General features: G+C 39.9%; 1 long non-coding RNA gene across 1 annotated transcript; it reads left to right on the top strand.

Moving 5' to 3' along the window:
- Positions 1–15,274: 15,274 nt before the first annotated feature.
- On the top strand, positions 15,275–62,281 carry LOC122743589. Its single transcript, XR_006355000.1, has 3 exons — positions 15,275–15,403; positions 60,914–60,986; positions 61,735–62,281. It is a non-coding gene; the product is annotated as an uncharacterized LOC122743589 (long non-coding RNA).
- The last annotated feature ends 9,808 nt before the right edge of the window (positions 62,282–72,089 follow it).

Raw genomic sequence — 72,089 nt, 5'->3', positions numbered from 1 at the left:
TTTGTTTAGTTCTGTGAGGCAATTGGGGTTAAGTGACTTTCCTAAGGTCGCACAGCTAGTATCAAGTGTCTGAGGCCGGATTTTGAACTCAGGTCCTCCTGAATCCAGGGCTGGTGCTCTATCCCCTGAGCCACCTAGCTGCCCCCTTTTAAGGATTTATTAAAGTGTATTAGAAATTAGTGAAGAGGGGGCAGTTAGATGGCAGGGGGCAGCTAGAGGGTGCAGTGGATAAAGCGCTAACCCTGGATTCAGGAAGACCTGAGTTCAAATCCAGCCTCAGACACTTGAGATTTACTAGCTGTGTGACCCTGGGCAAGTCACTTAACCTTCATTGCCCTGCAAAAACCAAAAAAAAAACAAAAAAAAAGTTAGTGAAGAGAGAGAAGTTGAGAAAGCCACCTTTATTTAGCTATCCACGCTTCTATAGAGAACACATGGAGTAGATCTTTCTACTCTGTTCTGCCCCTGCTGCCACATGCCAGTTCCTGAATGAGAAGAACCCAATTCTCCATGGCTTCTCCCAGAAGCCCTCTGTGAAACAGGAAGCAGGGCCATCCACACACACACAGCTCCAAGCTAATTGGCTGGTAGCTTTGATTGACATGACTACAGTCTGTTCTATAGACATAACTTCTGGACACCAAGTCACATGCTTTCTCCTCAGGGCGGAGCCCTAATTCTCACAATATGTAAACATATGCATCTCTAGCTTTATATGTAATAAATTGATATAAGGAGAAAATAAAAAAGAAATACAATAGGGACACAAGTTTGCCTTGTTAAACTAAATATTACACTTAAACTACGTTAACAGTTTATGGTTCATATGAAATTTTCCTTTTTGTTCTTTGTATACTGAGACATTTGTTTTTATTGATGTTTGTTAGTATATAATGAAAAGAATGTTTAAAATTGAATGGTGGTAGTTGTTGTCCTTCTCAAAGAGGACCAAAATGACATCATAGGTTGGGGTCAAGGTACAGTGTGTCCACCTGTGGCTGATCACATCAACACAGGTTGGGCACAAATAGTCCACGTGAATACTTAGAGTGGAGATGGCTCCAAATTTGTGCATCTCATGTTTCTTTTGAGCTACTACAATTCTGCTTTGCTCACAGAGGAGCACAGCATGTTCTTTGATGCAGGCATGCCATGCTGGGTGGTTCTGTACCAGCATCTCACATGTCTCACAACCAATTTTAAAGTTCTTCAGAGGGACCTTGAGAGTGTCCCTGTATCATTCCTTCTGACCTCCATGTGAGCACTTTGCTTGTCTTATTTGAGTTCTCTGTAAAATAATCTTTTAGGCAAATGTATCTTTGGCATTCAAACAATGTGGACAGCCCAGTGAAATAGAGTTTGAATGCTTGGCATTTCAGCTCAAGAGAGAACCTCATTGTCTGGTACTTTATCTTAGAAGCCATTCAGTTTCCTGACGTGGCAATGGTAGACTGTCTAGGTTTCACAGGCATACAACATTGAGATCAGCAAAATGGCTCTGTAGACCTTCAGTTTGTTAGGCAGCCTAATACCTTTTATCTCCCACACTTTCCTTGCATAGCCTCCAAAACACTGATCTACCTCTGGCAATATGTATGTGGTAATTAATATGTGTAAATTCCTTGAAAATATACTGTCAAGGTAAGGGAACTTATCTAAAACATTCAAAATTTCTTCATTTGCTGTAACCTATGTTCCACGTATTGATGGTGTGGTGCTGGCTGGTGGAGAACCTGTTTTCTTGGTGTTAATTGTCAGGCCAAAAGTAATACAAGTGTTAGAGAATTGATCCACATTCTGTTGCATTTCAGCCTCAGAGGCTGCATTGAGTTCATAGTCACCTGGGAACAAAAAGTCATGCACCAACTCCCCCTCCATTTTAGTCTTGGCTTGTAGCCTTTACAAGTTAAATAATTTACTGTCAGTGAAGTAAATGCTGTTTTCATCATTTTTGAAGACATATGATGACATTGATGAAAACATCATGCTATAAAGCATGAGAGCAAGCACACAGCACTACTTCACCCCCTTGGTGACTGGCAAAGTGTGATGGCATTGTTAATTATCCAGAACTTGTGCAAGCATGCCATTGTGGAAGATCATTTAATCTCTCCTGTCCTCTGTTTTTCATCTGGAAAATCAGCATATAGTTCTGTATGATCTCCAAGTTTTCATTCATATATAGACCAATCAAGTAGTCAACAAGCATTTGTTAGGTAACTAATAATATGTGAGAGGAATTGTATTGGCATTAGGAATGCAAATCGTCTTCAGTGAAAACCATACAAGCTTCTTTCTCTGGGCTTTTCTTTTCTCTTTCTCTTTCTTTCTTCCTTCCTGCCCTACCTCCTTTCCCCTTCCTCCCTCCTTCCCTTCCCTTTTCCTTCCTTCCTTCCTTCCTTGCTTGCTTTCTTGCTTCCCTTCCTCCTTCCCTCCATCCCTTTCTTCCTTCCCTCTCCCTTCCTTCCTTCCTTGCTTGCTTCCTTGCTTCCTTCCTCCGTCCCTCCCTTCCTCCTTCCCTCCAACCTTTTCTTCCTTCCCTCCATCCCTTTCTTCCTTCCCTCTCCTTTCCTCTCTTCCTCCTTCCTTCCTTCCTCCTTTCCTCCTTCCCTCCCTCCCTTCTCTCTCTCTCTCTCTCCCAAATATCTCCTAGATATCTGAAATCAAGCCAAATAGCATTGAGATATTGAGATCTAGAGGAGATTAGAGACCATCTAGTCATTTTTACAAATGAGGAAACTGAAGAGTATAGAGGTCCTGATCAGTTTCCCAACCAAATCATCTCTTAGAGGAAAGACCTCCGGAATCAAAGTCAAAAGAATTGGGTTGGAGCCTGAGTGATTGGAAGTGACACTGCTTTTGTGGGGCTCAGTTTCCTCATCTGTAAAACAAGGGGCTTAACCCTTTCCTTACCTAATATTTGGATTAGACTTCTTATTTTTAAACAAACCATAAGAAAAACAGATTAGAAAATCATCTGGAGCCCTTTGGGATGGCTGCTGACATACATACTAGAACAGTGTGAAATATGGAGTGGCATGTTTCTTTAGGAATTATTTTTTACTCAGGACAGACCCGAGCAGGCGTAGACATGGGGTAGAGAAGCAAAGGCCCAATGTGATTTGGAAACGGGGAAAGCACAAGCAAGTCCATCTCCAGGGCTGAGTAAACACAGCTCAGGATTGGACTTCACTCTGCTGGGGCCCTGTTTTTTCACACCTTCACCAGGACTAGGTGTGGAGGCCACTGTAAAGTGTGGTCTTGGTTACTGACCCACCAAAGGAAGCTAGCTGTCAAGGGCCCCTCCAGGAAAACCAAAGTCTTTAAGCTGTAAGGCCAACTTTAAGGGGCCATGTGAGGGAGTGTTAGGTAATCAGAGAAAGATAATGAATGGGGCCTCATGGAATGAATGCTAGGCTAGAGCAAACCTTGATAAAACTGCCTGGTCAGCATTTAACCAGTTGAGAGGGATCAAAAGGAAATGCCACCAGTTTGGGGGCAAGAGGAGAGATTCTTAGGGATTTCTCAGCTCTGCCTTTGCTTCCCTGGGTGGTTGAATTTGTGATCCCTTGAGGGAACGGGAGCCTCTAGAATCCTAATATCCTCTGGACAGAAACATCTTGTGCAATATTTCTGTGTTTTTCTGCATGAATTTGTCTTCTACTGTTACATTAAGGAAATCATCCCAAATTCCTTGCATACTTTTCATTCCCAAAGAGCCCAAGGCACCAGATAATGAGCAGTGATTTCCATGCTGACTCTGGTGTCAGGGTTATTGGGTGTCCCTAGGAAGCTTGACCATCACTGCTGATAAAGGCAGTTATAAATGGTGTGGGGGGTAGACCCATAGAATCTTTGAGTTAGATTATTTGTCAGTTAGTCAGTCAACAACAGGGAGAAGGAAATGGCAAACCACTTCAGTATCTTTGCCAAGAAAACCTCAAATGGGGTCACGAAGTCAGACATGATTAAAATGACTGAACAATAACAGTCAACAACTAGACTCTCAAATGATACTAAAGTTGGAAAGGATTTTTGAGATTATTACTTCTGGGGAAGCTAGGTGGCACAGTGGATAAAGCACCAGCCCTGGATTCAGAAGGACCTGAGTTCAAATCTGACCTCAGATACTTGACACTTACTAGCTGTGTGACCCTGGGCAAGTCACTTAACCCTCATTGCCCCACAAAAAGAAAAAAAAGAGATGATTACTTCCAATCTCATTGGGCAGAAGGAAACTGAGGCCTAGAGAGGAGAAGGGACTTGTTCATGTCATACACAAGTTAGTGGATGAGTAAGGGGGAAGTAGATTGTTTGTGCTTTCCTAACCTTTGCAAAGTGTATGGACAATCTCCGACTGACCATCATGGCTAACCACAAAGGTTTCTCATGATGTAGGGGTGTATCGGGGGGAACTCTGTTGGTGGTAGACAAACTTCTATTTCTCATTACTTCTAACTTCCTTCCTTCCTTCCTTCCCCCCTCCTCTCTCTCTCTCTCTCTCAAATATCACTTGGCTATCTGAAATCTAACCATACAGCATTTATTTCTACAAAAGATTAGAGGCCACTGAGTCACTTTTACAAATGAGGAAACTGAGGACTATAGAAAGGAAGGGCATAGGGTGCTATCATCTCCTCAGGTGTCTTGAGAGGGTTCTGAAGACAACCAACAATCTAGTCCCATCCTTCAGGCTTATTTTTCAGTCACCGATCTAAAAGATTGGGACATCACCTAATCTAACCTCTGCTTTCTGACAAAACAACGGCCCTGAACCATCTCGCAAAGATAGCTGGATTGTCTACCCTCTCCTTCAAAACATCCAATATGGAAATCCCATGGTCTCTCTTGTATGTCCTTTCAGGGTCATTTAGAGAAAGTATATCGAGACCACATGACATTTCAAAACATACACTCCTCCCTTTTAGAACCAGTGCCTATGAACATAATGACTTCGGATGTTGCTGAGAAACAACCCTTTAAATGAGTGGGCAAGGTGGGCCTGTTTTCCATAACAGCCTTCCCCCAAACCCGTTTCTCACTTTCGTTTCCTCACCCATTTCCTGTTTTCTAAATTTATTTTGCTGGAGAGCGAATGGAGGGGGCCGCCCCTCCCTGCCTTTTCTCAGTCAACATTACAACTTCGGGCAAGTGTTAAGCGAGAGTTTCTAGCGCCAGCTCCTTAGATCACAGTACTTAGTGCTATTTGTTGTCTGGGGAAGGCCTTGGGTTAAGAACCATCCACTTAAATCCCTGAGAGGCTCCCCCTGGGTGAGAGGGGTCTCAGAGCTGGAGCTGGAGCAGGAGAAAGATTCTAAAGGAAAGATGGAGTGCTTTTGTACTTCCCATAGTCATCGGCCCAAGGGCTCGCCATTCTTTGAAGTGTGTGTGTGCCTTCAGTAAATCCTTTTTGCTGATGAAAGACCCTTTTATTGGAAAGAGTCTTGGGCCAGGCGTTAGGCTCCCTGCTTTGCTATTGACCTTGGGCAAATCACTTCCCTGAGACTCAGTTTCCTCATCTGGAAAGTGAAAGAGTTGGGTGAGATGCCTATAGGCCTCTTTGCAGCACCATATATTTAAATGTATAAAATAAAATACGGGGACAGCTAGGTAGCACAGTGGATAGAACACGGGCCCTGGATTCAGGAGATACCTGAGTTCAAATTTGACCTCAGACACTTAACACTTACTAGCTGTATGACCCTGGGCAAGTCACTTAACTCCAAATGCCTCACCAAAAATTAAAATTAAAATAAAAAAAAATAAATGAAATAAAGTACACAGGCTAACAAAAAAAATCAGTTATATGTTAATACAGTTATTAATATATTTTTTAAAACACAAATTCTCATGCCCCAGGTTTAACACCCCAGGTAATGGAAAAAAGAATTGGTCTCAGAATCAGAAGAAACAAATCAGACACTGATTGAAAAAAACAATAACAAACAACCCAACACTGAGCATCAGCTTTTCCTTCTGTGAAATGGGAATATAAGATCCAAAGTGAGAAGTCACTTGCCAAGGTCACATAAGTCATAAGTACCAGAATTGGGTCTTAACATTTTATGTAACGGTTACTTATAATTATTATTGGAGTGGCAGCAAGAGAGCAGGTTTCAGGGTTAGGAAGAGTTGGGTTCAGATTCTCCCTGTGACAAAGACTGGCTATGTGACCCTGGACAAATCACTTAAACTCTCAGGGTTCCAGACACCTTTCTAAGACTATAAATTGAACAACAATTGCTACTCTGTATTTGTAGAGGAGATTTTTTTTTACTGGGAGTCATCCATATATAATGAAATTACAGATAGAATGATTTTACACACATACACACACACATATAAAACATACATATTTGTGTCCAATGTTAGCCATCTCTTGGGAAGGGGTGGGGGAAGGGGAAAAAAAAGGGGAAAAAAATTAAGATCCAAAAAGAGAAAGGAAAAATTCACTTCCTGTCTCTGGGTTGTTGTGAGGGGGAAAAGAAGAAACTAAATCAGCGCCATCATTTTGATTTAGCCATGGAAGTAGGAGTGGAGGAATTGGATGGAAAAACATTTTATTTTTCTGTTTAATAATTCTAACATGATTTCCTTGTACATGCTCCTAAACTCAATCTGTCCATTTAATTTTGGGGAAAGATAAGCCCCTACTTAAATCCTGGTCTCCTTTTCTTGAAAGCCCACACTGCCCTCTGAAAAATCCGTGCTGAATTGTGTTAAATTGTCTCCTTTATCTCTGTTTTCAGCAGGCCCATCATTTTCTCTGACCAGGCCTGGCCCACCTATCCCTCCCTCCCCTCTACCCTCCCCAAGACTCCCAGGGAGGCCTGGGGCAGTCCTGGAGGCTTTCAGGTAAACAGACACTTGAAACCCTTAGCAGGTAGCTGATAAGAGAAGGGCTTTCTCACATCCATTTAAAACTGTGGCCAGTTGAAGACCAGAGGCTCAGACCCCTTTTTTTGGGTATCCAAGTGTGTGAGTGGAATTAAAGCTTTAATACGGGCTGACAAGCCAGCGTTAGGCTGTAAATAAGGCTGAGTGGCCCTCCACAAGGGGAGTTGAGCCTCTAGTTTACTTAAGGTGATAACACAGCTAATCACAGAAAGACTGCTGAGAGGATGCTGGCTTGAAGGGTTTGGGTTTGGCTGAGTGGGTAGGGGGTGGAGGGTGGGGGTTAAGGAAGAGAATCTTACTTAAACAACGCCCTTTTTTGGATAGAAGTTGAAGTTAACAACATCAACAACAACAAAAACCTACAGCTTTAAACTATTTCTCTGGGACAGCAATCAGTCTCTCTGGCTAGAATGTACACTTTCCCTCAGTAAGGAGCTGGGTGTAGGTTATCAATAGAATGGATTTTTTACACAGTACTGGTTTGGTGAATAAATGAAGTCCTTTGGTATCTGCTGTTTCCTTTTGAGCTCTGGCCTTGCTTTTACACTGACCTTGTCCTTTTCCTTCCTTCCTTCCTTCCTTCCTTCCTTCCTTCCTTCCTTCCTTCCTTCCTTCCTTCCTTCCTTCCTTCCTTCCTTCCTTCCTTCCTTTCTTTCTTTCTTTTCAGGGCAATTGGGGTTAAGTGACTTGCCCAGGGTCACACAGCTAGTAAGTGTCAAGTGTTTGAGGCCACATTTGAACTCAGGTCCTCCTGAATCCAGGGCTGGTGTTTTATCCACTGTGCCACCTAGCTGCCCCGACCTTGTCCTTTTCTAGGAAATTGGAGGTGGGGGCAGGGAGAGGGGTTATTTCCTTGTGCACCTCAAGTTTGAGGATGGGGAAAGCATAGGACGGGGAAGGAACCTAGAGCAACTGTATCTCTCTAGCCCCGTATTTTAGAGGACAAAGCTGAGGCCTATGTCAGGGAGATGACTCATTGGAAGGTATGCTGTCCAACCGTCCCATTTAACAGAAGAGTACAATGCAGCCCAGAGGTTCTTAATTTCTCTGTGTGTCCTGGACCCCTTTGGGAGTACCCATGGACCCCTCAGAGTCATGGTCTAAGTGTATCACATAAAATAGACAGGATGACAAATAGCTATTGTAATAGTTATTAAAATCTTTCCTTAAATGAAAGATTAAATGACTTGTCCTAAGTCTACAGGCACTAAGTGATAGAATCAGGATTCGAACTTGGGTTCTTTGACTTTGCTCATTCTATTATCTGACACTGCCTCTCAGCATAGTGTAGTAGCTGGAACGTTGGGCTGGAGGGTTCTAGACTGGGGTTCTAGAACCATTTCTGGCACTTATTACTTACGTGACCTTGGGCAAGTGACTTCTCACTTTTGGATCATATATTCTTCTGGCTCTAAATTGGATTGGAATCTACAAAGACCATGGGATGACCATGTGGACAGACAACAGCCGACTTAAGGAAAGATGAGCAGCGAGTGATACATGAAGGTGTTGGTACCAGGAAAGTGGATCATGGAAAGAACGGGAGGGAAGAAGGGGAAAGGACCTACATCAGGCATTTACATAGTAAAAGGAAATAACATGGAAGATGAAAAACAAAACCAATCTCATAGGGGAAGTCGATCTCTGTGATTCCCCTTGGCTTTGTTTTCGAACAGGACCTGTGATTTCATGTAATTCTCATTATGTGCCAGGCACTGTGCTAAGCACTTTACATTCATTACCTCATTTAATACTCACAACAACCCCAAGGAGGTAGGTACTATCATTATTCCCATTCTATAATAGGAAAACTGAGGCAGAAGCCAAGTGCCTTGCCCAGGGTCACTCAGCTAGTAAGTGTCTGAGGTCACATTTGAATTCAGGTCTTCCTAACTCCAAGCCCAGCTCTGTATCAGCTGTATCAACCAATAGTTGGAAAGCAGCGTTTCTTCCTTTGTGTCTTAGTTGCCTGGGAGGAAATGAAAGGTCAACCGAGGTTGACTGGACCATCCCAGGGTCACCCAGCTAAGAAGTGCGACTCCAAAATTCTGTAATTTTACAGTTAGGCTCTGCCCATTGGGCTGGTAGCTGGCCCACAGTTTATGTATTTGAGTTCCCAGGTGTGTGTGTATGTGGGGGGGGCGGCTAGCATCGCCTTCATTTCCCCCTCCACCTACCAGAAGCATCTGAGGGCTCTTGTATGGTCCCAGGGGGATGTGATCACTTAATTAGGACTAGGCCTGGATGAAGCCTCTTCCTTCTTTGAAAAGAGTTCCAGGACTCCCCAGACTCCTGGGTTGTTGGGACTCAGACCCTGCCCACACTGCCTCTGGGTTATTTTGATTGGGACTCAGTATGCGAATAACAAAGGGAGGAAAGACTTTCCCTCTACAATCCAGGGAGTAATAGCTCATTCCATTCTCTTTGGGTTGAAGCATAACTGTAGATTTGGGGAGGCAGTGGGGGGTTAGGAGAGAACAGCCCCACTTGCCTGGGTTTGTCCAAGGTGATGTGTGTGTGTGTGTGTGTGTGTGTGTGTGTGTGTGTGTGTGTGTGTGTGTGTAAAGGAGGTGCAGAGTTTTTATCTGTTGGCAGCCAACAAGATCTGGGCACACAGGCAGCAAGCTTCGGCAGGGGTGGGGTGGGGGGGTGCGAAGTAAGAAGCTGTTTGTTGGCTGGTATTATTTATGGCACAGCTGCCTGGAGTGAGGGCCTTGTACCTACCCTAGACACACAACTGCTGCTTTCAGACTTTACAATCCCTGAAGGTATTTGTATATAAAAGAGACCCTGTCACATTTATGCATGTTTGATTTATTCGATATCATTCCTTATCCTTTTCTTTGGGAGCCTCACCCAGCGAAACATTTGGGGGACAACAATGCTTATGTTAAAAGAGGGGGAAAAGATCCTTTATCCTGTTGAAAGTTTTTCTGGCTATAGCCTTGGGGTTTCTTGGAAATAACCCTGATTTGAAGGAGGGGGCATCTAATCCTGACTCTTCTGCTTACCCCATGTGTGATCCCCAGAAGTAATTGCTACCAGCGGGCGTTTAGACAGATTTAAGGTTTGCAAGGTACTTTACTGATGGTGTCTCATTTAGTCCTTACAACAACTCTGGACAAAGTAGGTGCTATTATTATCCCCATTTAGTAGATGAGGAAATTGAGGCAGACTTGCCCAGAATCACACATAGTAAGTGTTTGAGGAAGAATTTGAATTCAGGTTTTCCTGACTCTGAGTCTGGCTCTCTACCTGTTTCATTCATAGCAAGCCTCCCCCCTCCCCTTTTTTTCCTCTGGGCAGCAATTGATCTCTCTGTAAAATGAAGGGATTGGACTTGATGACCCCTAATATTCCCTTGGTGGCTCGAACATTCTGTGACTTTATCCATTTCTTTCTCTCTCTTTTCCCCCCTAGCTTGGAATAGGGATCCTTAATCTTTTTTTGTTGCCATGAACCTCTTTTTTTTTGTTTTTGTTTTTGTTTTTGTTTTTGTTTTTGTTTTTGTTTTGTGGGGCAATGGGGGTTAAGTGACTTGCCCAAGGTCACACAGCTAGTAAGTGTTAAGTGTCTGAGGCCGGATTTGAACTCAGGTCCTCCTGACTCCAGGGCCGGTGCTCTATCCACTGCGCCACCTAGCTGCCCCCGCCATGAACCTCTTTTGAAGTTGGATGAAACCATTTTCAAAATCATGTTGTCAAAGGAATAAAATAAAATGTCAGATTATAAAGCGAATCATTTCTATTGCAATACAGAGATGAAAACAGAAACAAAGCAAAGCAGATTTATGAATCTCAGATTCAGAACCTTTTGTATAACAAGGGTAAATAAAGAAAAAAATGTAAAAAAAAGTCCCAAAGCTAAAATCCTTATAAATATTTTATAATTATTATATATTTGTTATACTATATTTATTATAACATCTTTTATTGTAATATGTTTAGTATGATATATTTAAAAAAAAAAACTTTGGGTCAGAGAGGGAAAGGCTTGTTTCTCCCCAGTAGTTGCATGTTTCCAAGGAATCAGTGTACTAGTAACTACCCTTGGCCCATTATGTGGCTTTAAAAATATTAAAAGTTGGTTAATTTATTGCATTTTCTTGCACTTATTCTGCCATTCATTTTTTTCCGATAGGATTTTTTTCTTTCTTTTCATTTTATTAGGTTAATAAAACTTGTTTTTCAAGCTTTCGGGAGGGGGGGGGGATCCCTGGGGTGCAATCATCCTGGATGTCGAATTCATCAGGTACCTAATGAAAGGACTTTGGAGGTCTCTAATGCATCTGTACCTGCAGTTCTTGGTGTCTCATAAAGGTATCGACTTTGGTTACATTGAATATTTTGTCTGTCGATTTCCCCAATTTCTCCGGCCAGATCGCCTATTTTTCAGATTTTATATTCGGTTTACAACACCGCAATTTCTTGCCCGCTCCCCCCCCCCCCCGCCCCCCGCCCAACTACCACTACTCGCCGGCTACCTGAAATAAAATGAAGTTTCTATAATAACACGAACTGGAAACTTATGGATCGGAGCATTTTAGAACATTTTAGCAAAGGGAATGCCTTTGCTATCATTAGAGAGCAGGATGCGGGCTAGTGGGCAAAAAAAAAAAGACATAGTTGGCTATTTTCAATGGGAAGTAAGGGCTGAAAAAATATCTTTCTCAACCCCTCCCCATAATGGTCAAATACTTTTTACTGGGGTTTTAGATTGGTGGTGGTGACAGTGAAGAATGGTTTATGTCTGCCAGCGTTGGGGGGTCAGCTTGCTCATAGGAGGCAGTCAACCACCCTCTCCCCTTTCCTTAACATCTTTCCCTCCTTACCAGGGGCTCTCTCTCACCTTCCCTACATACTTACATTATAGATGTTTAAAGCTTATCCCATCCAAGGCTTGGGATATAGGCTATTCAAGTCCTCAGGAGAGATGTGATTTCATAATCAGTAGAATGGCATTTATTAAAAGCTTATTATGTGCCAGAAATTATAAAAAACTCTGGAAATATAAAGAAAGGTGAAAAAATCAAATCCTGTCCTCAAGAAACATATTCTAGGTCCACGATAATGTAGCCATAGAGATGAAAGTGGTCATAGAGATAATATAATATTAGGTTATCTCAATGATTCCCCATCTCCTTTGTATTATGGAATCCCTGGGTAGGTTGATGAAGCCTCTGGACCCTTTCTCAGAATAATTTTTAAAGGCATAAAAATATGTAGGCAACAAATACATTTGCACACATACATGGGTGCCTTTAAAACATTCAGAGAAAGTGTCCATATGCTTTATGTATAATATGTGTGTATACATGTGCCTCTGCATATATGTACAAATAATTGTGTTTTTATATATATATATATATATATATATATATATATATATATATATATATATATATACATATGCACATACACACACAAGTTCACAGACTTCATCCAATTTAAGAACTTCTGATTCTAGTCTGACTTTCTCATTTTAGAGGTGAAGAAACTGAGGTCTAGAGAGATCGGGAAGGGACTTACCCAAGGTCACACAGCAGGTCAGTGGGAGAGACAAGACTAACTCGATTCTCCAGAAGCCCATTTCTTCGGCTTCCATGAAGGCACAGAGCAATATCAAGGTGACAAAGTCAGACTGGTGTGGGGGAGTAATTGGGGGTGACTGCATTGAATAAAAGGATCATCAAATTTCCAGTTTCTATCCCTAAGGTAGTTTTCTTCTTCTTTAGTAGGCAAATGAATTTATGTGAGGGCTGAAGGATCTGGCTGGACTTTTGGAATCTCTTTAATTCATTCCTCCACACTCCCATTTGACCCCATTAGAGATTTTTTCTTCCTTTCTTCCTACTCCTCCTATTTGGGTCTCTGCGTGTTCACATCTGCATATGGCCTAGCAAAGAGCTATTTTGGGAGTCAACCAGGGTCTGCTCTCATCCTCTTGCCAGGGACCCCCCGCAATTTATTATCCATTCCTCCTTGGTGCCAAATTAAAGACATCATCCACAATAGTTTACCAGATTTGGGGAGCTGTTCTTTTTTGATACTTGTAACATGGAGAACTGGCTTGTGAACTCCCAGGCAGCAGGAGAATATTAATGGTAAGTCATCCTGCTATTTACCCTGCCCCCCCCCCCTTCACTGGAGAGAACTCTGGGAGGTCTGTAAGGTCAGGATAGATCTATATTGTAAGTGGCACTGAAACTGGAATGGCGTTACTATTGCATTTGGGTCTGTTGTCGTACTTAAAACAAAAAGACTATTATGAAGCCCATAGATCAGCCGCGTAAAAGCTTCCATAAAGCCCCGATCCCTATATGAGGTTATAACAGCAGTGTTAATCTTCTCTACAGTGTTTACACAGTTAGCTCATCCATGGTGTCCCTGGACTTGGGCCAGCTTGCTAGAGAACATTCTTGATTAAAAAATGTAAAAGTTGTGTTGCTTTAAGCAGTGACCCCAGGAGTTTACATATACCTGGGTTATCAGTTCCCTCATAATTCATGGATCTGCATTGCAAATTTGGGGGAGGCTGGTTTGGATTTCTCACTCTTCTAATCCAGTTGGGGCAAAGGATTTAATTACACTGCCAGTCCAACGTAGAGGTATCAGCCCAGGCCTCTAAGGAAGGGAACCAGATCTATGTTAGGAGGCCTCAATTTCCCGCCCCCCCTTCCTTTTCATAGATATTTTTTGGGCTTCTGGTTGGTTTTCCAAATTAGATAAAGAGGTTTATGGTTCACACTCAGAGCTGAGCTGCAGTATCTTCTTCCCAATATCCCTGCCCTAGTTAGCTGGAGTCCTTAGAACAAATGATTATCCTAGTAATATACTTGGAAGTGTTTTTGACTAGCTGACATTCTGACAGCAGGTCATTTATTGGGGCGTGGGGAGAAGATGCATTTTAATTACTAAAATATAAACTGATAAGAACATGCAAACTGAAAGAGATCAAAAATTTAATTTTTTTTCCTAATTCATGAAATGAGGATAATAATAATAGCTGTCTCCCCGGTTTTTGTCAGAAACAAATGTAAAGCACTTCATTGTTGTTGATATTATTATTTCCTTTCATACTCATGTTTTCCTTTCCCACTTACAATTTTTCCCTCTGATTAAAATAGATACTTCTGCTTTTTAAAAAAAAATCTACTTCTATATTCTCCCTTTATTCCCCAACTCTCAAATGGGGGGGGGGAAGCAAAATGTATTAGAAAAATAATTTCCCCCCTGACTGTGGGAATGCTTAGTATCCTAAAGTATTTTTTACCCCCAATCTGTACGTATTTTAGTTTTATGTTCTCTCTTAATGAACCCTATAAAATTATAACCTCTCAAATCTTCCTTATCCAGCCTAATTTCAGTCTCTTTTTGGGGGGGGGCGAGGAGGGGGGAAACAACCTTTGGATGGGCTGGCAACTGTTTTCATTTTTAAAATCTGATTTGTGTTCGATACATGTTTTTTTTTTTTTCATGTTTAACATAACAGAAGGAAAGAATATGTTGGTATCCATCTTTCCTCAGTTACCCAACCTGACTGAAAAATAGCCTCTTTGATGAATGTTTTACATATTGCACCCATGTCTTAGCTCCAATATTTAGGTTATCTGGCAAGAAAACATTTTACTTCTGATCCTGGAATAAAGGGGGGGGAGGGCAAAAAGCACTAACTACCACAACTATGGAAAGAAAAGCATTTCTCTTAAGATAACCTAGGTTAGCAGGACAAACACATCATGGCATTCGATCTTTTGAACGGCATTTGGAAAATTGAAGTCTTGCGGAAAGTCTAACTTAATCTCACTGGGGCAATGGGCACAATCTGGAATGCCCTGACCGGGCACACATCGAGTGAAGGCAGCCGACCAGGAGCTTGCATTAGCCCAGGCTTTTTGGAAGCAGGATCCATCTGTATTTCCCAACTAATCATTAAATAGAAAACTTTCCTGAGTCAAACAGGTTTTAGAGAAAATACAAATCAAATACTTAACAGAGCTAACATTTCCTGTCCGGGGAAGCATTTGTTTAGAGAGAGTGAAGTTTTTTAAAATGTAGTTTCATTGGAAAACCAATTAATTTCCAGCCCGAAGCTGGATGTATTAGCTCTTTAATATGACTTGCTTTAGGCTGGCTTTTCACAGAGCCGAATGTGTAGACATTTGGCCCAGTGACTCTTTGTAATGTGTAGGCAGGGGATCAACGTCCAATATCCCAAATTGGGATTTATTTTAATGCATACCTTTATCTCTGGTCACAGGAAAGATTAAAAAAAAAACACATAGTCTCTCTTCCCCTTCACCCTGGTTAGTTTGCTTCTTTTCATCCTGGTCCTGGAAAAATGAATTATATATTTTAATTCGTTGTATTTCCTCTATTGATTGTTTAGTTAGTGACTTTGCCAACTTCCTGGAGGTTCATGTCGGATTCTGCAAAAGGACTGCATTTCCTTTTGGAATGGGGACTGAGAAAGAGAGGCAGCAGAAGCCTGGGTTCACCAGCAAATTGTGAGTACACAACCTAATTTCTTCCTCTCTCCCACTCTGGCTTCCTCCCTTTTGCTCTTCCTCCTCTCTTTTTATGGACAGAGATTATGTCTGCAGCATAATCCAATGTGATTCATTCTCTCTCTCTCTCTCCCTCCCTCTCTCTCTCTCTCTCTCTCTCTCTCTCTCTCTCTCTCTCTCTCCACCCCCAACCCCCACCGCCCCCCTTCCACCGTGGTCTAGACTTTGGGTAAAACAGATTTTTGACAATTTCTCAAATGAAAAATAAATAAACACACAAACAAACAACCCAAAAGGGGGAACCCAGGAGCCATATGAAAGTATAAGACATTGTAATTACATATTTTCATTTTAAGGTTTGGAAGGATAGAAAATAGCTAAAAGAATTCTTTTTGATTTAAAGGTAGTGTGGGTTCCTCCAATGAATTACCAACTAAAATATTTTCCCAGCTTCTTTTCTTTTCTCTTCTTTTCCTTTTTTCCCTTTTCTTTTCTGTTTTTCTTTTCTGTTCTGTTCTGTTCTGTTCTCTTCTTTTTAAAGAAAATGTGTTTGTTTTCTTGATAATCAGATAGGACAAACCACTGTGGGTCAGAAATTAAATGATAAAACTCGAACACTTTTATAAGATTTTCCTTCCCTAAATTAAATTGTACTAACAGATAACTACTACACAGTAGCCAAAGGCTTCTGGGACATGAATATTTTTCCTTGTGGTGGATATTAGGGGAAATTTTAACTAAATCATTTACAAAATTAATCAGAAGAGCTGCAAAAATTAGAGGACTTCTTTATATATTTTAGTTACCTTTTTTTCCTGTGCTGAGCATAATGTAAAACATTGGAAAAATTCTGAAGAAATCTTTTATTTATTGCTCGACCAGAATTTATGACTTCTTTCCCTGACTCAAACAATTCCAACAAGTACAAGAATTTGTAAAACAATATCTTTTAGTGAAAAGAATATGGTGATTTTTATTACCCAGAAGACGCAATGAAAACTGTAATTAAAAAGCAAAGACTACTAGGAGAGATTGGAAAATAGTAGAAGGTACTGCAGGTAAGAATCTGGCTCAGAAATTAATAATGGACAGATATTGTATAGAAATATAATTACATATTTATGAAAAAAATCACAGTTATCAGAAAGCTGTTTTTCTTTAACTACCTAAAAAAATCAATATGCAAAAAAATTTAAATGTTTAAATTTATATGTTCCTGAATCCATGTATGGGTTTTGGAAGAATTAAAGCATGATAAAGAAGGATTTATGTGTGTGTATTCATATGTGTTCCCCAATAAATGCCTGTGTGTATATGAAATAAAGCAGGCCTTGACTGAATGGTGAAAAGATAATTAAAGATTATTATATCTTTTAAAAGTTTATAAATACAAAGTAGCACTGGAAGATTATCTCGCTCTCTCTGTGTATCTGTCTCATTCTCTCCTCTTGCTGTCTGTCTCTCTGTATCTGTTTGTCTCTTTCTCTCCTGTCTGTCTGTCTCTCTCTCTGTGTACCTGTCTGTCTCTTTCTGTGTCTTTGTCTCTGTCTCTCTGTATCTGTCTGTCTCTTTCTCTCTGTGTCTCTGTCTCTTTCTCTCCGTGTCTCTCTGTCTCTGTCTCTCTATCTGTCTGTCTCTTTCCCTCTGTGTCTCTCTGTCTCTTACTCTGTCTCTGCCTCTTTGTCTTTGTCTTTGTCTCTCTGTCTCTCTTGCCACTGTATTTGAGGGGACTTGCCCAAGCTAGTTTCCAGTAGGGACACTGCTGAGAGAGGCAAAGTGAGAACCCTGACAGCAAACGGGCTCCCAGTCCTCCTCTTCTGTAAGGCTGCCTGTTAAGGCTGCCACTGAAACCATTGCCTTGTAAATCTCAGCTCGAGTTTTCTGATTTGGGCAGCGATTCTTATCCGGCAAAGCCCTCTTTATTAGCTGAAAGGTCCCTGCAGTGTCCATTAGATGGCATTGCTACATCTAGAGTCATGGTGGTGAAAATGATTATCAGTCTTGGCCAGGATGAATCACGGGCTTCATCTTCTCTTCTGGACTTTCTCCAGCTCTGTGATAGCACTTGATTTAAATGCTTACCGTAGCCCATCACTGAATGGCACCTCTCATTCAAGACTGTCAGAACCTATCGTTATGAATAGCTACAGAGTTTTGAGCTGTCTCAATATGGGTTGGCCACTGAGGCACAGCCATGGATCAAGGCCATATGGTTTTGTGTGATGGAAAAAAGAAACAAAAATAAAAACAAAATCCTGGAATTGTAATCAGTGGACCTGATCTGAGCTTTGTTACTTGTATGTGTAACACTGGACAATTAGCTGTATTTCTTTAAATCTCACTTGTCTACTAGCTAAAGTGAGGGGGTTTGGAATAGACAATATCTAAGGCTTCTTTCAGCTTGAAATCCAATGAGCTTGACTAACTTCATGGCCATGTGTAGGTCACCTTCGCACTTGGTCCTTGATTTTTTCATTTGTAAAATGATAGCATTGAATGACACATACAGCTCAGTGAGTCTATGTTTCCAAAGAAATGTTAATTATTTCAAAAGAATTTTCAAGATAGAAGTTGAGTCAATGGAGTAGTCATTTTAATATTTTAGCACTTACAGGCTCATTTTAAAAGTAATAGGCATTTCCAACAGGTTAATACATTTTTTTTCATTCAACAAATATTTATTAAGGACCTACTATGTGCACACATGCATGTAATTAAGCACATAATTAAGAAAAATCCCTTGGCATTTTGAGACTTACAATCTAACGATCTAATCATATAAAATGAAAATTGAATATGGTAATTACTGCAAAATTTGCCCCTCTGAAAAATAGTAGAAAAAGGGACACGTAAGAAAAATGACAAAAAAAAAAGAAAAGAAAAGAGAAGAAAAGATAAAAGGAGAGTTGGGATATAATAACTTAATTTGTACCTAATATTATCTGAACATGAATTTAAATACATCTGTGAATATATTTAAAGCTATGTGCCTGGATATAATTAGACGTAGATAAAAATGGAGGCTTGCGTTTCTGAATACCAGCACTTGTTTAAAAGGAATTACTAATCCCTTAGCTCCTCTGAACATTGATCTGAATAACCATTTCCTATTTTGTTACCAATTTTTTCCATTTACTCTTTACTAAAAGACGCGAATGCTCAAAAGACAAGCATTTTATTCACAGGACTACAGACTCATAGAATGCTAGAGCTGAACGGGACCTTGGAGGCAAAATCCTTTATAGAGTTTTTTATAGAGGAAAAAATGATGGCTCAGAGAAAGATGGTTTGCTTGTAGTTACTAGTTAATAATGAGCTACCATTAGCACCTAGTTCTCCCAGTCTAGTGCTCAATATTTGTCTATAAGAATTAGCATATGAAACATGTCTGAAAGTTTTTTATAACAAAATGTTAATAATTTTAAAATTATATGGATTAAATATCTGCATTTAAGTAGGACACAAAAATGGAAATATTTTACAAATAAAAGTGATATGGCTAAAACTCAGAGGAAGACCAATATTCTACCTGCATCAAAACTTGGATTCAAAAATTTAGAATTAATTGTCATGCATAATAGAGTTAGTTGGATGTAAAAGGCTATTGAAGGTCTGCTTCTAATATCCATGTATACTAAAAAAGTGGGGAAGGAAGTGAATATATGCATGTAAGGAAGAGGGTGGGAAAAAGGCTACCAAGAGGGTAAATGAGAGGAAAGAAATATGTCCAATTAAAAAGCATTTTTACAATGCATTATAAATAGGTAAATTTGGTATCGCCAAATGGTTCTCCCAGTAGGTCTTCAACACTTTAGTTGTTCTTGCAAGCTGAATTACAAAAGGAATGTTGAGAGTTTACAAATGTACATTGACACAACATTTGCTCCTAGTTTACTAACACATAAATTCGAGTTCAAATTGGTTGGGGATGGGGAAAGGGGAAGCAGTTTCAAATAAGCTCTGTTCTGTCTTATTGCTTCTGCCTTTTGTGGAGAAACAGTATTTAGAAACTGAGGAATATTAACCATAGAATGGTAGCTAAGTTGTAAAGAAATACCGTTTAGAAACTCACTTCAGTTAATAAATGTTTGTTGATTGAATTGACTTAATGACCCTAAGCTAGGGACAAAAGGATGAAAAGGCAAAATGTTTATTATGCCCACTTCATTTCACAGGAATTGTTCGTGACATTAAGAAGTCTGATTCTCTTGGCAGCATTTTACAAAGTAGTTGTTTCCTTAGAAGAACAGAGTGAACTATTTAACACATTTGTACGCGTACAAACACACACACGCAATTTAACCAGCTTTCTTGGCACAGGACCCATCCAGACCCATGCAGGAAAATGTAATTGAACATTTCAAAGGATAAGTTAATTCTAAGAAGAAGTGCCAAGTGATGCCCGTTTAAATTAAATTTTGAAAACTATTAATTCCCACATAGACTTACATTTGTGTTCTGTTCTACCTTCTTTTTGCCTTGTAGAGTTCATAGAATCACAGACCGTTTAAAAGCAGAAGGGAACTTTGAGGTCTCTTGGTCTAATACCCTTCTCTTTAAGATGAGGAGACAGGTCCAGAGAGGGGAAGCAATTTGTCCAAGATCACATCATCAGCTTGGACTCTAGTCCCTGTCTTCTCATTCTCAGTCTGGTGTCCTTTGTGATTATACTTGTGACATCCCAAGTAGGCCATGTGGCAGCAAATGTTTTTCGATATGGGTCTAAAATATTTCAGGCTTCAGAAGATTAGAAAGGAAGCAAACATCTCCACACTTGCTCTAATGTTGAATGGCAATAATTTAGAAGGGTGATTGATTTAACTTAAATCGCCATTTTAAATTTTCAAATCCATTTATATGGGGAGCAGGCATGGCCTCAGCTGATGGGAAAATTGTCACCCTAGATCAGGTTTTTCCTGAGGGAGGGAGTTTACAGAAATAACACAGGGGTTAGTGTCGTGCTATGAGACCTGTTTAGTGGTACGCATTACCGAGTTTGAGCGATGGTGGGCTATTTCTATTTGTAAACTTTTCACTTTTTGTTTTTGGAGACAGACCTGTTTAGGCAATGTGAGGGAGGAATGGGGGGGGGGGTTGATTTTCCATTGGACAGCTGAATAAGATCAGAGAGCTTGTTTCATGTTTTGTTTTGGGTTTAAAAAAAAAAAGCCTACAGAAACTTCAGAAGAAAAATACAACACAAAATACTACACCCTGAACCAGGGTGGGATCTAATTTGTAGAGGAATAGGTTCACTGTGACAGTGACATTTCTACTGCCAAGATAAAATTCACATAAATTTTGAATATATTTTACAGGGAATTTAATTTGAGGGTTACTGAAGGACTTGAATATGTGTGTGGGTGAAATACCAAGAATGAATAAATAAATAAACAAGGACTCAGAGACTTACACATGGCCTTCTCAAGCTGATGCAGAGAAATTTTATTGCAAATAATCCATTAAGCAGGTTTAAAGAAATTACTAGTAGAAGACATCTTAGAAAATGGCTCTTCATTTAAAATATGAACAAAGGGAAGGAAAGAAAGGAAACAAGAATTTATTAAATGCCTACTATGTGCAGACTCTGGGCTAAGCACTTTATAAATATCTCATTTCATCCTTGCAACAACCCAGGGAATGATTCTCCCCCCTCTCCCCCATTTTAGAGAGGAGGATACTGAGGCAGACAAAGTTTAAGTGACTTTCTTGGGGCCATACAGCTAGTAAGTGTCTGAGGTTGGATTTTTTTTTTTGGGTGAGGCAATTAGGATTAAGTGACTTGCTCAGGGTCACACAGCTAGTAAGTGTCAAGTGTCTGAGGTTGGATTTGAACTCAGGGGCTCCTGACTCCAGGGCCCGTGCTCTTTCTATTGTACTACCTAACTGCCCCCTGAGGTTGGATTTGAATTTAGACTTTCCTCGTTCCAGACCCAGTCCACTGAACTATCTACCTGGTTCCTCGACTGGGAAGTTTGTATTCCTTCAATCATTTGCAAGCATTGCTCCTTTAAGACCCTTGTACATATCTCCCTGGGCCTGGGACTGAAAACTTCTCAGTGGAGGAGACCGAAATCAACTTCCCTTCCGGGTAAACTGATTTATAAACAGTGTCAGAGTTAGAAGAAGGACCATAAAATTCATCTAGTCTAATCCACTGGTTTCACGGATGAAGCTGAATGGTATATTGGATAGAATATTGGATCTGGAGTCAGGAAGACTAAGGTGGGAAACCTACCACAGATGCTTACTAGTATTAACTCTTGGCAAATCATTTAACCTTTCCAAGGGTCAGTTTTCTCACCTACAAAATGCAATAATAATGACACCTATCTCATGACACTGTTGTGAAGATCAGATTAGTTAATATTTGTAACACACTTAACAAGATGCCTGGCACATAGTAGGGAGTATATAAATATTATTATCACCATTAGTATTTTATTATGTAATGAGGGAATGCATTCCAGGAATGAAGGAATAATACAGGCAAAACATTCCTCATCTTCCCATTTGCTCAAAGAGGAAGACTGTGAATTAACTTCAACTTAGTTTAATAATCATTTATTAAGCCCCCACTGTGTGTGAGACCTTGGGAATACAGAGACAAAAGAGAAAGAGCTCTTCGTCTCAAATATCTCATAGTCTTTTGAAGAGACACAATAGGAAAGAATTGAACAAAAGGTAAAGGGGTCTTAAAGTACAGGGCAGGGAGGAAGAAGGATCTTACAATAAATGGTCTTTTTTCTTTTTTAGAAAAGTATAACTTATGGCCTTCTGCTAAGAGAGAAGATCATGTACAAGGTTTGAGGAGGGGGATTTGGAATGGCTTCTGGTGTGTGTGTGTGGTGTGTGTATGTGTGTTTGTGTGTGCAGTGTTATGTAGTCAATCAATCAAGAATAAAAGGATTTCTGTGTAGCAGTGAGATTCTAGTGAGACTAGAGAGCATCAAATTGTTATAGACATAGTTAAAACAATTTTGTCTTTCTCTTATGGTATCCAGTTGCGTTCCAGCAGGAGCAGAAATGGTGGACAGTGGAGGTTACCAAAAAAAGACATCCCAAGAAGTTGCCTAATCAAATATCAATACCTATTGGCTTGTGTGCCTTCTTTCCCATCTCTCCAGAATCTTTGTGAGAATAATCCATGCAAATACGAAGGGCATCCTTGATGAAGAGAGGAGACCAGGGTAGGTAGGCAGGCTTTCCCAAATAGTTTTATTCACCAGCCAGATCACTGGAGTTGCCTGAAAGATATGTATAAGATCCTGATGCTCTTATTACTTATCGACTATGATTTCTTTTTAAGCTTGTTATTTTGCTAGAGCAAAATGCTGCCTTAAAGGCTTCTGATCAACCGGGTGGCTTTCATGCATATATTAAAAGCATCCAAAATTTCTTAATGCAAAAACATAGATAACTGTTCAATAGCCTTCTAATTATTGATGCTCAATGAGTCATGAAACATGGAGACTGATGCTTATGAAAGGTGTTTGCCATAGTTCTTGAAGATGTTCAGCATGAATTCATGTGGAAAAGGAGAACCTATAGAGCAGGGGTTCTTAAACTGGGGTTCATGGGCCTGCATAGATTTTTGAGGGTCCATGAACTTGGATACCCCAAAGATTCCACTTTTATTTTCAGTAACCTTTAGTTTTCTTTGTAATCTATATATCTATTTCTATATTTTGCATTTAAAACATTATTCTGAGACGGGGTTCATAGGCTTCACCAGCATGCTATCAAAGGGTGTCCAAGACACACAAAAAGTTTAGAATCCTTGCTTTAGGAGGGGAGATTCTCTTCATGTTTTTGTTTTGCCAATCAAACTATCAATTCTATTAATCTCTGGAACACTGCAGAACTCCCTACATGAGATTCATAATTGCTCAAGAGTTCTGTCAAACTATCCACATGAGGAAAAAAAAAGACAAGTAGATGAAAAGTGCTTATTGTCCACACTATGATATGTGATTTAGATTGATGATCCATAGAATTGTTCCATATATCTATTTAGCTATATCTATGTCTATATCTATATCATCAATATCAATATCTATATTGTCTATATCAACATCAATATTTATATCATTTATATCTATATCTATACCCATACATACACCCATACCCACACCCACATCCATATCCATATCTTCATCTATCTCTGTGTCTTTAATAAGACATGCTGGATGGACAAAGAAATGGTCCCATAATTTAAGAGGAAGAATGAAACATGTTCTATTCCTTTTAGGGACATGTACTTAATGACTATAAGCTTCTTGAAACAAAGACCCACTTTAAAAAAATGTTGTATTTCCAGTGATTCTGTAGAGCTTTGAGTCATGTACTACCAGTCTTAGATGAAAGGAATAGCTCTCCTAAATGGTGTTAGAGAAGTACGTGAGGGATGGTTGCAGTTGTTTGTCCTTCATTTTTGAAGAGGACCAGTGATGTCCTGGGTGATGTCTCGACTTGTGTGTGAAATGAGATTGAAGTGAGGCAGAGTTGCACAAAGTCACCAGCCTCACTCCCTCTTCCTGAGTCATTAGAGTGCAGTGACTAGACAAAAGTCAAGACAACTGGTGATAGCCCTGACCAAACTCTCAGCACTCCCCTGTGCCTGCTTCAGCCACCTTCATGGCTGTTGAAATAAATTGTTTACATTTGCCCATTTTGCCAGCAAAGCCTTCACATGCTTAGGCAGTTATCCCCCTACTCTCCAACAGGTGTGGGGCCTGTCTGCTGAGATGGTTTACTGGGGTATGGTTGCTATGCATGCTTCAATTTCTTGGAGTCACAGGTAAGAGTTAGGTGAATAAGGTGGACACCAAAGGTGGATGAGCAGCCCTGAAAAGGGCTCAGCAAGCCCTCATGCCAGAGGGGCTAGTCCTCCTGAACCCACCGTGAGTAGATAAAGGATGACATTGAGGAGAAGGACGATCAAGAGAGGAAACAGAATCAACATATAAGATGAGAGGATCAGGATTACCAGACTGGTAGACTGGGGAACATCACAGCTGTAGTTTACCTAAATTTTTAGCAAAGATTTTTATCAAGGCTAATTATGCTTATGATAGGATGTTAAGTCAGAGGGAAGATGCCATTACAATCAAGAGGCTTCAGAACTGGTTTCTAGGCAGATACAAAGAGTTATCTCTCATGAGTGACATCCATTTTGGAAGGAGGTCTTTAGTGAAGTGCCCTAGGCATCTGTCTTTGTCTTTGTCCTATTTTTTATCAATAACTTAGGCATAATCAAATCAAGTCAACAAGTATTTATTGAGCACTTGCTACATTTTAGGGACTGTGATAAGCACTGGGCTAGGGCAGCGGGTAGGGGAGATACAAAGAATGGCAAAGGACATTCCTTCCTCTCAATGAGCTCTCAGTTTAATGGGGGAAGAGCCCATATAAACAAGCTATATACAGGATACATTGGAAGGAATCAATGGAGGGAAGGCACTAGCCCTGAGAGGAATCAAGAAAGTCTGCCTGTAGAAGGGGCAGTTTTAGCTAGGATCTAAAGGAAGCCAGAAGGTGGAGATGAGGATGGAGCAAATTCTAGGCAAAGATGGTATGGCATAGGCTCATCAAATCTGCAGATGACAGTAAGTTGGGAGGGATAACTATTACAATGGAAAACAAAGTCAAATGCAAAAGGATTTCAATAGGCAACGTCTCATACAATTTGGGGGCAGTGGGGGAGGGTAAATGGAGGAGGGGTTTTGTACCTATCAATTTAGTGCTATAAGGAATCACCAAGGAGGGAACTCTCCCTACCAATGCAGGTTGGCACCTTCTCTACAACTTAACAGTTTTAGAGAGTTGCCTACAATGCTAATGGGTCCAGTCCATGAGCAGAACTGGAACCCAATTGCAGCTCATATTATGAAATATTATAATATTTTTTATTTTTAAATGAAAATGTATTTGTTTTACTTTTAATTGATGGAATAAAACACATATTTCCATAACATAGTATAATAAAAAAGATGATTGCACATGAAAATGCAAACCTATTATCTACAACTTGCTATTTCTTTTTTTAAACTTTTTTAATTATAAAAATATTTTATTATTTTCCAGTTACATGTAGAGATAGTTTTCAACATTTGTTTTTATAATATTTCTAGTTTCAAATTTTTCTCCCTCCCTCCCTCCCCTCCCTTCCTCCTCCCCCAGACAGCAGGCAATTCGATATAGGTTATATATGTACAATAACATTAAACGTATTTCTGCATTAGTCATGTTATAAGAGAAGAATCATAGCAAAAAGGACAAACCTCAAAAAAGAAAAACATCGGCACCAAAAACAAAAGAAATAGTATGGTTCAATCTGCATCCATATTCCACAGTTCTTTTCTTTTTCTGGATTTGGAGATCATTTTCCATCATGAGTCCTTTGGAACTACCTTGGACCATTGTATTGCTGAGAAGAATCAAGTCTATCACAGTTGATCAACACATAATGTTGATGATACTGTGTACAATGTTCTCCTGGTTCTGCTCATCTCACTCATCATCAGTTCATGCAAGTCCTTCTAGGTTTCTCTGAACTCCTCCTGCTCATTGTTTCTTACAGCACAATAGAATTACATTACATTCATATACCACAACTTGTTCAGCCATTTCCCAATTGATGGTTAACCCCTCAATTTCCAATTCTTTGCCACCACAAAAAGAGCAGCTAGAAATACTTTTGTACATGTGGGTCCTTTTCTTTTTCCTTTTTTTTTTTTTGTGAGGCAATTGGGGTTAAATGACTTGCCCAGAGTCACACAGCTAGTAAGTGTCAAGGGTCTGAGGCCGGATTTGAACTCAGGTACTCCTGAATCCAGGGCTGGTGCTTTATCCACTGCGCCATCTAGCTGCCCCCCCTTTTCCTTTTTTTAATGATCCCTTTGGGAAAAAGACCCAATAGTGGTATTTCTGGGTCAAAGGGTATACACAGCTTTATAGCCCTTTGGGCATAATTCCAAATTGCTCTTCAGAATGGTTGGATCAGTTCACAGCTCCACCAACAATGCATTAGTGTTCCAATTTTTCCACAGCTTCTCCAATATCTATTATTTTCCTTTTTTGTCATATTAGCTAATCTAATAGGTGTCAGGTGGTATCTCAGAGTTGTTTTAATTTGCATTTCTCTAATCAATAGTGATTTAGAGCATTTTTTCATATGGTAATAGATAATTTTGATTTCTTCATCAGAAAACTGCCTGTTCATATCCTTTGACCATTTCTCAATTGGGGAATGACTTGCATTCTTATAAATTTGATTTAGTTCTCTATATATTTTAGAAATGAGGCCTTTATCAGAAGTACTGGCTATAAAAATTGTTTCCCAGCTTTCTGCCTCCCTTCTAATTTTGGATGCATTGCTTCTCTTTGTACAAAAAATTTAAATTTCATATAATCAAAATCGCTATTTCTTTTAAATATAGAATAAGGTTATCATGTAAATGTCTTTTTTTCCTTTTTTCTTCCCTCCCCACTTGCCCTTACAAAATTAAAAAAAAAAAGATAAATCCTGCCTTATACTTGAATACTAAAAATAAGCTTTACAAGTAATGTAGCCTATTCAATAGTATATTGCCTTTGGAGTCTGTAAAACCTAGGTTTCAATTTTTCCTCAGAAACTTACTAGCTGTGTGACCCTGGGTAGGTCACCTATCCTTTCTAAGACTCAGTTTCCTCATCTGTAAAATGATAGGGTGCTGGACTCAATTATGCCTTCTAGCTATAAATCTATAATCCCATAATAAGAAGCAGAAGTTGGCAACAGTTCATCTGAAAAATGTTCTGGGGGCTTAAATCCAAAGTGGCCCAGTAGTCTGATACAGCAGCTAGAACTTGAATGTTAATTTGAACAACATTGGGAGAGGCATGGCTTCCAGGAAGAATGAAGGAACAGTCCCACTGTACTTTGCCCTGTTGAGATCACATACAGTTTAGTATTTTTAGTTTAAGAAGGATTTTGATTAATTGGAAAACATGAGAAAATGGATTTGAGATGCCACATATGTGAATTATTCATTTTATTAATCAAATTAAAGTGAAATTTCAGGCTTAGAAAGGGGATGAGACTTAACTAAGGTCATACAGCTAGTTAGTGACAAAGATGGGACCAGAATCTAATTTTTCCACCTTTGGGTCTAAGGCACACTCCCCTGTATCATGCACCCTATCACCTCCTTTCCATATACTCATCCACACAGGCACCTCCATGAAGAATGAACACTTGTGATTCTTCTCCTCACTTCAAATGGCAGATCCCATTATACTCTTCATCTTAAAAAACTCTGGAGGGGGAGAAGAACACTTCAAAGTGAAGTGTTAGTGCTATTCATTTTAAAATTTCACTAAAGATAGCATTGCTGATAAGATCCATCTAATTAGATAGATTTATTTATATATGGATATTTGAATCCTCTAAAAATATTGTGTTCTCCTTTTATGGCATAAAATAATACTAGTAACTGGCGCAGAGGGAATAGGCAGCTGTAGTTGTTGTGGAAAGGGCCCGGGACTGAGAGACTTGGATTCTATTCCTAGCTCTCCAACTAATGTTCTGTGTTATCTTGAGCAAAGTGTCCCAACTCTCTGGGACTCAGTTTCTTTATCTGTAAAATATAGATAACCTGCCAACTGAAACTCTGTTACAAGAAAAACTTAATAATGGATATGAAAGGAATTTCTATATAAGGAAGAATTATTACTATTTTGTTCCATCCCTTCAGTATCCTAACTTGTTGCCTTCCCGAGGGACAGATCAGCCTAGTAATGCTGATCAAGTAATTATTCTAATGTGTTATAGTAGAAGGTCTATGGGGGCTCTGGGTTCTATTCTAAACTTGGCCTCTAACTGGGTGATCTCTGTTAAATCACTTAACCTCTTGGTGTCTAATTACCTCATCTATAAGATAGGAATAATAATATCTTCTCTTTATCCCCATCCCACTAGTTTTGAGAATGAGGATAAAATGAGATGATACATGGAAATGGGTTTTGAAAATAAAAAAAAAAAGATCTGGACAAATTCAAGGCACTAATGTTATTCTTCTAGCTCCCACTAGATTGGCTGTCTGCCTTTGGCTCAGGACATTTTTGAGTGCTTCCAAAGGTCTACAATTTCATTGGTGCTGGTATTAACCCACTAACTTGGGTTACAACTTCTCTAAACCTTACAGTTTCAACTTACTGTGGCCAAAAAATTCATCCCTGGGAGCGGGTGTCAATTTTTTTTTTTGTGAGCTTTTAAAAATATTTTTTATTTCATTATTTTCAAATTATATGTACATTTTTTAAAACAATCATTAAAAAATCTTTAGTTTCAAATTCTCTCCCTTCCTCCCAGCCCACCCCCTCCTTCAGAAGTCAAGCAATGTGATTTTGATAATACATGTAAGGTCATGCAAAACATATTTCTATATTAGCCATGTTGCGAAAGAAAACACAAACATAGGGGGCAGCGAGGTGGTATAGTGGATAAACTGTCAGCCCTGGATTCAGGAGGACCTGAGTTCAAATCTGGCCTCAGATACTTGACACTTACTAGCTGTGTGACCCTGGGCAAGTCACTTAACCCTCATTGCCCTGCCCCCCCCCCAAAAAAGAAAACACAAACAATATAAAGCAATAAAAATAAAGAGAGTTAAAAAGTATGCTTCAATATGTATTCAGAGTTCACCAGCTATCTCTCTGAGAGGTAGTAGCATTTTTTATCTTGGGTCTTGTGGCATTATCTAAATCATTTATCCATTTTGAGCTTATCTTAGTACACAGTATGAGATGTTGGTCTATGCCTAGTTTCTGCCAAACCACTTTCCATCATTCCCAGAGATTTTTTTGGTTTATCAAAAACTATATTACTATGGTTGTTTATTACCATATATTGTATACCTAATCTATTTCACTGGTCCACTACTCTATTTCTTTGTTCCTACAAGATTGTTTCAATGATTACTGTTTTGAAATATAGTTTGAAATCTGGAACTGCTAGGCTGCTTTTCTTAACATTTATTTTTATCAATTCCCTTAATATTCATGAATTTTTGTTCTTCCAGATGAATTCTGTCTGTTCTAGCCCTATAAAATAATTATTTGGTAGTATGATCGGTATGGCGCTGAACAAATAAATTAGCTTAAGTAGAATTGTTATTTTTATTATATTAGGTCGGCCTACACATGAGCAAGTAATATTTCTTCAATTATTTAGATCTGCCTTTATTTGTGTGAAAAGTGTTCTGTAATTGTGTTCATATAATCCCTGTGTTTGTCTTGGCAGGTAGACTTTCAGATATTTTATATGGTCTACAGTTATTTTAAATGGAATTTCTCTTTCTATCTTTTCCTTTTTTTTTTTTTACCATATAAAAATACTGATGATTTATGTGGTTTTATTTTATATCCTGCAATTTAGTTGAAATTTTTAGTTGTTTCAACTATTTTAGTTCATTTTCTAGTATTCTTTAAGTATGTAATCATATTATCTGCAAAGAGTGAGTTTTGTTTCCTCATTGCCTATTTTTATTCTTTTCTTATCTTAATGCTATAGCTAGCATTTCTAGAAAAATATTGAATAATAGTGGTGATAATGGAAATCCTTATTTCACTCTTGATCTCATTGGGAAGGATTCAAATTTATCCTCATTACAAATAATGCTTGTTCTTGCTTTCTGATAGATATTACTTATCATTTTAAGAAAGACTCCATTAATTCCTGTGCTTTCTAGTGTTTTTAATAATAGGTGTTGTATTTTGACAAAAGTTTTTTCTGCATCTATCAATATGATCATATGGGTTTTGTTATTGATATGGTTAATTATACCGTTAGTTTTCCTGAGATTGAACGTACCTTGCATTAATGGTATAAATTCCACCTGGTCATAAGATATGATCTTTGTGATATATTGCTATAATATCTTTGATATATTTTATTAAAAAATTAAAAATTATATTCATTAAGAAAATTGGCCAATAGTTTTCTTTCTCTGTTTTTGCTCTCCCCAATTTAGGTATCAAAACCATATGTATGCTATGAAAGGAATTTGATAGGACTCCTTCTTTGCCTATTTTTCCCAAATAGCTTATATGGTATTGGGATTAAATGTTCCTTAAAAGTTTGGTGGCATTCACTTGTGAATCCATTTGGTTTGGGGGATTTTTTTTTAGGGAATTCATTGATGGCTTACTCAATTTATTTTTCTAAAATGGGATTATAAAAGCATTCCATTTCCTCTTATGTTAATCTGGGTAGTTTATATTTTGTAAATATCCATTTCGCTTCGATTTTCTGTTGTACTCACATATAATTGGGTAAATTAAGTCCTAATAATTGCTTTAATTTTATCTTCATTGGTAGTACATTCATTCATCTTTTTCGTTTTTGATACTAGTAATTTGGTTTTCTTCTTTAAATCAAATAAACCAATGGTTTTTCTATTTTTAAAAACAGCTTTTAGTTTGTTCAATGGTATTTTTATTTCTATTTTATTACTTTATCCTTTTGTTTGCAGGATTTCCATTTTGGTGTTTATTTGGGAATTTAAAATTTGTTCTTTTTCTATTTTTTTAGTTGCATGCCCAATTAATTGATCTTCTTTTTCTCTTATTGGTATTTGTACTTAGGGCTATAAATTTCTGTAAGTATTACTTTTGCTGTATAGCACAAATTTTGGAATATTATCTTGCTGTCATTCTCTTTAATGAAATTACTGTGTCTATGATTTGTTCTTTGACACACTCATTCTTTAGGATTAGATTATTTAGTTTCCAATTAACTTTTCATCTATGCTTCTATGGCCTTTTATTAAATATAATTTTTATTGCATTATGGCCTGAATAGGGTGCCTTTGATATTTCTATTTTTTTCATTTGGTTGCGAGGTTTTAAGCTCTAATACATGGTCAGTTTTTGTGAAGGTGTCCTGTACAACTGAGAAAAGAGGTGAACTCTCTATTCCCATTCAGTTTTCTCCAGAGGTCTATCATAAGATTTTATAAATCTCTTTGACTTCTTTCTTATTTATTTTCTGGTTAGATTTATCCAGCTCTGAGATGGGATAGTTGAGGTTTCCCACTAGTATAGATTTATTATTTATTTTCTCCTGTAATTCATTTAGCTTTTCCTTTAAGAACTGGGATGCCATGCCATTTGGTGTATATATGTTTAGTATTGATATTACTTCACTGCCTATGGTTCCTTTCAGCAAGATGTAGTTTCTCTGGCTATTCCTCTGGATTAGGTCTATTTTCACTTTTGCTTTGTCTGAGATCATGATTATTGCCCTGTCTTTTTTTTTTTTTTAATTTCATCTTAAGCATAATAGAGTCTGCTCCAGACCCTTATTTCAACTCTGTGTGTGTTTCTTGTAAAGACATTTTGTTGGATTCCAGTTTCTAATTCATTCTGCTATCTGTTTCTGATTTATGGGTGAGGCTATCCTATTTATATTCACAGTTATGATTACTAACTGAATTTCACTTCATCTTATTTTCTTCTGATTCTCTCTCTCTCTCTCTCTCTCTCTCTCTCTCTCTCTCTCTCTCTCTCTCTCTCCCTCTTTTATCCTCTTCTTCCTCTAGTCTGTTTTCCTTCTGATCATCTGCTCTTCCTTTTATCACAGCCCTTTTCCCCTTTATCTTATATCTTCCCTCTCTTCCTTGTTGGGTAAAAGAGATTTCTATTATGAATTGAGTATTTATATAAATACATACATATACATATATGTGAGTATACTTATACACATACATATACATATATATACACATATGTTTAGATGTGAGTGATCTTCAAGCATGCCCCCCCAAATCCCCCACCACAGAAAAAACTCTTACCTGCACATCTCTTCTTCCTCCCTTCTTTTTTCTCCATTTTTCATTCTCCTAGGATATCCCCTTCTTGTCTATTTATTCTTTTTTACATAATCCCAACTTTGTTGACTTACTCCCTCACTCTCTTTATATGTAGGATGTTAACTGCCCTAATGATGATAAAATTCTTAGAAGATACACATTTCATCTTCCCTTTTAGAAAAATAAATACTTTAACCTTACTGAGTCCCTTATCATTTCTCTTTTATGTTTGCCTTTTTATGTTTCTCTTGTATCTTGTACTTGAATGACAAAATTTCTATTCAGCTCTGGTCTTTTTTTTAAAGGCAGAAATCCTTGTGAATTCTCAACTTCATTAAATGTCCATTCTTCTTCCCACCAAGGATTATACTCAGTTTTTCTGTGTAGGTGATTCTTGGTTGTAATCCTGGCTCCTTTGCCTTCTGGAATATCATATTCCAAGCCCTCCAGTCCTTTAATATAGAAGCTACTAAATCTCATGTTATCCTGACTGTGGCTCTATATTTGAATTGTTTCTTTCTGGCTACTTACAATGTTTTCTTCTTGACCTGGGGCTCTGGAATTGGCTATAATATTCCTGAGAGCTTTCATTTTTGGATTTCTTTTAGGTGGTGATTGTTAGATTCTTTCAATTTCTATTTTATCCTGTTTCTAGGGTATTAAGGCAGTTTTCCTTGATCATTTCTTGAAACATGTTGTATAGGCTCTTTCTTTGATCCTGGCTTTCAGGCAATCCAACAATTCTTAAATTATATCTCCTTGATCTATATTGTGGATAAATTGTTTTTTTCAATTAAATATTTCACATTTTCTTCTATTTTTTCATCCTTTACTTTGAGTATTTCTTGATATCTCATGGAGACATTAGCTTTCACTTTTCCAATTCTAATTTTTAAGGAATTATGTTCTTCAGTGAGTTTTTGTACCTCTTTTTCCATCTGTTCTTTAAGATGTTATTTTCTTCAGTATTTTTGGTGCCTCTTTTATGAAGCTGTCAATTGTCTTTGCCTAATTTTCTTCCTTTGCTTTCATTTCTTTACACAATGCTCTCTCTACCACTGTTATTTGATTATGAACATTTTTGAAAAGCTCTTCCAGGTATTCTTTTTGGACCTATGTCCAATTCACATTTTTCTTTGAGGCTTTGTCTATTCAATGTCTTCTTTGAGTTTGTGTCTTCATCTTTCCTATCACCATACTGATTTTTATGCTCTGATTCTTTTTTTGTTTTGTTGCTTTTTGTTGTTGTTTGCTCATTTTCTCACTCTATTTCTTGAATTGGAACTTTATGTTAATATTGAGTTTTGTTTCTGGGGTGTGTGTGTGTGTGTGTGTGTGTGTGTGTGTGTGTGTGTGTGTGTTGGGAGAAGGGCTCTATCTCAAACTATAGGCTTTTTTCAAGCTACTGTTTACAGAGCTGGTTCTAGGTATTTTAAAGTTTTTGGTGCTTCCAGGGTGTTGCAATCTGGGGAGCAGTGTGGTCACTACTCTCTTGGTCTGTACTGGTTCTTACCCAGGAAAAGTCTCTGAATCTTGGGATTTCAATTGATACTACTCCTCAGGGCCTTTCCTCCCTTGGGACCAGAAATGATGTTGTTTTTCAGGGTACCTGATCCCTTGAGATCAGAAGTGGTACCTCCCCACTCCCTATTGATCATAAATACTCCTCTCTGCCCTTAAACTATGACCTAGAAGTGGGTATAGGCAATGGAGTTGCTAAGAAGCATCTGGTCTTCTGTCCAGTGCTAGCACAGGGTCACCCTGTCATCTTTTTCTGACCAGTAGCCAGTTCCTCTTACCATTTCTGGTTTGAGAACTCCCAGAGCTGCTACTGCTTCTGTCACCACTATCCAGGTCCATCACTGATGTTTCATCCATGTTCATTCCAGGCAAGCCTCTTTCCCTATGTCACAGATATCTCTTTTTGACTTCCTAGGTTGTCTTGGGCTGGAAGAATGTCCTACTCTGACCTTTCATTGCCTCTGCCACTCCAGACTTTGATTCAAGGCATGATTTTTAAGTTGTTGGGAGAGCTCAGCATTCTCTACTCCACCATCTTGGCCCTGCTCCTAAAAGTCTGATGAGCTTTTCCTTCATGACTTTTCAAGATTTTTAAACCCCTTCATAACGTTGCCCTTTTTTACATTTAGAGTCTTCTTATACCTTACTTTTTTTGTGGGGTAATGGGGGTTAAGTGACTTGTCCAGAGTCATACAGCTAGTAAGTGTCAAGTGTCTGGGGCCAGATTTGAACTCAGGTCCTCCTGAATCCAGGGTCAGTGCTTTATCCACTCTACCACCTAGCTGCCCCCTTATGCTTTACTTCTTCTTCTTCTTTTTTTTTTTGGTGAGGCAATTGGGGTTAAGTGACTTGCCCAGGTTCACACAGCTAGTGTCAAGTATCTGAGGCCTGACCTGAACTCAGGTCCTCCTGACTCCAGTGCCGCCACTCTATCCACTGCACCACCTAGCTGCCCCATACCTTACTTCTTGTATAAAACTCTCCAGTTGCCAGCCCTGTCTCTATGCCTGGAATACTCTTCCTCTTCATCTCTGCCTCCTGGCTTCCTTCGGGTTTCAGCTAAAATCCCACCTTCTGCAAGGAGACTTTCCTAGTCCTCCCTCCTTAACCCAGTGTCTTTTCTTCCACTGAGATCATTGTCTCCTCTATTACACTGTGAGACTCTTCAGAGCACAGACTATTTCTGGCCCTTTTTTTGGTATTCCCAGTGCTTATCCCATTGATATATACATGTTTGTTGCCTTAACTTCCATGAACTTAACCCTTCCTTAGACAATGCACCTGTACTTGAAGACTTTCTAGCTTGGTAAAACCCAGAGCTATAACTGGGGCTGACTGACCAAAACTTTGTCTCAGGGTACTGATGGGGATTGGTGTGGTGTTGGTGGTGGGTTGTGTGAGGGCTCTTACACTCAATTGTCATCAAGCCTTTCAGAGGACCATGCTGCTCTCCTCTCTGAACTGAATTTTCCCTAAGCAAAGGAATCTCCAGCTTTGACTGAGATAGTTTCCACTAGAACCTACGGGCCTAGCCAGGGTCCTCTCCATACCAGAAGTCTCCTCAGTGGAGGTGGCTACATAGACCCAGCCATGGAATATCCACCCTTCATTCTTTTGTGTTGTCTACTGTGATCAAATAACTACGTTCTCAAATTCCCTTAAAACTAGGGTTAAAGAATTTGGGTTCAATTCTTAGTGCTGCTACTTACTACCTATATGACTGCTCTGTTTTCAGAATCCATCCGTGGTGGTCAGGAAGCATAAACTAGCCTGTGCCCCTTCCTCACAAAAAGAAAACAGAGTAGCAGCACAACAAGAAGGAAACAAAATGTTTATCCAGGCAAATCGTGTTGATCAAAAACATTGGGTGCTCCTTTATTGTTGACTAATTCATTTGGTTCTACTCTATTAAATGTTAATGGTGTTATATAGGGCTTTACTCCTTAGATTGTATAGTTATTTGATTATTTGTTTTTTGTTTGTTTGTTTGTTTGTTTTTTATTTTTGTTTTTTTAGTGAGGCAATTGGGGTTAAGTGACTTGCCCAGGGTCACACAGCTAGTAAGTGTTAAGTGTCTGAGGCCGAATTTGAACTCAGGTACTCCTGAATCCAGGGCCGGTGCTCTATCCACTGCGCCACCTAGCTGCCCCTGATTATTTGTTTTTGCAGCCTGAACCAGAGAAGCTGGGAGTCTGAGGCCCAGAAAACAGGTCACTTTTCCAAGCTTATTTCAGTTCAGTCATCTTCCAGTCATGTCCTCCTCTTTGTGACCCCATTTGGGTTTTCTTGACAAAGATACTGGAGTGATTTGCCATGTCCTTCTCCAGCTGATTTGACAGATGAGGAAACTGAGGCAAAGAGGGTGAAGTGACTCACCCAGGGTCACCCAGCTAGTAAGTATCTGAGGCTGGATTTGAGCTCAAGAAGATGAATATTCCTGACTCCAGGCCTTTTATCCACTGTGCCAACTAGCTGACCCACACATGTAGTAAATAGCAAAGGTGAGATGTGAAGCCAGGTTCTCCACCTGATAACTTCTAGTTTGAAACTTATGACTTCCAACAGACTCAGAGACACTTGAGAGCAGAGACTGCTTTTTGCCTTTCTTCGGATTCCCAGCACTCAACACAGTGCTTGATACATAGCAGGCACTTAATAAATGCTAATTGACAGACCACCTGTCTAGGGACAGTTCTGCACCACGAAGTTCTGCTCATTGCCCAAATAGACAAAACAGACCTGAGTCGTGGGTTCCCCAAGGTTGGCTGAGGCCACACTTACCTTGGTTTGCTTAACGTTGCTTGGCTTCACTCTTCTCATTTGTAAAAGGAGGAAATTGGACAAGATGACCTCTGTGGTTGATCTTAACTTTCAATCCTGTGATCTGATGATGCTCCAGGGTAGGATGGAAGAGGGAGCTGCTGTGTTCCTGGCCTAAGTAACTACCTTCCCTAGTGCTCATAAAAGGGAATTGTTTTTGGGACAGAGGAGAAGGACTCAAGTTAAAGCACAGCCTCAATACTCCTTGGGGTGCCCCTTAGGCTCAGGTTACTTTTGTCACTGGCATCTGGGGTCCACACAGAAGTAAGCTGGCACATATTCCTGACACAGTGCTCATTCTTTGGGATTAAACCTCAATGAACAGACTCATAGGGCTAGTGGTAAAGGGAGAGTGTAAAAGTCAATCTGGGGGGCAGCTAGGTGGCACAGTGGATAAAGCACTGGCCCTGAATTCAGGAGGACCTGAGTTCAAATTTGGTCTCAGACACTTGACACTTACTATCTGTGTGACCCTGTTCAAGTCACAACCCTCATTGCTCCACAAAAACAAAACAAAACAAAACAAACAAACCAAAAAAAGTGGATCTGAAAGCATTAGGAGAAAAATGCTGGCTTTCTTAATCAGAATGAAGGTCCCTGCAATTCTACTTGGGAATGAATTAATTTGTAGCCTCCTCTGTTGAAGAAAGCTCTTTTATTAATGATGATCTGGTTTGGATAACTTTTTTTTCTTGCCACCAGTGAGTCATAAAAACATTTAATTTTAAGAGTTGAAAGGGCCTTTCAGATCATTTAGACCAGTGATGTCCTATGCAAGCAGTGCGGTATAGTAGAAAGAGCCAGTTATATGGCATTGCAAGATCTGGGTTTGAATTTCCTCTCTTCCTTTTTCCATTCCCAATCCTATTTTTTTTTTTTTTTTGCCACCACAGTGACCTCAGGTAAGGCATTTAATCTACAGGTTTCTCATCTATTCAATAAGAGAGTTGGGTCAGCAGCTCTCTGAAAAGATCCTTTTTTAACTCTAAATTGTGTAAATTTTACTGAGGATTATAGAAATGACTTGCCCAAGGTCATACACCCCCCTCCCCAATTTGGAGCAGTTGTCCTTTTCTTCTTAAAAATGAAACAAAAAATCTTTTTAAGTTTGCTTGTGGTTGATATGAACTGAAACAAAAAGGAAAAAACAAACAAAAATAAGCATTTCTTCTATATTCCCATAATCCATCATTTAGAAACCTCAGCCTGGGAAGACTAATGAATGAAAATCTGTGTTTTTCCTTTGGGAGAAAAGCTTTCTAGTATTCATGAAATGATTTCTCTCAAGATGCTTAAAATAGTTTCTCTCTCTCTCTCTCTCTCTCTCTCTCTCTCTCTCTGTTTCCTCTCTCCTCTCTCTGGTTCCTCTCTGTCTCTCTGTCTCTGCCTTTCTCTGTCTCCTCTATCTTCTCTCTCTTTCTTTCTCTCTCCCTGTTTTTGTCTCCTCTGTCTCTCTGTCTCTCTGTCTCCTTTGTCTCTGTCTGTCTCTGCATCTGTCTGTCTCTGTCTGTCTCTTTATCTTTCTTTCCTCCCTCTCTCTCTGTCTCTCTCTCTGTCTCTGGTTCCTCTCACTGTCTCTCTGTCTCTGTCTTTCTCTGTCTCCTTTCTTTCTTTATCCCTGTCTTTGTCTCTCTGTCTCTTTCTCTCTGTCTCCGTCTCTGTGTGTGTGTCTCTCTCTTTCTCTCTTCCTTCTCCCTCTCTCTCTGTCTCTTTCTGCCTCTGTCTCTCTCTCTCTTCCCAACCCTCCCCGTCCTCTCTTTTCTCTCTAGTCCTCCCTCTTTCCCCCTCTTTCTTCCTAATCTCTTTTCCCCCTCCCTCTCTTTCTCTCCCCTCCTTCCTTCCTTTATCCCCCATCCTCCACCTCTCCCTCCCTGTCTCTCTATCCTCTTTCTTCCCCTTCTCTCCCTGTCCTTTTCCCTCTCCCTTCCTGCCTCTCCCCCGCCTCCCTACTCCTACAAGTCTCTGGAATTTGGCAAGTTTCACTTTCTTCTATGATTGTCTCCCCAAATTGGCCACTCTACTTCAAGATGTTATCAGCCACTGGGTTAAGATCCTCTTCTACTGTCCTGTTTGGGCCCTTGATAGGAGAGGACAACAAAGAAAAGGTTAATGTCGCTCACTGTGGGCTTTACATTTTACTTTTTGTGATTTAATAGTTGGCTGGCACAGTGTTTGGAGATGCACCCCAGTCAGCGAGATCTTGTTCAAACTCTGCCTCTGAAACACCCTATGAGATCAGGATGCTAAACAGGTAACAAGCTCTCCTGGGCAACACTAGTCAGTCAGTCAATCGGTGTCAGTCAATGAAGTACTTACTATGTCCCTGGGACTGTGCTAAGACTATGCTTCTTTAAGACTGTAATTGCTGAAGAGTTGTTAATCTGACTTTGTAGCAGGTATTTTCTTCCTGAGAGTTCCTTATGCCAATGAAATCTTAGATCTGAACCAAAAAATAAATGCAATAATTATGGTTCATTATTGTTTGACTATGTGAGCTACTCTGAAGGATTATGTATGCCAGAGAGGGAGCTTTGTATGATGTCTACACTAGCAAATTGGAGTGGTTCATTGAGGGATTTATCCAGGTAATTTCATCCCTTTCTCTCTCTTTTTTTTTTTTTTGCGGGGCAATGAGGGTTAAGTGACTTGCCCAGGGTCGCACAGCTAGTAAGTGTCAAGTGTCTGAGGTTGGATTTGAACTCAGGTCCTCCTGAATCCAGGGCCAGCGCTTTATCCACTGCACCGCTTAGCTGCCCCATCCCTCTCTTTTGATGTAGTTCTTTATATGGTGGAAAACCAGTGATGTCACCACGTGGACACTCCCTGGACCCAGCCCTCTGGTGATGACCCTTCCTGTACTTGACTTGGTTGGTCTTCCTGCTGATGTCAAGGAGCCTGCTCTAGCTGGTTTTCGACTCTCATACCTCCATCACCATCTTCTCCTTGATACTCTCTTCTCTATGTTTTTGGGACCCCGTTTTCCTGGTTCTTCTACCTAACGGATCACTCCTTAGTTTGTTCCAAATTCTCATCCAAGTCACATCTTCCTATAGGTCTGTCAAAGGATTCTCCCACTTCTTTCCCTATACAAATTCACTTGGTAACCATTAGCAACCATGGACTCAATTATCTCTGATGATGATCCTCATATCTACCTATCCTATCCTTTCCTAACCTCTAAATGACCTGCAGTCTCACATCTCCAGTTGCTTTTTAAATATCTCAAACTGCATGTCCAGTAGACATTTTAACATGATCAAAACCGAACTCACCTTTATCCCTTCCAAACTTCCGTATTACTGGCAAGGGCACCAAGGGGAATGTGTCAGGCTGTGTTAAGTACTTTTAAGTTTTTTTACAAATACCTTATTTGATCCTTACAGCAAACTTGGGAGGTAGACACTACTATTATCCATGTTTTACAATGGAGGAAATGAAGGCAAATAGGGTGAGTGACATGCCCAGGGTCACACAGATACTAAGCGTCTCAGGCTATATTTGAACTGCCTGTCTTGACTCCAGGCCCAGCATGCTTATTCGCCGTGCTACCTAACGGCCAGCCATCCTCAATTTCTCACTCTCTCACCCTCACTTGTCCAGTCTGTTGCCAGAGTCTATGAATTCTACCTTTGTAACATCTCTCAAACACACCCTTTCTCTCCTTTGAATCTCCCACCACCCCGGTACAGGCCCCATCTCTTCATGCCTGGACCATAGCAATACCCTGCTGGTGACTTCCTGCCACAAATCTCTCGCTGCTCCAATCCAGGGATTTTCCTAAAGCAGAAGTTCTACCACATCACGCACCCTTGTTCAATAAACTCTAGTGGTTCCATATCACCTTCAGAGTCAAATACAGTATGCCCACTTTTCCCTTTCCCCCTTTTCTTTTTCCTTTTCTCTGTCCTTACACTATTCCCAGTGTCTGACATCACTTCTCCCTTTGCTCTGCCAACTGAAATCTTAGCCATCCATCATGGTACCGTTCAAGCCCTGGTTTTCCTTAATTCCCTTAACAAGAGTTGATTTCCCCTCTTCCTCCCTTTTAGAACTCACATAAAAACTTTTTGTTCCCTTTTGTACATGTTATACATTTTATGCATACATATACTTGTCTGTATACATACCCTATTAGAATCTAAGTTGGGGTTTTTTTTTTTTTGGTGAGGCAATTGGGGTTAAGTGACTTGCCCAGGGTCACACAGCTAGTGTCAAGTGTCTGAGGTCAGATTTGAACTCAAGTCCTCCTGACTCCAGGGCCAGTGCTCTATCCACTGTGCCACCTAGCTGCCCCAGAATCTAAGCTTTTAAAGAATTTATTAATCTTTCTATTTTTCTTTCAGAGAGGTAGCATCATGTAGTAGATAGAGAAGTGTCCTCAAAGTCAGGAAGGCATGGCTTCAAATCCCATCTTTGGCCCATCTTTGGCCTGTGGGACCTCATCAACTTACAATTTTCCCCTAAGACTATAACTTGTAGAAAAGGAGCTGATAGGAGTTCTCTCTCAAGTTAATCACAGGTCAGGTCCCTATCTCCCTACAGGCATGGCCTCTAATTGGTCCTCAGTAAATGTTAACTCTAATGAATTTTTAAAGAATATGTTAAGTTTGGCCTTTTGAATTAGAGTAGTTGAGTTTGAATTCTAACTCTGCCTTCCATTTTTCCTGCGTGACATCTCTGATGCTCAGTTTCCTGTAATGGTAAAAAGAAAGAAAAAGATAGCTGATAGAGGGATGAATAGGTAGATGAATGGATAGATAGATGGATGATAGGTAGATGGTTGGATAAGTAGGTGGATGGATAGACAGATGGATAGATAAATTGATAGAGCATTTATTAAGCTCTATGTATCAGGAACTGTGCTAAATACAAATTAACAAGATACTGGCTAATGTGGAGATGTTTTTCATGACTATTCATATATAACTTAGATTGAATTGCTTGAGTTCTTGGGGTGGGTGCGGAGGGAGGAAGAGAAGTTGGAACATAAAGTTTTTTAAAAATTGATGTCAAAATTTGGTTTTACATGTAATTTGGAAAAATAAAATTCTAAATAAACAAACAAACAAATCAAGAAGATAGCCCCTGGCTTCAAGGAGCTTATATTTTAATGAGGGCTGGACCAAATGCTCTTTAAAGCCCCTTACCACTCTAAATCAAAGCTTCCAAAATAAAGAAGAATTTTCTTTTCCAGGTGTTCCATACATTTTACAAAATACTTTGCTCCAAAATAACTCTTCTTGAGATGAATTGAATCAAACTTTCTCACAGCTTCTCTGAGGGTTAAACTCATAGGGAGAGTATTAATAGCCATATTTTGCATGTGAGGAAACTGAGTCTCAGGATGGTGTAGTTACTCGCTCAGGGTTATATACATAAGTGGCAAATGATAGAGGAAGAATCTGAACAGAATTCTCTTCTGACTCCAAGTTCAGCACATTTTATACTATAATAATCAGGTCAGACTAGACACAGTGTTCAATCCAATGCCTCCTCCTGGTCTTAAAGACCAGCCAGGTCCAAAGAAATAAGGCATTCTTAATCTCTTTTGGGTTATGGACCCCTTTGGCAGATTAGTGAAGCTTGTGGTTCCCTTCTGAGAATCACGTTTTTAGATGTATAAAATAAAATACACAACTTTACAAAGGAAAGCAATTCTATTGAAATATACTCATCAAATACATTTGTTTAAAAAAAAACACCCCACAAATTCAGGGACCCTGGGCTAAGAAGAAGCTCTGGCTTAAATGTTTGCTTTGGCAAGCCCTCCAAAGGGTCACAGGTGAGTGATATTCTGCCTCCCAGTTCCCCGCCCTCTCCCACCCTCTGAAGGAAGAACTGAGTCCTGTAGTGTGTCAAGGTTCACTGGGGAGCAGATGGAGCCCAAGTGGGTCCTACCTCCGACTCCTCTCCTGGCAGCCTGTTTCAGCTCTTGGCTTCTTGCTCACACATTCCTATGAGCTTGCTGCCAGCTCGTTTCCCTAAAGGGTTGCTCGGTGGTGAGAAACTAGGGATTCTTCCTTATCTCGCCAGAACAGGATGTGTCCTGTAAACCGTGTCCAAAAGGTTTCAAAGCCTCATAGATGATGAGCTAGCAAGTTTGGGCAAAAGGCAAAGCAATCACACAGTATCTGACTACGGTATTTTCTTCTGGCGCCCAATAAACACATAGCAGCTATTCTCCTCCCCCACCCCTTCCTCGTCCCCCCCTGTTGGCATCTCAGCACGTCCCTGGCCTTTACGAGTTGGGATGTGGGTCCAAAGGGAGATCCCCGAGCACTGAACAGCCAAGGTGAAAGTAGGAAATGACACGGGTGAATTCCTGCCGTGTGGGGAATGTTTCCGGCAATTCTCTCCCATCCTCTGTTTTTTATTTGTTGTCTAGAAATCAGTGTTGGGAGGACTTTTACTGCTCTATCCTTAGTATCTCTGGACTGGAGGGCCTGATTCAGCATTCAGTGGAGGGGAGTGTCTTGGCTGGAAGGGATTTTAGAGTGCAGAATATCAGAGTTACAAGTGAATTTGGAGCTGAGTCATGAGCCCCCTTGGCAATCTGGAGAAGCCTATGGAGAGACCCTTTCTTGGAATTATTTTTTTTAAATTCTTAATCAAAGAAAATGTTAAATTTCAGCTAGAGGCCAGTGAAAATAAAGATTTTTTTTTTCTTATCCAAGGTCACAGATGACTCCAAAGTTTCTCCATAGACACTGGGCTCCAGTTAAGAATTCTTTCCATAAAAGGTCAAAGCTAGTGTCTCCCCTGGGTTGCTTTCTCTCCATTTCATCCTGTCTATATCTTGTTTACCTGTATTCACTGGTATGTTTTCTCTTCCATCCGGTGAGGTCCAGGGCTGTTTTGACCTGCCTGTCTCAGTAGTGTTTAGCACACTGCTCGGCACATAGTAGGCATTTAGTGAATGCTTGACTGACTGATTGATCTCAGTACCCAGAATATCAGAGATGGGTATTCCCTAAGAAACATTCTAGTCTAAGATGTCTGATTTTTACAGATAATGAAAACTGAAGTAAAGAAAGGTTTGAAACCTAGGACTTCCTTAATACAGTGCAATACAGTACAATAATTAATAATAGCATTTCTAGAGGGGGAGTACATTGCCTAAAATGAATCAGGAGACATACTCAGGAGACCAGGAACTCACAGTATGATAAATCACTTCATTTCCTACCTGTCTGGGACCTAGTTTCTGCACTTTTCAGTTGAGGGTGTTAGACAAAGGTTTCTTTCACTTCGAAAACTCTATAGGTGTCAAGAATACTTATAATAGGATTTGCAGGCATCTCTTTTGTTCTGAGAATTTGTAAGGACTTTCTCCAGGTTATCCCATTAATACTCAGAAGGGAAGGCAGCATGGTTTTAGTGTTAGGGTTGGGATAGAGACTTGCTCCGGTATTTACTTGCTATGTAATCTCGGGTAATTCTCTTCCTTTCTTTGGGTTCAGTTTTCACATCTGTAAGATGGGGACAATAATATTTGCACAGTTTAGCTCATAGGGTTCTTGTGAGGTTGGTAAACTGGAAAGTGCTAAGAAGTGTGAACTGGAAAGCATGGAAGGAATGTATCCAACCATCCTAGATAGAACACCATGAGCACATGGGGGCCAAGAAGACACTGAAAGGATCATTTTTATCCTGTGTCACTGGGAAAGAAGGTCTCCAAAACCAAGCCTACCTGCCTGCTTTCCCCTCCAGTCACTGATAAGGGACATGAAGATTCACAAGGGAAACTCCAACAAGGAAGTCATATAACAACATCTCCACACCAGGCACTGAATAGACTCCCTACTAGCCTTTGGAACTTTTAATGAGTGGTTGGCAACTTTTTAATGGACACTGTAGAGGAAAATCTTTGTGGTGTTTGCTATGGCTGAGGACTTAGGATGCAATAAAACATGGTCGGCTAACCAAATGGTGGCATGGTGTGCTTTCCTTGGGGGAAAAATAAATAAATAAAAATTCAACTGGGTTTCCAGCAAGCAGTATCTGTGGTATGTTTGGGTTTGGGTGTGGGTGTGGGTGGAGGGAGTGTTGTTAGAAAGGTGTTAGCCTATCCCTTTCTCTAGTCCTCATCTTTTTCTTCCCATCAACCCTCCTTCCTAGGCTAGTCATAATATTTTTTCCTTCTCTCCCTCCTTCTTTCCTTTTCTCTCTCCCTTCTTCCTTTCTTTCTTCCCTTCCTTCTCCCCTCCTTTGCTTTCTTTTTTCTCCACTCCTCCCTCTCTCCCTCCTTCCCTCTTTTCTTCCCTTCCTTCTTTCCCTCCCTCCTTCCTTCCTCCTTCCTTCCCTCCTTTCCTTTCTTTTTACTCCCCTCCTCCCTCTCCCTCTTTCCCTTCCTTTCCTCTTTTCTCCCCTTCCTTCTTCCATCCTCCCCTCCCTCCCTCCCTTCCTTCCTTCCTTCCTTCCTTCCTTCCTTCCTTCCTTCCTTCCTTCCTTCCTTCCTTCCTTCCTTCCTTCCTTCCTTTCTTTCTTCCTTCCTCCCTCCCTCCCTTCCTCCCTTCTTCCCTTCCTCCCTTCCTTCCTCCTGCTGCTGCACACTCCCAGACTATTATTCCAACAGAGTTTGGTGGGCTCATCTTCTGTGTCATGTTAAGCCAATGGCCTTGCTTAGTTTCACCCTTCTAGATAGAATAACCCTAATTCAGTACTTGTAGGACCTGTGATTTCATCCTTGTGGGTACAGCTTCTCCTTCAACCCACACAGAATACACTCACTCCATGACTTTTGTCAGTGGTCAACTAGAGCTGATGTGATGTGATTCTAGTCAGTCATGGGCTCACTCTTACATAACAGACACACAGGCCCAGGGCTGAGGTCTTTCTAGCTTGGGAGCTCTTGTAGAACTTGTGCTTAGCCTGCATGGCCTTCGAGGTGCCGGAGATGCCCTGATGGTATAATGAGGCCCCATAGGAGGACTAGTGTGGAGGTTCTGCAATATATTAAATAAAAATAGCTGTCATTTACATAGGGCTTTATAGGCAGCTAGGTGGCACCATAGTGCATAAAGGGCCCGGCCTAGAATAAGGAAGACTCATCTTCATAAGTTCAAATCTGGCCCCAGACACTTACTAGCTGTGTGACCCTGGGCAAGTCACTTAACCCTGTTTGCCTCAGTTTTTTTATTTTTAATTATAAAATGGAGAAGAAAATGGCAAACCATTCCAGTATCTTTGTCAAGAAAACCCTCAGCCTATCCATGTCAAACATTTGTCTATCTTGTGTCCCCCATGTGGCCTGAAAACGAATTCTTTGCAGGGTATAGTATTCCACCCCATATATGTGTATACACATGCACATTCACACATATACATACACACATATATACATATACATATATATCTTTCTATGAATCTATGTATCTATCTATTGATTTCTCTATACATAATTGAAACACTAATGACCCAAGCAAGAAAAACCAAATAGGTGAAGACTGTCCACTGCTTAGACTCAACCAATGAATGGGTAGCCCACAGAACTGGCCTATGAGTACATATATTTTGGACAGTGACTACAGAAGGTCAAAGACGTGAATCCAGAATTGAATAGGAGGAAAAGAAGGGGTTATATTGCTTTTAGGAAATTATGCAGTGCTTATAACAAACTTGAGCTTCTCCCTGAAACAAAGACCCATCTTTGGGTCAGTATTTGGGGCCAATAGACTTCAAGTCATACTTAATGGGTATGAAGTATAGACATTATTATCTCCTTCTTATAGACAAAAAAGGTGTCATCCAGAGAGTTTAAATAAAGTATGAGTAAAAAGGAGTGAGGCAGAGACTGGAACTAGGTAACGAGGCACTGAAGTGGATAGAACGCTAAACCTGGAATCAGGGAGATCTGAGCCTTCATATACAACCCTTAGACACTAGTAATGTGACCCTGGAAAAGTTAAAGTCTCTCAGCTTCAGTTTCTTTATCTGTAAAAGGGGGGTAATAGCTGCTAACTTCCAGGATTGTAGTCAGGACAAAATGAGATAATATTTGTAAAGTGCTTTGTAAACCTTACAATGCTATAGAAATGCTAGTTATCATCACTACTTAGGCCTTCTGACTGCAAATGCAGGGCTGATTCAGTGGTGCTACAGATGTATAATCAATCAAACAATCAGACAAGAAGCATTATTAAGCACCTGCTATGTGTCAGGTACTGTGCTTTTATAACACCTTGCACTTGACAATGAAAGGGATTTCCTAAAACTATGCTTTTGAGATGAGACTGAACAAGTACAATTGTCTCCAGCTTCTAGAGGAGCAAGGGGAAGCTTAGACAAGTGAAATACCTTGCTCAGGGTCAAAGGGTGGAATTTAAACCCAAACATTCTGGGTCCAAATCAGATTAGTTAGTAGCAAAGCAAAAACTTGAACCCATTTTTTTTTTTTACCATTGATAACATGTTAAAGTTTGTAAAGTGCCTCACTGACTTACATCATTTGATCTTCACAATAACTTTGTGAGGTAGGAAAGGAGGAAGGAAAGAAGGAAGGAAGGAAGGAAGGAAAGAAGGAAAGAAGGAAGGAAGGAAAGAAGGAAGAAAGGAAGGAGATGAGTATTCTGCCTACTATATATCAGACACTGCTAAGAATTTTACAAATGTTATCTCGTTTTATTCTCACAACCTTAGGAGGTAGATGCTATCATTTCCCCCATTTTACAGTTAAGGATACTGAGGCAGAAAAAGGTGAAGTGACTTGCCCAGGGCCACACAACTAGTATGCTTCTGAGGATTGTTTTGAATTCCAGGCCCAGTGCTTTATCCATTGATCTGCCTAACTGACTAGGTGCCATTACTGAGATAGAGAAACTGAAGCTGTATTATTTGAGATAAAGATGGGAGTGCTACGTGCATAGAGCACCAGGCTTAGAGTTAAGAAGACTCATCATCCTGAGTTCAAATCTTGCCTCACTAGCTGTATGACTTTAGGCAAGTCACTTAGCCCTGTTTGCCTCAGTTTCCTCATCAGTAAAACAAGCTAGAAAAGGAAATGCCAAACCACTGCAGTATCTTTGCCAAGAAAACCCCCAATGGGGAAGAGTAGGACACAACTGAAATGAACTAACAAAAACAAAAGATATAATAAATTCAAATTAATAAATCTATGTGTTATTATTAATAAACCTATATCTATATTATTACTAAATCTATATTTTTATTAAAAGATATAATAAATCTATCTATCTACCTACCTACCTATCTATCATCTATCAGATAAAGAAACTGAGGCTCAGAAAATTTCAATGACTGATTCAAGGTCACCCAGCTAGTAAGTGCCTGAGGTGAGATTAAACCCAGGTCTTCCTGATTGAAATCAGCTACACCATATTGCCTCCTAATTCTCTTGTAGACCCAAATGTTAGCATGTCTTTTGTACTCTGCACTATCTAATCAACTGAGTCCTAAAACCAGGAGTGAATGAGCTTTTTATTGGTTTATTCTTTCCTGGGAACCTAATTGGTTTCTTTCCATAAGCTGATAGGTGTGCTGAGGCCCACAGTGGAGAGTGGAGGTAGTCCGTTTTTTTATTTCAAACCCGGAGAATGTGTAAGATCGACCCTTCTCCCTTGCCCCGATGCCCAGGTGAAGCATGTAATCTGCTGTACAGATTAGCCTTTCCACCAGAACACAGACTAGGAAAGACACTAGTCGGGAGGGGGTCGTGAAATCTTTCTTTGCTCCTCCTACCCCCAGCGGGAGAGCTCCTTTTGTGGCCTGACGCCTTGAAGAAAGAAATGCCTGGGGGTTTGTCTGATCAGCTCCAGGCCCCCTCCCTTTGTGCTCTGACCCCACCATTTGCCAGTGGGCACGGTGTGATTCATTGGGCACCAGGCACATCTGAGTGCATGAAGTTCAAGGCTGGCCTGCCTCCCAGGCTCATTATCAGCCCTGATTACTGGTTAGGATTTCACAGATCTTCTGTCCTATGCAGGTGGATGACAATATGGAAAGGTCACACCTAAGGGCTTATTAACTGTGTGGTGCGAAAGGTAAGGCCATCTGGTCACCATTTGACAATTGAAGTGGTAATTACACCATTTGGCCTGAGAATTGCTGGGACCTGCTGTTTTGAACTGTGGAAGCCCTAAATTAAAAAAAAAAAAAAATCCAGTGCCAAACAGGCAAGAGTTTGAGACTTGCTTCTGGAACTCAGTTAATAGCATCTGTTGCAATCTTCCTTCCATCCCTCCCTCCCTCCTTCCCTCCTTCCTTCCTTCCTTCCTTCCTTCCTTCCTTCCTTCCTTCCTTCCTTCCTTCCTTCCTTCCTTCCTTCCTTCCTTCCTTCCTTCCTTCGTCTTATTTCTTTCTCTCTTTCTTCCTCCCTCCCTTCTTTCTCTTTCTTTCTTTCTTTCCTGCTCCCTCTTTTCTTCCTTCTTTCCTTCCTTCCTTCCTTCCTTCCTTCCTTCCTTCCTTCCTTCCTTCCTTCCTTCCTTCCTTCCTTCCTTCCTTCCTTCCTTCCGTCCTTCCTTCCTTTCTCCCTTCTTTCTCTTTCTCTCTTCCTCTCTCTTTTTCCCTCCTCCCTTCCTTCTTTTCCTTCTTTCCTCCCTCTTTCCCTCCCTCCTTCCCTCTTCCTTCCTTGCTTCCTTCCTTCCTTCCTTTCTTCCTCCCTTCTTTCTCTTTCTCTTTTCCTCCCTCCCCTCTTCCTTCCTTCCACTTCCTTCCCTTCTTCCCTCCCTTCTTCACTCCCTGTTTCCTTCCTTCTTTCCTTCCATCCTTCCCTACCTCGTTCCTTCCTTCCTTCTTTCTTTCCTCCTTCCTTTTTTATGTTTATAAATGAATTGCATAGCTCTTCATTATGATTATAAAGGTAGCTAGAAGTCTAATAATCTGGAAACCAGAGCACTGGAAAGTTAAGAGACCCAATTCCTACTTATGGTCATTACTAATTTGCTATGTGACCTTGAGTAAGTAATTTCATTTCTCAAGGCCAGAGGTTTCTGTAAAATGCAAGATTGGAGATGATCATGTCTAAGATCCCTTTCAGCTCAGATATCCTATATGCCAAGGGCTTTTCCAGCTCTGACATTCTATGTTCTAAGGTCTCTTCCAGTTCTAACATTCTATGTTTCTAGCTCTATCACTCTCTGTCCTAAGGTTTCTCCCATTGCTGAGTCTACAGTCTATGAACTGCATAAAGATGCTACAGCCACCAAAAGCCATAACCAATAACACCTGCTCAGTGAACTCAGGGAACCCAAGGAAGGAATGGAGGCAGCTTGGTAAGAAATTCCATCAGTGCAATATGGAAGTGTTTAAGGCCGGCCAGCGCTAGTCAGGGTAGCAGAGATCTGAACCTTTAAATTACCGCCATTCTCTGCCTGAGGGAAAAGTAAATAAACAATTCACAGCTGCATCACCTAAACACAGAAACACAGCTATCTCTTTGGGGCTGTGATTGCTGAACAAGTAATTAAGTGGGAAATGTGAGCCCTCAATGTCAGTGTGACATGATAAAGGTCTCAGGCTGTAAATTAACTGAACCCCAGAGAGACCCCGGGATTAACCCTTGCAGCCAGGAGAGGTGAGAGCAGTCTTATCAGCCCAAAGTGTCAGCTTCGTGGAAATAGGATGCATTGTAGGCCGTGGACCCAACACTCTGAACTCACCCGGGCCATTTTTATCTGATTATTTAAAAGCTCTGGAATTTGGATGACTTCCCTGTTGAGCCCTTGTAAATGGGAAAGGAAAAGGTAGACTGAGTAAGTCCTGGAGAGTGAAATTCCTTGGATTTAGGACTTCTCTCAAGGAACCAATTAAACACCTATTTTGTTGTTGTTGTTTTTAGAAATTGGTAGTGTCCAATAGTATATGAAGGGCTGTATTTTTAAAGGGAAAAATTCTTAAAGGTTCGGTTAGGAACTCGTTTGTATTGAGGTGATAGGGCAAAGGTAAAGATCATCTGGCTGGAAGTTAGCAGATTTGAGTTTCACTTCTGCTTTGCCTGTTTTTGGCTGTATGACTTTGGTCAAGTTGCTTGACTTTTCTGAGCCTCAGTTTCTCTATTTGTAAAACAAAGATTATAGGAATAATAGTTCACATGTAAACAGGGCTCTTAGGTTTGCAAAATGTCTTCCATACAGTTTCTTGTTGGAGAGGCAGTGTGATGTAATGGGTAGGAGCAAGGCATTTGGTGTTTATATTGAACTCTGGCTCTTGGTGCTTATTACCTATGAGATGACCTTGAGCAAGTCAGTTCCCAGGTTCCTTTTGGGTAAGATAAGAGGTTTGGATAATATTATCTCTATGATCCCTATTGCACAATGGAAAGAGCATTGGCATCCAGAGTCAGAGGCACTAGGTTCAAATCTCACCTCTGATGCTTAGTACCTTAGGCACCTCACCCAATCTACCTAGTCTTCAGTTTCTTCATCTATCAAATGAAAGGGTTGGAGCAGATGGCTTCCGAATTGGTTCCTCTGTATCTATGCTCTCCATATACGATACTTCTACCTCTAAGTCTATGAGCCCCAGTCTTTCCAACAACCCTATTGGGCAGGTTATATAAGTATTGTCACCCCAGTTTTATAGATGAGGTAACAGCACTGAGAGGGGATTTCCTCAGAGAGGTAGATTCTCATAATGCTTTACCTATCTCACAGGGCTATTAAGAGAGTCAAGTGAGAGCATGTAAGTGTTTTTATCAATAGAGTGTTATTTAAATGGAAATTGTCACCACCACCATTATCATCACAGTATGCCTTAGAGAAGAGTGATAGCTTCCTCCCTGCTTCGTTAGATTTCTCAGTAGGGGAGATGCATTCAGGATAGAAAACATTGGTCTTGTGTGGCAAATGAAGAAACAGAGTGGAAGATGCATTGATGGGAATAACTGGAAACTAGGTGGAGATTAGACCCACTGTGAGAAGTAGCATGGTGCTAGAGAAACACTTGGTTGGGATTTAGGAGAGAGGTGTGGGGCCCACTCTTATTGCTAATCTACCATGTTAACTTGGGGCAAATTCATCCTTAATGCATTCTCTTATGAAGGTACTTTCTTGTCCTAGAGTTCTGAGGATTTCCAAGGCTGTTTAATGGGCTAAATGAATCTTGGTGAGTGTGGCATGTAGGGTGACCTGACCTTTACACAGATTGGAACAATTTCCAGCCCAAGAGGGTGTGTATGTGTGAATGGTAGGAATGTGAGGTGCTTTGTGGAGGGGGTACTTGAATTCAGTACTAGAAGCATTGTCTTGACTGATGGGAAGCATCACGTTGGGTCTGTGCTCTGGAGAACCAATTCCTCCTTGGGCTATTTGCCTTCTGAATCTTGGGAGCATTGTACAGTTGATAAGAAGCATGCTGGTTCCTTATTCCATTGAAAGCTGCTTGGGCATTCTGTTTTTTCTCTAAAAGGTTGGGAGGGCAAATGTGCCCTAGGTAAGACCTAGTGAAGTCAGCAGGATGGGAGCGAAGGGCTTGGAGCAGTTGCTTCTCTGCAGAGACAAATGGTAGGCTTTTTAAGGTCCCAGGACATCACACCAGGGCTCTCTGTTCTATCCTGGTAGCTAGTTGCTGACTAATTAGATTGTTTTTTAACTCCTGAGGCTTTACATCTCTTGGGATTTTGTTGGGAGTTTATTTGGAAATACCTAGAGGAATGCATGAATGAGCTGTCTTTTTCAGAATAAATCCTGAAGAAAGCCCTATCATTCCCCCTATGGCCAGTGTTCTTAACTTGGGGTCTGTGAACTTGTATATGTATGTGTATGTATGTGTATATATGTAAATATTTATATTAACTCTATACATCTATATTTATATATTTGTACTTTAATATAATTGGCTTTCTTTGTTATCCTATTTATTTTATGCATTTAAAAATACTACTTGGGGGCTAGGTGGCACAGTGGATAGAGCACTGGCTCTGGATTCAGGAGCACCTGAGTTCAAATCTGGCCTCAGACACTTGATACTTACTAGCTGTGTGACCCTGGGCAAGTCACTTAACCCTCATTGCCTAAAAAAACGTACTACTCCAAGAAGGGTTCCGTTGATACTGCCAAAGAGGTCCATGACACATAAAAGGTTACGAGCTGCCCAGTGGAGACATAGTAAGAACTTGGGCTTCCCCCCAGGCTTCAAAGGGAAAGGTTGCAAATGGCCACAGTTCAAATTTGGTGGAAAATAATCCCAGATATAAAGAGAGACCTTATTGATTGACTTGGCAACACTGGGACTAGAAGGGCTTCTCTGCAGCTTTCAGGAGGGAATACCTAGATTTCAGAATTTAGAGAGAGCCCAACTCTTTCATTTTGTTAATGTCGAAATTGAGACCCAGAGGGGAAAGATCTTAGCTAAGATCACACAGGGAATTAGTGGCTGAGCCAGGGCTTCATGCCCAGGCTTTCTGGTACCCAGTTGATGTTCATTCTGCTATATCTTGTTCTCTCCCTCCTAGTGGGAACAATGTCTTAAGCTACTGATGGGAAATTCTAGGCATGATGGAGCCTAGGCATGGGAAAGGGGGATTTAATTTTGGACACCCATCCTAGGTTCCAGCTCCCCATTTTCAGAGAGGGGCAAGCCCCAAACCATCCAAGACCTAGAGCCCATTTGTAAAGCCTGAGCGAGAGTTTCCACAATTTTCCTTTTAATGGAAGAATTGTTTGTTTGTTTGCTTGTTTTTATGGGGCAATGAGGGTTAAGTGACTTGCCAAGGGTCACACAGCTAGGATGTGTCAAGTGTCTGAGGCTGGATTTGAACTCAGGTCTTCCTGGATCCAGGACCCGTGCTTTATCCACTGCACCATCTAGCTTTCTCCTAATGGAAGAAATAAAAAAAAAACACCTTACAGTCTTTCCTTAAGTTTAACTGAATTCTCTTGGAATTTAAGTGAATTTCCTTTTGCAAAAAGGAAAAAAAGTAACAGTCTAGCAAAGTCCTCATGAGGACTTTCCATATATTTATGGACTGTGATTAAGCCATATTAAGCCTTTTCTTCTTTTGGCTAAACTAGCCGAGTGCCCTCCACAACCCCTCCCTTCCATTCTTGGAGCATGTTTTCCTGGAAGTTTTTGTTGCTAGTCCAGGACTATTGACCTTCTATTGGAGGCATTGTGCTCTGTGGAACATACAAACGGCTTATCGTCTTTCAGGTAGATACAACTCATCCTTGCTAAACTGCTGATTAAGATACCGAAGAACAATATTGCACACATTTCTGGGAGCTTTCCATCTCTATAATCCACCCTGGCTTCAAGGGTAGATTGGAGAGAGGCAGTAGAGTGTGGTGGGCAGAGCATCAGATTTGACATGAACAGACTGGAGTTTGAGATCCTTCTCTACCACTTACCAACTGTACAAATTCCTTTTAGTGAACATTTTAAAAATTATGAATAAAACTTTAATTTAAAAAACCCAATATTAAACAGGAATAAAACTCAGTTTAAACACACTAGACAACAAAACAGTATGACCTTGTTAAGATTAACTCCCGGCCTGCATTTCTTTTAACAAAGTTGCAAGTATTGTTAGTTGTTGCTACTTTTGGTGAATGAGCATTTCTTAAAACCCTACTGAATGTAAAGCAGACTGATCTGGGCATAGGAAGAGAGGCAGTGTGGGGCAATGAGGAGAGCACTGGACTTGGAGTCAAAAAGATCTGCATTTGAATTCTACCTGTGGTGTGACTGACTGAGGGAGCCTTTTAACCTCTGTAAAATGCACTTTCTAAAGTTCCTTCTAATTCTAAATTTAAGGCCTTATGACGTTAGGCTCTGCTATCAGGATGAACACTAGCAACATGCAGATCTGCCCTGTGGCATTATAGGATAGCATGGTACAGAGTACTATATCCCACAATGAATTAATTATTCTGATGTGCTGTAATTAGCTAGGTGGCACAGGGGGAAGCAAGTTAGATTTGGAGCCAGGAAGATGTGAGCTCAAATTCTATCTCAGATACTTTCTAACTGTTTGATCCTGGGCAAGTCATTTAAACACAGACTCAGTTTCCTCATCTGTAAAATGGAGATAATAGTACCTACCTCATAGGGATGTGAAGATCAAATGAGATAACACATGTAGAGTGTTGTGTAAACCTTAAAGTACTTGATAAATGCTAGCTATTCTATAATCATCCCCATTTTGCCTTGTACTTTCTCCTGTCAGTATTTGGACTTCATTCATTCATTCTATTTATTCATTCAGCTATTAATTTACTTTCCTTCTTTCTATTCATTTATTAATTTATCTTTGCATTTATTTATCCATTTATGCATTTGTTTTTTCCTTTGTACATTCATTCACTTGCTTATTTATTTGACCATTTATTTATATATTCATTCACCCACCCATCCACTCATTAATGTATCTACTTATTCTTCCTTCCTTCCCTTTCTTTCTCGTTTACTCTCTTATTCTCTCTTTCTTTCCCTCCCTCCCATCATTCCATCCTTCCTTTCTTCCTCTCTTTCTCAAAAGTCTCTTTCCTGAGGCAGATTTATAACTTAGCTAACTGACTGTAGAACAGAAATTAAAGTGACTTGCCCATGGTCACATAACCAATAAATGTCAAAGGCCTTGAACTCAGGCCTTCCTGACCCTGACACAAGCTCCTTCACCATCCACTGTGACATGTTCATGCCTTTATCCTCAAATTCTCTATTATTGTCTATCCTCCCAGGCTCACACCCTCAGTATCATCTTTGACAACTTACACTCACCCCACACATTCAAGTCTTGTTCTTATTTTCATAAAATCTCTTCTTTGGGTCCCCTTCCCTCCAAGCCCACAGCCATCACCCCCTTGTAAACCCCATCACCATACTGATGGATTATTGTAATAGCTTTCTAACGTCACCTTGGCTCAACTCTTCACACTGCAATTCATCCTCTAGGTAGTGTAATTGATACAGTGCTGGCCCTGGAATCAGAAAGAATCATCTGCATGAGTTCGAATCTGACCTCAGACACTTGTTAGCTGAGTGACCCTGGGCAAGTCACTTAACCTCTGTCTGCCTCAGTTTCCTCAACTGTAAAGTGGGAAAATAATAGCATTTTCCTCCCAGGATTATTATGAGGATCAAATGAAATAACATATATAAAATGCTTTGCAAACATTAACACACTATATAAATGCTATAATAATTATTGCTGTTATTACTTCTTACTAATCAGCCTTTATGAATTTAACCCGAGGACCAGTCCAAGCCCAAAGACTTTCCACTTGCTATTTCTTCCCAGAGTGTGTGCTTCACTAGAATAATCTTTGAGCAGAAGTTATTGGCCCTTGAAAGCTAATTGTTAAATTTTCAATGTGAGCATTTATACCTGGGAGAGTGGCAAACTCTATAAACCAGGGTGTGATTTACTATCTTGATGATTGTCTGTATTTAATCAAGTGATACAAATTAAATTGAAACTCGTGTCTGCTGTGTGTATATTCATCATATATATTTACCATGTATGCATATAATATGTGTATATCTATCTATGTGTCTGTCTAGTTAGCTAGCTAACTATCATCTAGCTATTTTTGTGTCTATTTTCAGAGCACAAAAATACATACATATAATACACACACATATTATACATTGTTATATGTGTTATAGTATTATGTATTAATGCTATTTATGGATATATTAACAAACAAAGCACAGTAGCATCCTATTAAGTTTCCAAAACAAAGAGAGACCAAAGTCAGAGAGTTACCTAGAAACCAATTAAGATAATATATTCATTAAACACCCCCAAATGTTCTTGAAAAAGTAACTATCTGATAGTTTCAGGTGACACGGGGTACTTTATTTTGCCACCTCCTATATTAACAATGTCTGTAACACCGTATGCTTTCCCTAAAGATGCTGGTGTGTTTGAGAAGAAGCTGTGGGGATATCAGAGCTTATGGCAGGTTAGTGAGTAAGCCTTTTGGCAGGGCCTTGGGAATCCTCTCCCTTGAATGGCCACCTACTCTGTCTAATCCAACAGACCTGCTCAAGTGACATCAACCCGTGAAAACTGGAAGCAGCTGATGCTGTAGCCCATAGCTCTGCAGAGCAGTGGCTCTGACTTCCAGGCTATGGAAGTGACACGATCACGCTTGAAAGGGCCTGTTTACATCACTAGAGATAACCTGGTTCTATAAAAATAGCCAGGGCAGAGGGTCAACAAAGCTGTCAGCAGGGAGATCACTCACCTCCTGGCCTCTGTTCCACCAGTCCCTTGCAGTCCCATATGTAGGGCCCAGGGAGGGGACACCCTGGTTGATCTAAAAAAATGACCCAATGCTTAAGTCAACATGACCACAGCAGGGCCTGCCTTCCTAGTATCTCCTGGTCAAGCTTTATAGCTTGATTCTGTTCCAATGATATTTCCAGGTTAGCCCTTGCTAGGGTAATAAAAGGGACTTCGGGGGGGAAAAAACACAACAGCTGTTCTCTCTCTCTTTTTTTGAAACAGTTCATGACAGATTCAGCATCTGTGGCACAGAGTGTCATTGTCCGCATCAGATCCTCTGACAGGGAGCCAGGAGCACAGAGCACCTGGGCATAGTGCAGGCTTCCCCAGGGGAGGGCTGTTGGCTACAGGAGGTATTGTCGGGAAAGCTGCATTGGCTCCTTTACATGTTACTGGCAGACCATCCATCAGCCGATGGTGGGAATCTTTCACAAAGTGAAGCCAGGCCAAGATTTTCCCAGTTCTAGAGAGGCTGTTCACTTTCACAGGTCTCCTGGGAAAGGAAGGGGGTAATTCAGATGGGCAAGCTGCCCACACTCCACCAAAGGCAAGGCCCAGGCCGTGGTTGGGTTGCAATAGGAAGAATTGCTTGAATTTCCCATCCTGATTCTAGAACAGGAAATGGCTTCTTATTGGTGGGCCTATCCAAAGGATATATTGCTCAGACATATTGGGCTGGCTTCGTCACTTAGGGAATGAAGGTATAGGTTGCACAGCAACATGTTAGAAGATACTGATGCTTATTCATGGAAAGGATCTGTTTTTTTAAGGGGTCTTCCACCTCGATCAAAGGTTCTTCACTTGGAGTCCACTGACCCTCAAAGGGTTCATGGCTAGATTTTAGGAGCGAGGGGTCTGTGGATGTATATGGGGAAAAATTGTATTTTTATTTTTGCTAATCTCTAACTGAAATTTGGCATTTTCTTATGTTCTTTAAAAACACAATACTGAGAAAGGGTTCATGGGCTACTCTAGATTGCCAAAGAGGTCCATGACAAAAATAAAAGATGAAGACCCTGTGATCTAGATGATAAAATTCCAAAGCCATGATTGGAGCACTAATTAAAAAAACACAATACTTTCTACATTCAAGAAAAATTGACGATATGGTGTAGGAAAGGGCCCCAAACTAGGGGTCAATGATGGTGCTGACCATGAGAAGTTTTGAACTATGGGTAAAACTATTTAATCTTTGATCCCCACCTATAAAAATCTGGATAATAATACTTGTACACTCTTTTTCCCAGGGTTACTCTGAGGAAAACACTTTGTAAAGTGTTAGGCAAATGGGAGTTTTTATTTTTCAAAATTGACAATATTTGGGGCAGCTAGGTGGCACAGTGGATAAAGCACCACCCTGGATTCAGGAAGACTTGAGTTCAAAGCCAGCCTCAGACACTTGACACTTACAAGCTGTGTGACTCTGGGCAAGTCATTTAACCCTCATTGCCCCGCAAAAAAATGACAATATTTGAGTGCTCAATGAAGCAGATGGGGTTGTCATAGCTCTGAGCTATAGATACATAGATCTGAGTTACAGACTTGTCTCTGCTGCTGGTCCTTATTTTCCTTAACTATTAAATAAAGGGGTTTCTACAGTCGTCTCTTACATTCTGTGATGTGTAGGGATCCGAATTCTGCCTATCAATCATTCCTTCTGTCTGTCTGAAGGCCTTGTTTTGTAGGCTGGGAAAGTTCTATGAGCAGGTGAAGTACATGATGTGATTGGATGGATTCCTCTGTCCACAAACTTATCTCCTATTACTTACATCCTCATTCTTTCGATATAAAGAATTATAGCTTCATTCTTGATGGTCTTAAAGCCTTTTCTAGGCTACCAGAGTTCTCTTTTAAAATGTTAAATTACTCTGGAGAGAAGCGGGAGAGCCTTAATTCCTTTATCAGCTAACACCTTAATTGTTAGCTAACACCTTTATTATTGGTTGAGACCTTAGCAGGGATTAGTTAGCAACCACAAGAGGGGAAGAGGTGGGGGCACAGATTAGATGGGATATAGAAGAGGTGATGACTGGGAAGGAAAAGAGTGTTTTTTAGGTGAGAGGAAAGAACAGCTTCCCCTTCTTCACAATTTTTCAGTGGGTCTGGAGGTTTATGGCTGCTGAGGAATGTCTTGCTGCCTACAAGGCTCCCCACCCCCATTCTTCTTATAATTAGGCAGACTCCCATTGCTCCAGATGGAGAGATAAGTTCTAAAGGACAGAATGAAACTCTTCAATATCCCAAGTCAAAGCCCCAAAGCATCTGGTGGGGAGGGGGAGGTTTGAGCAGACCACCTTGTAGACTCTCCTGCTGTGATCCACATTAAGAAGGGATGACCAATGTGGGCTTGGTCCCAGGAGAGATCAAAGATGGGATTGTTGTATGTTCCTGCTTTTGCAGACTGCATCTAAATCAGGAGTTCTCAACCTTTTCTTCTTCTTCTTCTGTTTATCATAGAACCCTTTGGCAAGTCTGCTGAAGCTTATGGACCCCTTCTCAGAAAAGCATTTTAAATGCATAAAAGTAAAATGCATTGGATTACAAAGGAAACAGATTCATTTGAAACACAATTATCCAAAAAGTTATTAGACTTCAGGTTAAGAACCTCTGGTGGATGATCAGATAATCAAATGAACAAAATCCCCCAAACAACCAAAAAAACTCAAAATAGCAATATCCAATCGAAGGTGTAGTTAATCCCCAAATTTTGGTCCATTTAACCATCGAATGGGATTTCTACTATTTGCGGTTCTGCCACTAAGGGTGTGACCTTTAACAAGTCATTTCCACACTCTGAGTCTCAGTTTTCTCAGTGGTAAAATAGAGGATGGGATAGGCTACTCTAAAGTCCCTTCTGTCTCTGACATTCTGTGGCCCTGTTCACACAGTTTAGGGTTGTTCAAAAGGTTGATTCATTGGTCTGGGCATGTTATAATCAGAATATTTTTAGCAACCTTTGAATTATACTGAGACTAGGAATGCATAAAAATATATTTTTTAAATGGGCTAATTTTATGCTGTGAAGAGACATTGGAGCAGGACTTTCATGAAGAAATATGAAATTTATAAGGGATAAATGTAAAGATTTACTCTTAAGTTAAAAAAAATCAACTCAGAGAAGACACGGTCACTATATTTCAATGATTTGAAAAACTGTCAAATGGATGCAGAATTAGATTTGTTCTACTTTGTCTCAGGAAGGTAAAATGAAGAGAGTAGTGAAGAGGTCCTCAATTTGAGTCATACCTCTTCTTATTCATATCACCTTGAGAAAAATCACCTAATGTCTTTTTTTTTTTCTTTGCTAGGAAATGAGGGTTAAGTGACTTGCCCAGGATCACACAGCTAGTAAATGTTAAGTGTCTGAGGCTGGATTTGAACTCAGGTCCTCCTGAATCCAGGGACAGTGCTTTATCTACTGTGCTACTTAGCTGCCCCCACCTAATGTTTTTCCACATCTATAAATATAAGAGGGCTGAATTAGATGGGTTTTGTTCTAAAGAATCCAAGTCACTTTTTTACCCAGTTATTGCTTTCTGAGATTTTCAGTACTTTAAAAAAAATTCATCAGTTTAAAATACCTCAACAAGTGTTGTTATTATAGCATTTGGTAACTATAGATCATAGAACATGAAGAAATGCTGATCAAGTGGGTTTTTCCCTCCACCATCTTCTTCCCCTATTCCTCCATCCCCTAGTCAATCATTTTGATTGTTTTTAAAGATGACGTTTTTATTACTTTTATGGACAAGGGGGCAGAGAATGGGGCGGGGGAGAGAATTTCAAAGTTTATTTCAATTTTATTGGCTCTACCCAGTCAAATATCACGTTGTCTGATTCTCAGTCATTGCTTTAATTTGATGCTCCTGTAATGGTCTTGGGGAGAAATTTTCTGGAAAAAAAGAAGAAATGTTTGCATTATGAGACATGGATATTCTCTTTCAAGGTGCTAAATTTGTGCTGAGCTGGTTCAAAATACAACCGCATCTGGTTATGTCTGGTGTCTACTACTCCAAAAATGTCCTAAATTCCAGACAACCTCTTGGGTTTAGAAATAAAAGTCATTAATCCTGCATTTGAATTCAATATTTGAAAATGTATCCTAATCTCTTTTTTTGTCTTCTACAGGAATTAATTTTGTAAAAGTTGGACAGAAGCAAGGTTTTTTTTTTTTTCCAAGAGAACATTTCTGAACAAAAAGGTATGAAATAAAATGAGCTTTGACCTTTGTGTTTACAGTCTTTCACTTGGCCTGGAAAGGAAGGAGACCCTTTTAGAGATGTCTCACTCTTGCTCCCCCACTCCCACCCCACCCCCTTCCCTTCCTAAGGGAAGGCATATTGTCCTGATGGTGATGGAGCTACTTGGATGCATATTAAATATTAGTAGATTTTTGATTAATTGATAAACATTTTGATTGAGTACCTGTTTGGGAGTTAAAAATCACTGGCGTGAGATGATTCAATATTGCATGTAGCTTGAGCCAGATCTGCCTAGACCATATGCCATCAACATTATCATGAAGGAGCTGAGCATGCTTACATATATGAACTTATGCACAAATACAAATATATGCAAACAGACACACACATACACAGAAGGGCATGTGGGTGCCCCCCCCACCCCGGGGCAATGAGGGTTAAGTGACTTCCTCAGGGTCACACAGCTAGTAAGTGTCAAGTATCTGAGTCTGGATTTGAACTCAGGTCCTCCTGAATTCAGGGTCGGTGCTTTATCCCCTGTGCCACCTAGCTTCCCCAAGTACATGTAGTTTTGCCAGAACTTACACATGGGTATATGTAGCTATTTAGGATTATATTAGATTGATGGCCTTTTTTTTTTCAGGAATGCTGGGATACCCAGCACTTCAGAAATATTTCAAATGGTCTTTAGAATGTAAGCTTCTTATGAGTAGGAATTGTTTCATTCTTTGTATCTATTATCTCTAGCGTGTAGCATGGACACCCTAAGGAAGAGACAAGAGGCACATGCTGGGTATATGAAAACCCCACCAGTTCTTCAACTACTGACTCCTTCTAACCTAGAGAGAAATGGCATAGGATCCTGAGCACAAGAGCCCTAAGAAAAGCAATGCTTAGACCAATGGCCCTACTTCCAGTTAGCCTTTGGCAGCCATCATTATGGGAATCGACTTTTCTTGAGATGAGGATTCCCATCCCCACCAGTACCATCACCATCTCCTACCAACTGACATTAGTGGGCAGATGCTGTAGTCTCCCTTCTTTCTTAGCTGATGTAGCTACTGAAGACCTGAATGATAAAGTCGTTACCACCCAAGTTCTAATGGTTCAACTTTGGAAATGGATATTGATGGAGAACCAACGATAAAGAAGATGCATTTCTATCTGCTTTGTTGTTGCACCCTAATTTTGCCTTAGAACCCTCCTGTGTGTGTTGTCTCTCCCTATTAGAATGTGAGGTCCTTGAAAGCAAGGGCTCTCTGGCTTTTTTATGTGTTCCCATGCTTTGAACTCAGTAGGCATTTAATAAATTATATTTTCATTCATTTATTTGTTGTTGTGTCATTTGAGTTGTGTCTGACTCTTTGTGATCCCATCTAGGACTTTTTTGGCAAAGATACTAGAGTGGTCTGACATTTCCTTCTCCAGCTTATTTTACAGATGAGGAAATTGAGGCAAACAGAGTTAAGTCACATTCCCAGGGTCACATAACTAGTAAGTATCTGAGGCAGGATTTGAACTCATGAAGATGAGTCTTCCTGATTCCAGGCCCAGTACTCTATCCCTTGTACCACCTTGCTGCCCCCTTCATTCGTTAAGTAGACACTTAATAAATTGTTGATTCACCCGGAGAATGGACATTCCAGGAATATATGGATTTCTCCCATGTAGGAGAATGCACAAGGCCCCTAATGGAATGAGGAATCCCTCAAAGATTGAGATGTTGAATCATGTAGTGGAAAGAGTGGGCTTAAGTCTGGCCAGGAAAATTAGATGTGAATTCCAAGGATATGGGCTCAAATCTAGGTTCTGATCTTTTTGGTCTGTGATGTTGAGAAGTTACTACTCTCCTTGTTTGTAAAATTAAAGGCTTTGATTAATAATATCCAAGGTCCCTTCATGCTCTAGAGTTTCCAAAGTTCTGAGACTCAAGAGTTAGTATTCTCAGCCAATATTGTTAAGAGACCTTTGACTCAGGGGACCCTCTGGTGGAAAGGGTGAATGTATCAATATCAATAGGCCTGAACACCAAAGCTGGAGACAGTCTGCTTTCTTGGAGATGAGAATAGCCATTTCAGCTCAAACAGTAAGTAGCATCTTGTTGGCCAATAGCGGTCTCATGAAGATTGTAGTGGTTATGCAGAACTGAAGGGTGTTTGTCTAAATGTGGTTTGGAAAGGAAAAACAATCCCTGACTCTGGATTTGTTTGGTACATGGATATCCCCAGGGTCAAGAGGCCAAAGTTTTCAGAGGAGGGAAAGAAGTTTTGTTCTATGACATCTAAATGTCAATGTGACCTCCCCAGAACCTAGACCACTATTAAATAGACCACCACCCCTGTGAGGTTCCCAGTAAAATGTCTAAATTCATAATTGACAAATCATTGAGTTTCTATTTTAATTTTCTTATATTAGGGACTTTCAAATGGAATTTCATGGGGAGACAGAGGCCAAAGGGCAAATCTGTCGTGTGTGTGTGTGTGTGGTCAAGGTGGGAGTTCCTTCAGAGAGAGAATATTAATTGAGTTCAGTTCCCCAAATAGTTTTTAAAAATTTAAAATATTATTAGAAAAAACAAACAAATAAATAATAGAATTTGTCTTATGTAATACCTTCATTTTCTAATATATTCCCATCAGCTGTCCAGTGAATTGTCCCTTATATTAAAGTATAAGAAGGGGTAGAAAAAAAGGGGACAAAGAAAAAGCTGTTCGGCAAAATTTCCCAAGACATTTACTGAGTTTTACTGCATCGGCAGAATTCCACACTCCCTGTTCTCCATTTCTTTCAGAAAGGGCCAGAAGTACATTTGCTTATCTCTGCACTGGGGTCATGTTTGACATTGTTCATTTCAGTTCAGAGTTCATTTTAATTTTATTTTGTCTTTTCCATTTACATTGTTGTGTATAATGTTCTCCAGGTCTTACTTTCTTCACTTTGCATCAGTATAATATTACAGGAATTTATCAAGAACTTACTATGTACAATGGGTTGAGGGATAAGCTACATAGCTTAATAAAATTCTGGCTGTTGTGAAACTGAACAGTCTAGTGTGAGAATCAGATATAACAGATTGAGAAAATACAAAATAATACACAATAAGCTATTAAATGACCCCTGTAAGCTATTAAAGCTTATAACTGCACTAAGACTCTTGGGACATCCTGTATAATTGAGATTTGAGGAAAGTGCTATCTGAGATGGAGGTGATGGGGAGTCAATATCAACTTGAGGTCTCAAGGAATATTTAATTAAGGAAATAGAAGGTGGCTTTCTACTCTGTGTGGCCTGGAGCACTTAAGGTAGGGGTTGTCCAAAACTCTCATCTAGAAAGGAACTCAGAGAGATGATATGACTTGCCTAAGCTAACACAGCTGAGAAACAACCCCTTAATTTGGAATTTTGATAATTGGGTTGAACTGAAGTTTCCCTTTACTTGATAAACTCATAAAGAGTTCAGATTATCTGTGAAAATAAGTTAATCATAGGGGAGTGTTGGAAAAGAACAAACTGATTTTAAAGACCCTCCAATGTGCTTTTGAAACTTGGAATACATACAAGTGATTGACGTGTTTATTGTAAATCATTGTTATGAAATCAAGGAATCCCAGGCTTAGGGCTTGGAGAGAACCTGAGCGATCAAACCAACAATCTGCAGTATTCCCCACAATGATTATCCAGCCACCCTTGTAAGACCAATCTACCATGGTGGATAGAGAGCTAGACATAGAATCAGGAAGGCCTGAATTCCAAGTGACCATGGCCAAGACAGCTTCCTCACCTGTAATATGAATTACCCTTGCTCTGTAGTCCAAGTCTGATGGACTCTAAGGCCCCTTTCAACTCCTAATTGATGATCCTAAGATCTTCCATGAAAGGGAACCCATTACTTTCACAGGCAGCACATTTCACTTTGGGGCCTCTCATTAAGAGGAAGTCCCTTCCCCACCCTTATATTGAATCAAAACCCAGCCCTCAGTGACTTCCTTCCATTGCTCCTATTTCTGCTGTTTGGGGTAGTAGCTTAAAAGGGCTGCAAAAATGTTCTAGGTTACTGCCTTTACTTGAAAGAAGCAGAACTTGTAGAATTAAGAAATGGATGGGACCCAGTTCAGAAGTATCAAATACAACACTCTCAAGTAGAGTCCCAATCAGATTAAAATTTCCAAAATAAATAGAAATACAATAGAATACAGATAATGTTAATACATGTTTTCCTAAGTCAAATCTATGGTCCCAAAGGGATAGGTGGTCCCCTTTTTCTATTTCAGTTGACACTGATTCAAGTCCAACCCTTTTTACCTGTGCGTTAATTGAGGCCCATAGATATTAAGTAACTTATCAGGGGTCACACAGGTGGTAAGTAGAAGAGTCAAATTCAAACTCAGGTCCTTTGTCTCCAAATCTCAGGTTCCTTCCACTACACTATGGCTCTTTCTCTTAAAAAAAATAACAATGAAGCCACTGCCAAATCTTAAGTTTTTCAATAATTTCATGTCTGCCTCCAGTTTTGTGAAGTTTTACTCACAAATGTTTCTGTCAGGTTTTAAAGGATCCCCAAGTTATATTTTTTTCTTGGAATGACTACCTACATCTTGAATAAAGGATCTTTATGTTACTTTACTCCTCTGAGACTCAGTTTCCTAATTTGTAAAATGAGAGCGGTTGTTGAGATGATTTTTTAAGGTTCCTTACAGCTCATTCATTCAACAAACAGTATTAAGTGACTCCTGTGAGCTCTGGAAACATTAACATCAAAAGTGGAAGGGTTTTTGCCTTTTTACTGGGGAAAACAAGTACACAGGTAGGTCAAAACTCTCTCTCTTTTTCTGTGTGTGTGTGTAATAGTATCTACTCTGAGGGGTCCTCATTCTACATTAGCCATTTCTCTCTCCCCATTCCCATTATAGAGAAAAAGTACTTTTTTGTAAGATCCTTTCCACTGCTGTAGTCTTATAATTCTTAGCTGCAAAGACTTTTGTAGATGCCTCTATTTTCACTTTGGTTTTCAATGTTGTCGATATGGAGTAGGCATTATAAACCTTCAATTGTCTTGCAGTTTTGCAGCTCATCGTTGATTTACAGTTAGGTCTCAAACAGTGCAAATAATGAATCCCCTGGAATGCTTGCTTGTATTTGAATTCACATTATTGGACATTATTTCTGTGCCAAATATGGCTCCAGTCCAATGAAAATATGCAGTGTGAATTTGAATAATGCAACCACTTCAGTGGATTCATTTTTCACAGTAATCAAGAACTATTTGTATTATTACATGACCTTGGTTTCTTGTTAATTCTGTCAAAGAAATTTGTTAATACACAGCAAAATTTAGGATAATGTGGTGGAAAGTGTGTTGGACCTGGAGTCAAGGGTTCAAATGCTGGCTCTTCCAGGTGGGGAAATGAAAGCTTAAAGATGCCCAGGGTAGCCTAGGAAGGGATGAAGGTAAGGGATGCTTAGATGTGTGAGGTCATACAAACCTTGTGAAAGAGCCCCCAATTCCCTGTGTTTGGTTGGAGACTCTGTAGGAGAATCAGAGGGAGCCTTTCTGAACACTGTCTCTACCCCGATGCTTGGAACTCTCTTCTTCCTGATTTCTACCTTTAGTTTCTCCTATTTCCTTGAAGTCTCAGCTAAACTCTCACTTTGAAACCTTTCCCAATCACTCTCAAAGCCAATGCCCTCCTTCTAATATGATCTCCAGTATATTCTGTATATATTTGACCAGTATATAGTCATTTGCACATTGTCTACCCCATTAGAATATAAGCTCCTTGAAGGCAGAAGCTGTTCTTTTGTTTTGTTTTTGTTTTTGTATCCTCAGTCCTTAGCACAGTACCTGGCACATTGTAGATCCTAATCACTGCCTGTCAAATGCTCACCTGACTGCTCAATCATCATCTGCTTAAAGACTTCCAGGGTGAAGGAAACCCCGCTATTGCCTGAAGCAACCCATTTCACTTTTGTATAGCTGCAATCTGCAGGAAGGTTTTCCATACATAAAGCATGTATTTCCCTTTTTGCTACTCCTTCAAATTCCTTCCAGTTCTGCCCTCTGGATACAAACAATCCTAATGCATATGACAGCCATTCAAATACTTGAAGGTACATGCTGTGTTCTTCCTCAGTCTTCTTTTACTCATGCCTCGTATGGTTGAACCTCATCTCAGCATAGAGTGGTGGGTTTGCAGTCAGGAAGTCCTGAGTTCAAATCCAGACTTGGATGCTTACTAGCTCTGTGACCCCGGACAAGTCACTTAACCTTTCTCTGCTTCAGTTTCTTTGACTCTAAAATAGGTGTAATAATAACACCTACTTCCCAGGATTGTTGTGAGGCTCAAGTGACCTCTCGCTTGATCATATTTGTAAAGTACTTTAGCACATAGGCACTACAGAAATACTTCTTCCCTTCCCTTCTTCCTCCTTCCTTTCTGACCAAGTGCCCAAAACTGAATATAATAACTGATAATGTGGTTGGATAGGGAAGAGCACAATGGGACTATTATCTTCTTTTTCCTGGAAGCTGTACTTTGATTTAGCAAGATAAATTCACATTAGCTTTCTTGGGTCCCATATCAAACTATTGACTCATATTTAGCTTATGGTCTACTAAAACCTCAAGATCTTTTTTTTTCAGACAGACTTGTCTATCCAGCTAAGTTCCCCTGACCTTGTATTTGGGAAGTTGTTTTTGTTGTTGTTGTTTTTGAACTAAGTGGAAGGCAAAATTTGTCTCTATTAAGTTTCATTTCATGGGTTGGGGGGGTGGAAAGAAGGGAAAACCTTGGAGAAGGGGTGGGGCATGGGGTGGCCTGGATGGTGGCAGCCCATTGAGGTACCTCTGGTGGAAGGGTGTGCTGAGCCCTTTTTAGGGATGCTGATCCACCTTTGGAGTTTACCTGGCATTCAACTCTCACCTGTGACTTCAAGAAGCTGTAGTATCTGCAGTGGCCACAATCCAGTAAATTGTCTTGACAGATGGACTAAACCAGGTGGAGAGTAGCCAATGAGCCTCAAACCCATTGGTGAGTTGGGGGGGGTGGTCTTCCCCAAGAATGTGAAGACTGCCCATAGCATAGGCAGATGAGAAGAACTTATTCCAATGGCCATGGAGGCAGCTGAAGGAGGTACTATGAAGTACTTAGAGCTTCATTAGACAATGAAGATGCCAAGGTCATCGACTGCATCCCTGGCATTCATCAGTCTTCCTGACTTGTCTTGCCACTAGACTTCAATTACTCTGGAAGAGAATGAGCCTGATGACTTTGTGCAACTCTGCCTCAATTAAATTGAATTCAGACATGAGTCAAGACATCACCCTTGTGATGTCATTGGTCCTCTTTGAAAATAAAAGACAAACAATGATGACGTTTCATACATTATGTGGTATGGTAACTAGTAAGTTGTTCTCAGAGTAAAGAGGACCTGGGTTCAAGTCAGGTCTGACAAATGTTGGCTGTTTAACCCTGACCTCTGTCATTTTCAGAGCAAGTGTCAATCCACATCGGTGGCTGGCATTTCCTTATCAGTAATTCCCTATACCACTGAAACAATAAACCCAGACCTGCCCCACCTTCAAGTCATACTAGACGTAGACATTCCAGGCTGATGAAATCCTTTTAAATTTCTCCTATTTTCCAGTGCATTAGATAACCCTCTCAGCCTTGAATCACATGTGAATTTGAAGATGTCATTTATTCCTTTATCTAAATTATTGTTAAAATTGCTAAATACATGTGTAGATATATCTATATCTATAGTGCTCTCTCTCTCTCTCTCTCTCTCTCTCTCTCTCTCTCTCTCTCTCTCTCTCTCTCTCTCTCTCTCTCTCATCTATGTAACAATGTTTATTTTAAAGGATAAAGGAGGCCAAAGACAAATGACTGGGACACTCCACTGAACATGGCCTTCCAAGTGGAACTCCAGTCATTAAAGATGATTGTCATCTTTTGGTCTGCCCATTTAACCGAATCTAAACTACCTTGTTGTAATTTCACCCACCCTATATCTTTCCATCCTTTCCACAGGATTAGCATTATTTACTTTGCTAAACAACTTAAAATTTGGGAATGCTACATGTAGAGTATCCCCCTAATCTTCCAGTCTGGTAATCCTGATTCATTACATCAAGGGCTTAGCACAGTGTCCAGTACATAGTAGGTGCTTCATAAATATTTCTGGACTGGCTAATTGACATCTGGTCCATTTCCTTTCTTGCTCATACTCAGTAACATCCTTTATGCCTTGTCCTCTAACTATTCTTCTCGATAATACATTATAGCCTACTCATGGCTCTCCATTGCCCATTGGGTGATCTACAACTTTAATTGTTCTGAGGCTGGTATTCTAGGACTCCTGGATCTACTGTAGGACACTAGCGCATGTTGTCTGAACCAGGTTAAAATGTAATTGATAAATACATAAAACGCATAAAAATATAAAATAGCTCATATTACATTTTCAAACCATGCCTGCAGGGACCCTTATGGACAGAGTAGTGGTCCTCAAATACTGCTCCATGGCATTACTGGGGAAAAAAAACCTTATATTAAAAATGGGGGCAGGCACAAGGTTCCTAAAACAATAGAGCCAATTTTCCCTTCTTCTTCAATCCTGGGTCTATTATATTGTCTCCCCATAGTTTCAGTTCAAGATACGTCCACCTCCACCTCCACCTCCACCTCCATCTCTATCTGTAGCTAATGGAAAGTGTGAGTAGATAGTATATATTAATATCAACCAAGATGTATACATACATACATATTCTATGTAGTCTTTATAGTTATATCTGTATATCTTATATCTGTATATTTATATTTGTATATAGATTGCATATAGTATATGTATGTGTATAGTTGTTGTTTAGTTGTTTTCAGTTGTGTCTGACTCCTTGTGATGCCTTTTTTGGGTTTCCTTGGCAAAAATACTGGGGTGGTTTGCCATTTTCATCCCCATCTCATTTTATAGATGAGGAAACTCAAGCAAACAGAGTTAAATGACTTGCCTGTGATCACACAGCTAGCAAGTGCCTGAAGCCAAATTTGAACTCAGCTCTTCCTGATTCCAGTTGGGTCATTCTATCCACTGTACCACCAAGCATTCACACACACACATAAATATATATGTATATAGGTAAATATATACATATATATGTAATTGTAAATATAGATATTATAGCTATGTAGATCATGTCAACATATCTTCAAGCTATATATATACATATGTGCTGATACACATATACTGGTATATATACATATATATCCTACACATCCTCATGGTACATACTATATAGATCATATATGCTATATATCAGTATCATCACATATATACTTATATATATAAAATATCTCTTTATCTATCTCTTCAACAGAAACTGTGGGTTGACAATGAAAAACACAACCCATCTCCCTTCATTTCTCTCTCTCTCTCTCTCTGTAGTTTTCATCTGCTTATCTTATCATCTCCCCCCAACAGGTCTTCATCCACTTGTTTCTTCCTGTGTGAATAGTTTGTTAGAACTCGAAAGTGATTCTGAATCTCATTTAGGAGGCTCTGCAGTGTTTGACAGTATGATAGAACTGGCACGTCATCTGCAAATAGGAGCATGCAATGGACTTCCCCTGCTCTAGGGCATCTTTTTATCCTCATGAGGCAGTGCTGAACATCATCCCTATCTGTGGCAGACACCTTTCATGAGCATCCATCTTCCTGTTTCATGCCTCACTTGACATGAATAAGTAGAGGGCTATTGAATAGTTATCTGTTTTTTACATCTTTCAAGGAATCTTGTATGACTTTAACATATGCAGGAAAGACACATTGTTGGCAGAAAGCCTTTAAGACTCTAGCAAAATCAAAAGCTTTTTAAAAATAGTCAACAAACAATAAACATGGTAGGGTCTTCTATATCCCTTTAAGTCAATTGTTCAACTCTGACAATCTTGTCTAATGAAGAAAATAATTTTGGAAATCCTGCCTATTCCCTTTTCATACCTTCATCCTTTAACATGTGTGAAGATTATTCTCATAAAGATTTTGTAGAGATGTTAGAATAGGCATATAGGTTAATAGGTAATGATTTTTTTTAGTCCTCCTTCTTTTGGGTAATGTTAGGGTTTGTGATTCTTTTTTCTGACCACTGGGGATTATTTTTAATAGAATGAAGTTTCTTGTCATAGTCCTTTTTTGGTCTCTAAGTCATTCTCCTTTCTCAATGAAATTGCACACCTAGGGTCATTTTTCTCTCTACTCTAATCCCTACATGTACACCTGGAGAATTTGGCACATATCTTGATTTTCACTTCAACCTTCTCAGCTGCCATGACATATATCTTCATTTCAGTTACTCACAGGGAGGGTTACATGTTAAAACTCACCATCACTCATTGTTGTGGCTACTTCCATAATCTTGAACTCTGAAGTTTATTTTTCTGATCCTAACCTCACTGTTCATTTATCTCACCCTCTGACTCAATAGACCTATTTTTATCCTCACTAGATCCTCCAGTGTCTCCACATATCCTTGGAAGGTTTCACCTTTCTCTTTAACATGTCAACTATGGATTACCAGTCACTAAATATTATCCATTATCTATTCTTGAATCCATCACCCTTTTGTCCTATCATGACAAAGGCTTTGCCCAACTCCAATCTTGGGTTATTCTTCCCATCCACTTCTTTGATCTTGTATACTATTGGATACTACCAGAGAAAATCACACACTTGTTTTGGCTCTGTCTACTACACTTAGATGTTCTCCAGTACTGAGGTGTTAAGGTAGCACAGTGGAACCCTACAGCTTAGCCCAGAGTTAGCAAGACTTGAAACCAAATATATCCCCAGACACTTACTAGCAGTGTCATTTAAATGCTCTTTGTCTCAGTTTCCTCAACTGTAAAATGGGCCAGAGAAGGAAATGACAAACTGATGCAATATCTAGGCCAAGAAAATTCCAAATGGGGTCAGGAAGACTTGGATGTGACTGAAACGACTGAACAACAACAAAGCTAACATTTATATGGCTACCTTGGGTGCTAGATGCTATAACTTTCTCTTTAACTGATAAGAAAACTGAAGCTGGGTGAAGTTAGCCGACTTGC

This window comes from Dromiciops gliroides, chromosome 2 (assembly GCF_019393635.1).
Source record: "Dromiciops gliroides isolate mDroGli1 chromosome 2, mDroGli1.pri, whole genome shotgun sequence".
NCBI lineage: Eukaryota > Metazoa > Chordata > Mammalia > Microbiotheria > Microbiotheriidae > Dromiciops > Dromiciops gliroides.
This window is presented reverse-complemented; position numbering and strand designations above follow the sequence as displayed.